The sequence below is a fragment of the Anabrus simplex genome, chromosome 13 (assembly GCF_040414725.1).
Source record: "Anabrus simplex isolate iqAnaSimp1 chromosome 13, ASM4041472v1, whole genome shotgun sequence".
Lineage (NCBI taxonomy): Eukaryota > Metazoa > Arthropoda > Insecta > Orthoptera > Tettigoniidae > Anabrus > Anabrus simplex.
This window is the reverse complement of record NC_090277.1, coordinates 16,473,809-16,545,897: the sequence shown is the minus strand read 5'-3', so window position 1 is coordinate 16,545,897 and position 72,089 is coordinate 16,473,809. Positions and strand designations below refer to the sequence as shown.

The following is a 72,089-nucleotide window of genomic DNA, read 5'->3' as shown; positions in this document are numbered from 1 at the left end:
ATGTTGTATCGAGTACAGTGTTCGATTCTAGTCTTAATCACTTATGTAGTGTTCTGAACACATCAATCAACGTTCTGATCACATGTTGAGGTTATCGACATCGATTCTAGTCTTGTTATGTTTCGCAAGTCTAAACATGCACGATTATGTTATCGCTGCACACTCTTGCCTTCGTGATGCAGGTTTAAACATGTTCGATAGAGATATAAAGCTATGCCTTGACATAAGAGGTGAAACAGGTAGAGGAGGACGAGAATGATGAGACCTTAACAGCCTATGTATGGCCGCCATTGTTTAAAGATGGTAGCTGTTAAAAGAATTTTTCAAATTACCACCACCACATTTCAAAGGTAGTAGCTAAAGATAGCAGCACGGTGCTCTGTTGATTAAGCACATAGAATTTCAAATTTCCCTCCCGCATGCATAACAGCAGCTGTTATCTTGCGCAGTAGCCTCTAAGCTAGCTTTCTTCATAAGAGTAGCAGCCATCTTGTTCGAGCACCCCTAGACTGTCTCATAAGGAGCTATGTATAGCCACCATTTTGTGTCCGCCATCTTACGTAAGCATCCCTAGGGAGTCTCAAGCCATCTTGTGCAAGTACCCTTAAGCAGTCTCATAAGAAGCTATGTATACCCGCCATCTTGTAGAATTAGATAGCTGCCAATGCAAATCGAATTGTCGATCTCATCATTAGACTATGTTTTTCTTATGCTACCATGTTCCTGGTACTGCGAACCTAGGTATTAAGGGGAAAATTTTTGTCCGTTTTGCTCTACGATGCACCGTTTTCGAAATATTTAACATTTTGCATTTAAGCCCAAAATTTAATGAATCAAACCAGCACGGCTCGTTATACTCTCTACCATAGCTAGACCTGATCATGTTACGAAGACTTGCTTTAATACAAGCTAAAACAGAGCAAATGCCAAAGGGCCTAAGTAGAAACCGAACCGTTGATCTCATCATTAGACTATGTTTTTCCTATGCTATCATGTTCCTCATACTGCGAACCTAGGCGTTGGGCAGAAAAATTTTGTCCGTTTTGCTCTACGATGCACCGTTTTCGAGATATTTAACATTTTGCATTTAAGCCCCAAATTTAATGAATCGAACTAGCACGACACGTTAGCCTCTAAGCTAGTTTTCTTCATAAGAGCAGCAGCCATCTTGTGCAAGCACCCTCAAGGCGTCTCATAAGGAGTCGTTTATAGCCGCCATCTTGTATCCGCCATCTTGCGAAGCATCCTTAGGGTGTCTCAAGCCGTCTTGTGCAAGGACCCTTAAGCCGTCTCATAAGAGCCGGCGTCATCTTGCTCAAGCTTCCCTAGGGCGTCTCATAAGGAGCCATGTATAACCGCCATCTTGCGCAAGCATCCCAAGGGAGTCTCATAACAACCTACGTATAGCAGCCATCTTGCGTAAGCACCCTTAAGGAGTCATGTATAGCCACCATCTTGTGCAATTAGCGTCGAGAGATGGCTGCTGTAGAATTCTTTTAAATTATCCGCCACCATATTTCAAAGGTATGTAGCTAAAGAGTGCAGCACTGAGTTTTGTGATGCAAGATGGCGGATGACAGCTGTCAAAAAAGCACGTGAGTTTGTTTCCAAACAAGAGCAGGTGGAATTTTTCAAATTGCCGCCACCACATTTCAAAGGTATGTAGCTAAAGTGGGCAGCACGGTGCTCTCTTGATTAAAGATGGCTGCTGTTACGTGGAATTTACCGCCACCACAATTCAACTAAAGAGTGCAGCACTGCGCGCTCTGTCGATTAAAGATTGCTGCTGTCAGAAAGCATTTTTCAAATTATCCGCCACCACATTTCAAAGGTATGTAGCTAAAGAGGGCAGCACGGTGCTCTGTTGATTAAAGATGTTGGATGAGAGCTGTCAAAAATGCATGTGGCTTCGTTTACCGATTCAAATCTCGCGCTAGTAAGGTTAAGTTGGCAGCACTGAGATTTAGGTCCGTCAAGATAGCAGCACTGACGTTAGCGATGCGTTGTTGTCTATGATAGCTGTCAAAAAAGCACGTGGATTTGTTTACCGATTCAAATCTCGCGCTAGTAAGGTTTGGCAGCACTGGAAGAGGCCCCAGGGGTCCCTGCGGCGGCGGCGGCGCCCGAACTGTCCACTTATACTACTTCATACCAAGAATTCCATTGATCTGAAATGATTTGTCATTTTGTTTCAAACGCTTACAATTTCCAGTGAGATTAGCTTATAGTATGACTATCAATATAACTCAGCGTCAAGCGCTCCACAATTGCGGAGGATTCCTGTTTCTCACATAGCTCAACGTTGCTTTCTCCCGTGTTTGACAAGCAGAAAATCTGTTTGTGCAAGACATCAAATGCTGTGTATGAGTATGTACTTTTATCAAATGACTTAGAATGTAAGATATTTATGTACCCCGAAGAAAAGAATAGAAACAAAAGAAGAAACAGCAAAATAGTGGTCATTTATTGCACGTCTTCTGTATTATATAGAGAAAACCCCACGGATGTACAAAAACCCAAGCGAAGCGGGTTGTCTTCGGCTACTAATAATAATATTATACATACCAGTATATCCTAGCCCTTAATCGTGGCCTCGCTCGCATGAATTTCGTAATTTATTAAAGTATTCGTTCCTCCAAACTGCAAAGGCGTTATCTGAAAAATCCCTAAAGTATAAAAATTCACCGAAAATATGAGTTTCTTTTATCCCAGAACATCTTTGTAAACCACGATTGTGGTGTTGCTTTTTAGGGCTAAGAAGACCAGGCTACTGGCAGAGCTAACTCTGGAACATGGGACATAGAACTGTAGATGTGAGAAACAGTCCTCTCTCAAGTAGAAAACCAACAAAAAAATTACGTTTTTCTCTTCAGTTTTTGGGATCGAAGTATCTCCCAAAAATCCAAACCTTGTATCAGTCCTTCACACACATACCTACACACTTAAGTGGATTTTCTGGCGTGTGTGTTCGTAGCCACAAATACCCACCGTAGACCACCGATGCTTCACGCATGGAGAGGTTAAGGACGTACCGTATTCAGTCTTAAAATTGCATTCGATGGCAGACATGATGTCACTGCTATCTTTGGTACTTTTGGTAAAACTAGGATAGATTTACAATTGGATAAGCAGAAACAGGAAAATGATCTGAGACACAACGAAGACGTTAAAAAAATCGGGAAATTCTGAAACGGCTGACTGCGGTGACATGCTTTTTGGGAAAGCACATAATGAGGCTAGTGAGTCCAACAATAGAGGAAATTACATTGAAATAATTAAATTTTAAATCATTAGCGTCCGCCTTTGTGGTGTAGTGGTTAGTATGATTTACTGCTAGTGCCGAGGCCCGGGTTCGATTCTCGGCTCTGCCACGAAATTTGAAAAGTGGGGGAACGGGGTCCACTGAGCCTAGGGATATCGGGGATTCGATCCTCCCTCAGCCACCCTCGAAGTGTTTTTCCGTAATTTCCCACTTCTATTGCAGGCAAGTGACGGGGTGGTGCCACGGCTGCTTCCTTCCCTCTGCCTTGTCTTCCAATCTTCCCATCCCCTATAAGGACCCTGTTCAGCATAGCATGGGTGACATACTAGTCCTCCTCCCCAGTTGTGTCCACGACCAAATGTTTCACACTCCAGGACTTTGTCCTTGAGGCGGTAGACGAGGAATTCCTCGCTGAGTCGGAGGGAAAATCCAAGCCTGGACGGTGAACGGATTAGGAAAGAAAGAAATTGAGTTTAATAAAATATTCAGTAGTCATTTCTGTACCGGGCGGTACACCCCAACGCCGCGCATTTAAATTCAGTGTCTAAACGAACTCCTCTAGTGGCAAAACAGTGAAACTGAACTACACCAACTTAGAACTTTACTCAGAAGATGTCACCACAGAAATATGATGTAATTTTGTTATTTTGCAGTTGCCTAACCTGAGTGAATTTCTATTTGTTTTGTTTGACATTCATCAAGAAGTTTGGACATATCTCCACATTTGACACTACCAAGAAACTATAATAACATACCCTGGTGCAAGGTACAAGAACTTATAATTTAAAGAAGTTTTGTATTTCTAAGTTTTTGTAACTGATTGATGCTCATTTATTTTTGGGTTGGCTATATTTCCCTTTTATTTCCGCCAATTTTGAATCTAGCCAATCAAATATTTCTGTAATTAATTTTCAATCTGTCACAGGCTTCTTCTTCGATTCTGAGTGTAACTTTGAAATGGACCAATAAAATTGAGAGGGCGTGGCTGGTTTAGTCGTGAAAGATCTCGAAACTTCCCTGAGGGTTTATAAACTGCGGCTTTTCACGTCTCTTGTCCAATTGATCGTCATCTTACTGAGTGCGTGTGTCAAAGCGGGAGGCGAGCGGCCTCTTTCGTCAGCTGCTAGAACTTCTACAAGGTAATGGCCACATAACTTTTCTTTCTTGCTACCTCCGCAGGTTAACCCGAGGGAAAGGTCCGAATCTTTAACTATGTAACCGACTTTTCTAAAATGTAAATCTTCTTTCGGCTAATGTAAAAACTTCGTAAACTCTTTAACTGTAAAGCGGGGATAGAGAGTGAAGTACCCTCTCGAGCTCCTCTTCATCTTGGTTTGAGGTGACTACGTTTTTATAACTGGTTTTCATTCTGTAATGTGGTAAATTGATTTCTATAAGAGTCACCTGAGTAGTTTGGGAATAGTCCCTGTTTCATCGGCCTAGAGCCCCTTAGGTTGTTTTAGTGTTCATATCTAGGAGTACAAGCATACGCCTGCATTCAGTTTGTGTTTCGGACCATTTACTTAACCTGCTCTTTTTCCGCAAAGGCCCTTTAGGTTGGGTACTAGATACCCCTGTATAACATAACCTTTCAATTAGTAAGTTGTGCCTTGATGGGCGAGTGATTGTAATTTTCTGATGTTCCCTTGAATAGGCTAGAAGGAACTGAGAGCCTGTTAGCTCTTTTCCACAATTTTGTAATTGTAAAGAGTGCCTCTGGAAGGCTGGATATTCAGATTTTGGAGAACAAGTGCTATTGAATTAGGGGATTTATGCCCCTGAAGAATTTGTGCTCTTTTGTAATTTTGAGCTTGTAGCTCAGGAAATTGTCAAACTAGGGGCTTAAAGCCCAAAGTGTTAAGGTTCTGAATCTTGGATTTTTCCTAATCTTGTTTAAGAATTGCTATGTGTACCTGTAATATTGACATAAAGAATTGTTAAGTTTGAAGTTCTGAAAATACAACCTTCAGATTAAGTTTTAATTCAATTCTTGACATTGTAGTTAGACCCATTCACCCCGGTACCTTCTTTCACCTCTGCGTTCCACGAAAGCCCGGATCAAGTGGTAGCAGAGCGTGGTTAAATGGGTCTCAATTAAGCCCTTTTTGACGGCTAAACATAGTATTCGGATCGAACTGTAAGAATTTTCTCAGTCGCTGGATTTTTCCCTCTAAATTTGTAAATTTTCTTTCATCATGCCTGGCCAAGTCCTCCATCCCGGCTACTTGCGCAAAGAGGAATTTATTTATGAATTACTTATCAGGAATGTTCAATCTGGAGGCACGGTTGCGGCAGATACCACCAAGCCTAAAGAGTCATTTGAATTACCTATTAGTATCCCAAGTTTGGGGAAAAGAAACTGATGAGACTCTATCCACTATCACGTACAACACCACCGAGCTAGCTTCTGTAGTAAGTTTTTTTGAAGTGAGTGATCCTTCTGCTAAACGACTTAAAAGAGTACAAGCTAGATTGTTCCATTTTTATAATAGGGTTAGGGACCTATTGTCTCTCAAGTTAAAAGAAGACCATGCCAAGGAGGCTAGTAACCTTGTTGAACACCTTTCTGAAATGTCAAAAGTTCTTCAATTGTTGACTGGGGCAGCTACTCCCAAAACCGACCAAGCCCCCGGGATAAACAATGTGAGTGAGGAAGACTCTTCCAAGAAGGTAGAAAGCAGAAACTCTGTAATAAACGCAACAAATATCTGCCTCATTGGAAACCAAATCTGATCGTCACGCATCAATTCCACCTTTCTTTTTAAATAATGCTTTGTCTGAGATTCTCAACCTTCTAGGCCGTTACCTACTATGTCACCTGGGTTCAGTAGTTTTCCTCATCCTTTGGCTATCTTGCTTAGGGGAATTTCTAAGTTTTATATAAATTCTACTAACGAGGTTATTTCATTTTTAAGGTTTTTAGTTGAATTCCAAGATCACGCTCTAGTGTCCTCTCTCTCTCACTCTCAGATTCTTCAAATTATTTACCCTTACACCATAGGTGTCATCTCGGACAAAATTGTAAAAGCCATAGCCGGGCAATCTTCCATACAAGACTTCTACGCCCATCTGCTGGCTAACTTCATTCCGGCTCGATCCATGTCTTCCTTAATTCGTAAGTACTATTTCAGAATACAGCGACTGGATGAAAATCTCGCCGACATTAAGTTCTACACCAGGGTATTCGCTCTTCATTTCCCGGAAGATCAAATTGTGCAGACGATTGTTGAAGGCATTTCCCCGCCCTATAGGTCATATATGTGTTTTGCGTCGTGTCCTCAAACTTTTGCTGAATTAGAGGCTATGGCAGTCTCAGCGGAAGGAGTTAAGTATGCTGACACCTTACGAGTCGCTATGGAGCCCCCTCCATCTTCTAATGGTTTTCGGCCTTCACCTCGCCAGAATTTCACCACCCGCAAATGCTACGTTTGTGGGTCGATGGATCATCTGCGTAACAAGTGTCCTGTAATAAAATCGATTGGGACAAAGAATGGAGCAGGGTCTTCACAAGGATGTTTCAAATTTGGCTCGTTTTCTCATATCGCCAAAAATTGCCCTAACGCCAATAACACCCCCTCCTGCTCAACTTCTGGTGCAACCTCCGCGAACTCTAATAATCGAAAGTGACTAGTGTCATCGGTTGAGTCGGCGTGTTCATATTTTCCAGGCTCAGCCCCTGTTAAACCCAGTGGAAGCTCGGGTAAGGATAAGGGTTCTTCTAACCCATAATTTTGAATGCCCAAAAATATGCCTGAGGATTGCGGCGGAGTCCCCCGCTCTTGTACCTTTTCTTAAAATTGAATTGGATAGTGAACCTGTTACTGCTCTATTAGACTCAGGGAGTGTTTGTTCCATTATTTCGGCTGAATGGTATTCTAAATTAAAGAACATTTGTAAGTTTCCTGACTATTTTTCATCTTCTGTTCAAAGCATTTCGGCTAACTCCTCTCCCTTAGAAAATTTAGGGTTTATTTTTGCCAAAATTCCGATTTCTAAATTCACCTGGAAAGTTAAATTGTTTGTGGCTAAGCACTTGTCTTGCCCCGTGATATTGGGAGCGGATTTCAAGTCTTCCACCAGTCTGGTTCTCGACTTTCAGAGCAAGTCGTGCACTTTCAAATTTGCTAATAACTGTAAAATTCTTTTGCTGAAGTGTAACTCTGTGTCATGTTCATATGTTTCGCCTACCCAGGATGAGATGTTGTTAGACCTTAGACATCTACCTGAGGAGCAGGCTGATAGTATTTGTCAATTGTGTCAGTCGTTTCCTGATGTGTTTTCTGATACTCTTGGTGTTACCGACCTTATTGAATGCAAGATTGAGGTTACATACTCGATTCCGGTGAGGTTTCCACCCTATAGGCTGTCTCCACCTAAAATGAAGGCTCTTAAAGAGATCATCGACCAAATGCTAAAAGATGGTACTATTCGACCCTCTAAGTCGGCGTATTCATCGCCCATTTTTCTAGTGCCGAAACCCCAAGGTGGTTTCAGGCCTGTGATTGACTATAAGGCTTTAAACGAAGATGGTGTTACAATCGGTGCCTCTTCCCGACCTTCACTCTTGTTTTTCATGGTTTCGGAAAGCTAAGTTCTTCACCATCTTAGACCTTAATCAGACGTACAACCAGATTCTTCTAGCTGAAGAATCGAAACATCTAACAGCTTTTGCCGCGGATTGGAATTTGTATGAGTACAACCGCGTGCCTTTCGGGCTCCCCACGGGGGCGGCTGTTCTCACTAGACTGCTAGATAGGGTCTTCTCCGACATCAAATGTGAATACTTGTATTACTATCTTGATGATGTCGTCGTATTTTCTGAGATCTTTGAAGAACACCTAGATCATCAGAAGAAAGTACTCAGTCGCCTTCGTAAGGCCGGGTTGACTGTGAACTTATCTAAGTTAGCCTTCGCTAAGCCTTCCATGTCATTCCTAGGGCATATTGTGTCGCCCGATTGTGTTTCTATCGATCATTCCAGAACACAGGCCATCCGGGATTTCAAACCTCCTAAGGACATCAAAGGTATTGCCAGGTTCATAGGCATGGTGAATTTCTTCAGGAAATTTATTCCAAACTTCGCTAACAGAGCGGCGCCCTTGAACTTACTTCGTAGGAAAGGAATAAAATTTGAGTGGGGGCCGTCTCAACAAGCCGCTTTTGAAGACCTGAAATTAGCTCTTTGCAACGCCCCTGTCCTTGCTATGCCTGATTTTTCGAAGAAATTCATCGTTCAAACCGACGCCTCGTCATCGGCGGTGGCTGCTGTGCTTCTTCAGGAAACTGAACTCGGAAGGCGACCCATCGCCTATGCGTATAGGACATTATCGGCTCAAGAGGCCAAATATGCTATTTATGAACTTGAGGTGTTGGCTGTTTTATTTGCACTAGACAAGTTCCGACTCTATCTGGAACAAGTTAAGTTCGACCTAGAAACTGACAACCAAGCCTGAAGTTGGGTCTTAGCTAGGCCGCGTCGTACTGGTCGTGTAGGCCGCTCGGCCATCAGGATTTCTGCCTTCCAGTTTGATGTTAGGCATATCAGAGGATCTGAAAATATCGTGGCGTATGGACTAAGCCGCATGTTCTCTCAGGAGGTGGAGACCACTGAACTGGAAGATAGGGGCATCAGTTAGAATAGCATTAATACCCGAATGTATGGGCGTTAGACGAGAAGAACTAAGTTGTTTAGGGATATTAAAAAATATCAACGTGAAGATCCTGTGCTGGCCCCTATTATTGCAAACCTTTCTTCTGGGGAACATGTCGTCCCTTATGTGTTGAGGAACGGGGTTTTTTGTTGCCCATCGAGGCATGATCAGAAGATGAAAGCAGTGGTTCCAGCTGTTCTTGTGCCTATGATCTTCAAGTATTATCATGATACCCCATTAGGGGGGCATTTAGGCATCTTCAAAACTCGAGAAAAGATCCGAGAGATGTTTATTTGGAAAGGTATGGACGGTGAAATTCTTGAATTGGTAAAAGCTTGTACATCTTGCTTGCTTAGTAAGTCGACCTTATCCACTAAGCTAGGTCTATTATCATCTCACCAAGCGTCACGCCCCATGGAGCGCCTCTATATAGACTACGTCGGACCCTTCCCCCAATCAAAGGGGAACGCCAATAAATTCATTCTAGTGTGCGTAGATGGTTTCACTAGGTTTTCCTCGTTATTTCCGACTAAGCTGGCTACCGCTCAGTCCACCATTTCTTGTTTAAATACAACATTTGCTTCCTTTGGTCCGTGTCAAAATATAGTTTCTGATAATGTTAAGGCATTTACATCCAACCTCTTCCGAAAATTCTGTTTTGATCTGCCTATATCAGATGTAAATACATCGGCGTATTATCCTCAACCATCTCTGGCTGAGCGGGTCAATCGTACTTTGATCTGCTCTAATTGCGTTTCATCATAAAGATCATTCCAGGTGGGATACGTCCCTGCGTTGGTTGTCTTTTCCTTTAAATTTGGCGGTTCATGAATCTCACAAGTTCACTCCAGCTTCTCTGATGTTTAAATTTGTGCCTAACACACCGCTCTCTAACCTTTGGTCACTCAGTGATATCTTACCAGAGACAACAGATCCCGATAATATTAGAGATCTATGGAAGAAGGCTAAGGCCAATCTTAAGGTATCCCATGAAAAAGTTAGGGAAAGATATGATCGTGGACGGAGGCCCACCAATTTAAAAGTAGAAGATCAAGTCATGGTTAGAAACTTTGTTCCCGCGGGCAAGCTTGCCCCCAGATTTCATGGGCCGTGCATTATGTTGGATTTTTGACACCTGTTACCTTATTAGTAAGCAATCCAGCCACAGAGAGGATCTTTAGAGTCCACCTCTCTCAGGTAAAACCTGTATTATTGATTTGCTATTTTCGTTAGCCGCTAAATTTTAGCATAAATTTTAGTTTATATTTTTTATTATTATTCGAGGCATTCTGCCCCGATTATGTTATATTTTGTATATGATCTGTATGTACGATCTTCCCCTCTGGTTTTCCTGCTGTCAATTCCTTAGTGGCCATTACCAAGCCCCCGTCTCCTTCATCTCCGCACGATTGACACTAAAGAACGTTCCACGCCGCCCGTCCCTCTGAATCACTAATAAAGATCGTACACTCAAGTCTGCAACAACACTTCTCTGTCGCCTAGATCTTACTGTTTCAGTGCCCCCTCAGCCGTTCGCCGCCGTCCTGCAACTGAAGTGGTGTATGGGCACACTCCACTCCCGTGAAGGCTCCTTGTGAGCGGCGCGCCGGAGTCCATCTCCCGGCAAAGGCTGAAGTGCGGTTTCCCTACCGCCAACTTATCTGGGGACTGTACATATACTTCATACCTGAGGCGACCATCACCACGACTACCCTTCTCATAGTAGCGGGAGAGGTGTATCTGAGGGTACTTGAGGGGCCCGGGCGACCTCAAATGGGTATCGGCAGCGGCGGCAGGTCTTGCCGTCAAAACTATCAACATTTTGTTAATACTCTGGAACATCAAGAACAGTCTAAAGCTGGAGTTAAACAAGTTTCTACCTATCAAAAAAGAAAAACTTAGATTTTTTTCTTTTTAACTGAAAATGTTTTCTCAAAATTCGTTTGTATCACCCCAAGGAAGGACATTTGGGGGGGGGAAGGTCTGTACCGGGAGGTACACCCCATGCCGCGCATTTAAATTCAGCGCCTAAACGAACTCCTCTAGTGGCAAAACAGTGAAACTGAACTACACCAACTTAGAACTTTACTCAGAAGATGTCACCACAGAAATATGATGTAATTTTGTTATTTTGCAGTTGCCTAATCTGAGTGAATTTCTACTTGTTTTGTTTGACATTCATCAAGAAGTTTGGACATATCTCCACATATGACACTACCAAGAAACTATGATAATGCACCCTGGTGCTAGGTGCAAGAATTTATAATTTAAAGATTTGTATTTCTAAGTTTTTGTAACTGATTGATGCTCATTCATTTTGGGATGGTTATATTTCCCTTTTATTTCCGCCAATTTTGAATCTAGCCAATCAAATATTTCTGTAATTAATTTTCAACCTATCACAGGCTTCTTCTTCGATTCTGAGTGTAACTTTGAAATGGACCAATAAAATTGAGAGGGCGTGGCTGGTTTAGTCGTGAAAGATCTCGAAACTTCCCTGAGGGTTTATAAACTGCGGCTTTTCACGTCTCTTGTCCAATTGATCGTCATCTTACTGAGTGCGTGTGTCAAAGCGGGAGGCGAGCGGCCTCTTTCGTCAGCTGCTAGAACTTCTACAAGGTAATGGCCACATAACTTTTCTTTCTTGCTACCTCCGCAGGTTAACCCGAGGGAAAGGTCCGTATCTTTAACTATGCAACCAACTTTTCTAAAATGTAAATCTTCTTTCGGCTAATGTAAAATATTCGTAAACTCTTTAACTGTAAAGCGGGGATAGAGAGTGAAGTACCCTCTCGAGCTCCTCTTCATCTTGGTTTGAGGTGACTACGTTTTTATAACTGCTTTTCATTCTGTAATGTGGTAAATTGATTTCTATACGAGTCACCTGAGTAGTTTGGGAACAGCCCCTGTTTCATCGGCCTAGAGCCCCTTAGGTTGTTTTAGTGTTCATATCTAGGAGTACAAGCATACGCCTGCATTCAGTTTGTGTTTCGGACCATTTACTTAACCTGCTCTTTTTCCGCAAAGGCCCTTTAGGTTGGGTACTAGATACCCCTGTATAACATAACCTTTCAATTAGTAAGTTGTGCCTTGATGGGCGAGTGATTGTAATTTTCTGATGTTCCCTTGAATAGGCTAGAAGGAACTGAGAGCCTGTTAGCTCTTTTCCACAATTTTGTAATTGTAAAGAGTGCCTCTGGAAGGCTGGATATTCAGATTTTGGAGAGCAAGTGCTATTGAATTAGGGGATTTATGCCCCTGAAGAATTTGTGCTCTTTTGTAATTTTGAGCTTTTAGCTCAGGAAATTGTAAAACTAGGGGCTTAAAGCCCAAAGTGTTAAGGTTCTGAATCTTGGATTTTTCCTAATCTTGTTTAAGAATTGCTATGTGTACCTGTAATATTGACATAAAGAATTGTTAAGTTTGAAGTTCTGAAAATACAACCTTCAGATTAAGTTTTAATTCAATTCTTGACATTGTAGTTAGACCCATTCACCCCGGCACCTTCTTTCACCTCTGCGCTCCACGAAGGCCCGGAACAATTTCATAACAGCGAGACTTCCTCCACTCATACAGAACGATTTAATTCAAAGCACCCGAAAGGTGATAATCCCTGAAATAAGCTAAATTCGTAGGAATTATGATCGATGAGACTTCCGATGTTTCGAAGTTTTCACAGTTGTCGACTGTCCTCGGATGCGTTCATAATGGTGATGTTGTTCAACGATATGTTTGTTTTTTTTATGTGAGTTCTGATAGGAGGGTGATTGCATTGATGAGACTTGCGATTGTCTCGTCTGGATCGATTTGACTCCCGCACACGTTTGATGGAACGTCGGAGCTTGCACGTAAGCTGAATGATGATCAAGTTAAATTAAAAGAAGTGCCTCCTGAGGCTATATTCACCGACTATTACGTACTCAGGCTCTTGACCCGTGTCATGCCCGGAAGAATGTCGTATATCTTCGCAAGGATGAGTAGGTTTGCGGCAATATGTTAAAGAGATTTTCTAAGACCTGCTGGACAGTGTCCTCAAGAAAATGCCTCCTAAGGTAGCTCCAACAATGTGGAACTAATCTACCCGTTTAGTACACACCATCGCGGAATATCGTGCTACCCTCTAGGAGCTTTGCGAATATATTTTGGAGGAACCTGCTTACGGCATAACGTTACCATTAAAGAGGCAATCGAGTTTCTTGGGAAGTTAACAGAATTTCAGTTTAATTTTCTTCTGATGATTTTAACGAAACATTTTCATTGACTAATGTTACATATAACACTAGCAAATGTACCCGTGCTTCGCTACGGTACTCTACATTGTATACGGATATCGAAGTAAATTAGTGCACATGAAGTGAATAAGATTTTTAAATTGGGTTTGTCTTGGCTTTATCCGAGAATCAGTATTGTGAAATTCACAGACGTTGTTTCCAATGAAAGTGTGATTTGCGGAATTGCGATGATAACGGCAAGTCCACGTGTTTACTGCAATTCACAACGAAGAAGGTAATTTTCATTTAACGGCAGACCCCATTGCCTAGTGCGCGGCCAAAATCGATTTGGGGAGGTTTCATTACAATGGCAGACCCCAATTCCTACTTTCAGATAGATTACAGTTGAGGAACTTTTATTATATTTGCAAGGACCTTCCTTACTGCCAGTCAAAAGTGAGTTGCGTTCTTATCTTTATAATGTCAGACGCATTTTCTAATGCCAGTCATCTTACTGCCAGTCACACCGAGTTGGTGAGATTCCATTATAATAGCAGGCCACTATGCCTATCGACAGTCACATTTTAGATGGGTCAGTATGTTTATAATGGAAGACACCCTTGCCTACTGACAAACAGGATCGGGTAAAATAGTTTTGAAAAAAAATTGCACGCTCCCTAGAGTTCTGCAAGTCGAATCGAGAAGGGAATTATGCATTAAAATAGTGCACAAGATATGGAGGACGAACCCATTCTTACTGCCTGTCAAAGTCGATGTGGGGAGGACTGAAAACAATACCAGAAGCCCTCCTTCTGACAGTCCCTATCGAGTTGCAATGTATTTAATACCAATGGCAGACAAACCCTTTCTAGATTGCTTCATATCGACGTCACTGAAAGAGTATGGTCGACATACGGAAGTATAAGGATGTTAACCATCATTTACAGAATAACTGCTGCTAAACGGTACATCAAATCGAAAAACGGATTGTTCGATAACACGCACATTCTGGCCATATTTGGGGTCATCAGCTACTCCCGTACAAGTTTCAAATTTCTGACATTTCTCGTAGTGCCTCATTAATTCACGTTTTTTTAATTTTTAAATATTTATATATACATCGCTCCAGCCCGACTTGCTTTTATATATATAGATGACGGATAAGCTTGAGCACGTTGAAAAGTGCAGACTTCCACTTCGAGATTCAGAGCTCCTAAACGGTGCATGATATTAAGAAACGGTTTGCGCCATCAGACGCCTCAGTTATCGCTCTACATGTTTATTTCTAAACCATTTCCTCGTATCTCCCATATTAAGGGGTAATTGAGTTCAAATTTTGAATAGGGTGAAATTTGGGTACATTTTTAACATTTTACATTACTTTTTGCCTACTTATGTATAAGCTAGAATCATGAACTTTGGTCCACATAAGGCCCTTAACCGTGCCAATGTGCGCACCCAACGTGATGATCTTATCATTCTTATAAGTGTGTCAAACAATGAAATATACTTGTAAAAATCACCAAATTTACGAACAATCCAGAAATACGGCCAAACATAACGTATAAGGGAGAGAGATACAACAAAATGTCACAGGAGCAAAGTTGTAGATCACTCCGAATTGAAGCAACATTGTGCCATCCGTTTTGCAATACGACTTACCGTTTAGCCAAAAAATAGCTCAACAGGAATGTCTGCATAGTCATTAAAGTTGCCTCCATATTTCGATATCTCTGGGGGTAAAAAGTGAAAAATTCGAACATCTTGGAATTTTACCGTGGGTTAGGGACCAGAAGCTATAATTTCACCAAATTTCAATTGTCTACCTCGTCTGGCAGGTTGTGCCGCCATCTTGATTTCGGGGGATGGGGGATAAAAATGAGGAAATTCCCGAAACTTTTAAAGCCCACGAAACCTATAGGTTGTCGTTTTGGATATATTATACGACTGCATTCTTATGCTGAGCCCAAAATTTGAGCCCCCCAGCGTGCCCCCTTCAGGGAATTTTGAGAATTTCCGATTTTTCTAGGGATCCTGGGGTCATCAGTTTCTCCAGTACCAAGTTTCAAATTTCTGAGATTTATGGAAGTGCCTCATTAATTCACGTATTTTTTCATTTTTAAATATTTATATATACACACTCCAGCCCGACTTGCTTTTATATATATAGATTAAGACCTTAGACCAGTGTCAACAAACTGGCTGAGAGCCTGTGTGACGTAAGGGCGCAGAGTTGTTCAGTCGTAGAGTGTAGCGCACATGCTGTGCAATATACAGTGGTGAGATCGTAGCACCTCACCACTGTATACTGTACAGCATGTGTGCCACACTCTACGACTGTAGCACCTCACCACTGTATACTGTACAGCATGTGTGCCACACTCTACGACTGTAGCGCCTCACCACTATGTACGGCACAGCATGTGTGCCACACTCTACGACTGTAGCACCTCACCACTGTATACTGCACAGCATGTGTGCCACACTCTACGACTGTAGCGCCTCACCACTGTATACTGTACAGCATGTGTGTCACACTCTACGACTGTAGCACCAGTTGCTGCACACTGGCTTAGATATTGCACTTAGCACCACACAAGTGAATTCTTTAGAAACAGGGGATTTGATCCAACAAGGAAGAGAAGAACGGAAGAACTTTATTTTCAGTTGAAGATGAGTATAAGAGTTTTACCAATATATATATGATATTGTTCTAGCACAATTTAAATATTGCTTGTGTTAATTGGAATTTTCGTTCATTGAAGTGCTTGACTGTAAGACATTTTCATTCTTTTCTGGTCATTTTCCTAAACAGCAATTCACTGAACTGATTGACGTCTATGTAAAATATTTTGATGTATTACAACTTACATCCGGACTGAGGGTAATTTTCTCTTCTATACATTCCAAAGATAAGATTGTGCTCAGATCCAGAAGTTCATATTGACCTCTGGTCTCCATTGTAGCCTTCCTGATCTTTATAAAGTGTACACATTGGTTACAATTAGAATGCTCTTTCTCGGCTGTTAAAGCGAATAAACTCTTTCGTGCGCAACTTTCAGTCGCCTCTGAGCCTTAGGAATGATGTCTATAGAGAAGGATTCTTGTTGAGATCAAGGCACTTGAGGAGCTCTGCAGTGACGTAACCAAGGGATTCGCAGGGTCAAGTTCACCTACATGTACTGTAATTGGGGTTGTGCTGCTGCATGGTCCCCCGTAGCATCCTCCGTGGAGAATCCACGATGCGGCACCGAACTGTATAGAAGCATGAGTTTGTAGATTTATGTAATTTAACATGTACGCACGCGTTGAGAAATTCTCAGAAGTGTTTACACTCCCTCTGAAGGGATGGAGTGTCCCTTGATGAAGTTGTCCCGCTACCCACCATGCATTTTGATGTTGGGGGTAGCGTACTTACGCTGCTTTATAAATAACCATTCCGTGAAAGGATTTATATGATTGTCGAACCCGTGATCAGAGTCGCGAAATCCCGAGTTTTACGTCGATTTCGAAACAAACTTTTCATTTCAAAACTCTCACGTGCTCTGCTCGGGATAAGAACCGCGGATGCCTTAGTGAGAATTGGGTGACCATACCACTAGGCTATGACACACTTCCCCACATGATGTTAGATACATGATCTTTTACAAATACATGTTATCTGTACACATCTAATATGCGTGAGTGAATTATTCCGGACAAGGATTTTAGGATTTCAGCGTGATAAATGAAAACGAATATTAAATAACTTACGCGTTTGTTCAGTGAATGCATGTGGCATTGACGGTAATCCTGAATTGCTACACTAGCACTAAGATGTTTTCCAGATTTCACGTAATTTTCAGTTATCTTCTCTGATTAACTCTCTCTGCCATTTATTTTATTTTTAAAATGAATCTCATGTAGATTTTTGATCCCAGGGATAATATGTAAAGAAACATAATTTTTGAGCTGTAGTAATAATAAACTGAACTACTGATATTTCTTTTCAAACTCCTCATCGACGACAATATCACTTAACAACTACGCAATTTTCATGAAATAGGATATTATAATAACTAACATTAGAGCCATTCATATTGGTTAGTGAGTGCATCTTGACTCCCCTAATGAATTTCATATTAATATATTCTTGTCATAATCATATTTCATGTTTCTCGCCGGAGTTCCCTTCCCCCTTAACAAGTATTTCTTTTATTTATCAAATTATTTATTTTGTTGGATAGCCGTTAACATTTGAATAGTATTTAAAACTGTCTGTTACTTCTAATTTATGAGTAAGATATCCTGAGTCCACCCACCTTTCGCTTCCGTAAAGCAAAGTTGGTCTGAAAATAGACCGATGTAAAGATAGTTTCGTCTGGGAGCTCACTTCCTTCTTACAGAATACTGTTGATCGCAACTGCGAGCTCACTGCATTAGCTTTACTACACCTTGATTCAATTTCACTTACTATATTACCATCCTGGGAGAACAGACAACCTAAATACTTGAAATTATCGACCTGTTCTAGCTTTGTATCACCAATATGACATTCAATTCTGTTGAATTTCTTACCTACTGACATCAATTTAGTCATCAGGAGGCTAATTTTCATACCATACTCATTGCACCTCTTTTCAAGTTCCAAGATATTAGACTGCCGGTTTTCGGCACAATCTGCCATTAAGACCAAGTCGTCTGCATAGGTCAGACTGCTTACTACATTTCCACCTAACTGAATCCCTCCCCTGCCATTTTATAGCCTTCAGCAGATGATCCATGTAAACTACGAACAGCAAAGGTAAAAGATTACAGCCTTCTCTAACCCCTGTAAGTACCCTGAACCAAGAACTCATTCTACCATCGATTCTCACTGAAGCCCAATTGTCAACAACAACAAAAAATACTGGGGACTTAGTCACTGCCTAGTTGTTATAACTCTAATTCAATTTTTTCAAGTTTTCACTCCCCACCCTGAAGGGGTGGGGCTGGCCACCTGCTGCCCTTTCGCTGGCCAAGTTCGAACTAAAACGTTTTCATTCCGTCCCTGAAAGGACTCTAGTGCCTTCTAGAGAAACTTAAATCAACGTTCTCAAAGGCGAATTCCTTTTCGCGGCCGCCGCAATATTGCCAGCAAATCGCATCAACAAGTAATGTTACCGTATTCGAGAGAACTTCAGCACATCTTATTTAAAATTAGATTCCGAAGTCACTGTTTTGTTGACAGATGTTTCTGCGATTGTCTATAGTTTATTCTGTGAGTGTGTCACTTATGACTCTCATGGTCGGTGAAAAACTGTGTGATCACTATCAGTGTTTAGGTTAATGATAAATTCATGTAAAATTTAAGTCTTAAACCCATTCGTATTTTTGCTGTATGCATTGTCTCGTACTGCCAACTGTTGAATAGCTTTCTCTCTTTGCCATGACGTATTATCTATATATATATAAAATAAGAGTTTTGTCTGTACATTGCTCAGAATTTGAAAATAATGCTATTTCTGTATCGGCCATGTCCACAGTAACCAGGAAATGCATTTGTCTGTCTGTCTGTCTGTATGTATGTATGTATGTATGTACACGCATCACTAGAAAATGGCCAAAGAGAATTTAATGAAAATTGGTATACAAAGTCGGGGAATAAATCGCTACAATCTAGCCTATGAATAATTGTATTCACGCAGAGTGAAATGGTAGTTTAGGGGAAGGCCTAAATGTAATTCTCAAATATTTATATTATTAGTTGTCGTATCCATAAATACTACATAACCAAAGTTATAGAGAATTAAATTTCCGACCATTTATGTCTTATACATTTTTACCGTACCGGCTAGGATAATACAGATATTCATGAATTTGTATTTTTGTTGGTAAGTCCATATCAGCGCCGAGCCACGAGAAAATGGGTTAACAGAATTTAATGAAAATCAGTATATAGAGTCGGGGAAAAAGAAGCTACAGTCTAAGCTATAAACAACTTACATCCTGGATGAAATTGTAGTTTAGGGGAAGGTGCCTAAAATGTAATTTTTAAATACCAATGTTCTTGGTCCTATCGAAAAGTACTACATAAAAAAGTTATAGAGAATACAATTTCCGATCATTTATCTCTTATTCAGTTTTACCGTACCGACTATGATAAGAGTGGTATTTGAGAGTCGGAAGAAAACCAAGTGGGAAGGCCTATAATATCGAACAATGACATTACATTGACCATTGTTTATTGTGATGTTCTTTGTCTCTTATGTTGCCTCTCAACTCCGATTGATGGGATTACTGCTGCGTACCGAGTATAACAGTCTGACTGAATATTGGCGGGAAATAGCCGGGGAGTTAGAAAACTTTCTTCTTTATCATGCCATTCCCCTGGTTCATACATTTTCTTATACAATTGCTACGTAACAAGCTGGTTCATCATAGTATTTCAGTTATTCGATCCCTACTCGACGCGCTGTTTTGAATAAGCAGTGTGCATACTTAAGGCAGAGCCTCACTTAGTAGTAGTAGTAGTATGGCCTGGTCTAGAAGAACAATTTACCGAGCTCGATAGCTGTAGTCGCTTAAATGCAGCCAGTATCCAGTAATCGGGAGATCGTGGTTTCGAGCCCGACTGTCGGCAGCCCTGAAGATGATTTTCCGTGGTTTCCCATTTTCACACCAGGCAAATGCCGGGGCTGTACCTTAATTAAGGCCACGGCCGCTTCCTTCCACTTCCTAGGCCTTTCCCATCCCATCGTCGCCATAAGACCTATCTGTGTCGGTGCGACGTAAAGCAAATAGCAAAAAAAAAAAAAAAAAAATTAGGCCTTTTCCAAATTATAGCACCACGATATTCACTAAATAACTCAAAATTCAACTCTGAAAAGAGCCGTTTCTTAAGAAAAGCTTCTTTCTCTTCACTTTTAAAGTGGGGGTTTCTCTTCTGGCTTGGAGAAAAAATTTGCCTCCTAAGTCAGATAGATTTTTCCGCCGCCAGTGTAGTGAATTATATTTTCCGACTCATCGGGTACTCCTAGGAAACAGAATAGTAATTGGGCATAGTTTTTGCCCTGGGAGCCTCCACTATTCGACCCTCTCCCCGCCGAAGAGTGTTCACGGATCACGGTTGTCTGTGGTTTGGTCATTCCAGGTCTGGAACTTTGGACTGTTAGATAGGCAGTGTAGTCCTGTTCGTTAAAAGTGAGAAAGTGTGCGGTTTTTCTTTTGATCGAGTATTTTATATGATAACATTGCTTTCAATCGCTACATTCCTACTGACGTTTTTGTAATGACCTATGTTGAATTCAGTTAGGAAAACCACCAAGTCAGTCTTTCTGAGAATCCCGTAGCGAAGCACGGGTACATCAGCTAGTTGAAAATAATTTTGTGATCGTAATAATCAGTGTAAACTAAGCTGGGCTTTTAGTCTGCTTCATCTCAGTTCAGCCCTTCACAATACCTGTGACTGATGTCAGCACTCTTCGATCTCTGCTCTATTTATTCATTCTTGGAAGGTTTAGTGGGTTTTCGGTTTAACCTTTTATTCTTAGCATTTACAAGTGTGTATATGTTCCCAATTTGCCTAACGATCCAAACGCTGGTCGTGAAAACACTGTCTTGCTCTGGTTTGATGGGACTTGTTTCTTCCCTTCGAACTTGTAATTAGCCCATTTTTTCCAGCTTTGTACTTTACGCTCATTGTTACGTATCGTTAATATCTATGCGTTTTCTGAACTTTCTCCTTATGTCGATTCTAAAGCAAAGAAAATAAGTGCGAGAGAATATACTATTTAAGCACACATTTTTAAGTGCTACTTATTGCTGGGTTCCTACAAATTTGCACGAATAATTATTTAAAGTCCTTGTCCTTTTTCCTCAGGAGCTTCCCCTGGAAAACAAGTTTCTATTAAGAAAGCTTCGTATTGATTATTTTTTACCAAGTCACAACCTCTCGTTTCTTATCCATGACTTCGCGTCCTGGGGACATGCAACTCTCTGTCAGTCTTTGATGCACTCTGCTTAAAATAGAAATTTAGGAAGTAAATATGGTTGCTTACTGTACAGTCTCTATACAAGTAAGTACAATCACTAATTTCTTCATTGCTGTATCAGTTGTAATCTGCCACACTATGATAACTGAGCTCCAGTATATAGCATACACCCCTACAAGATATTTTGGTAGTAAAGTTATTGTGTAGACTCATTTTATAAGAGCATAAGTCTTCAACCCCAAGAAATGAATTTCATACTTAATCCATATTGTCAACATAACAAGTTAGGAGTTCTTATTGGCTGTGTAATTCCACCCTTACAACACCACAAGATTGTACTTATTTTTTATATTAAAAAAGGACATGTTTCGTCTCTCTTATATAAGACATCCTCAACCCATAAAACACATAATATTCCTGATAACAATTTAAACATACAATCAATCAATCAATCAATCAATCAATCAATCAATCAATCAATAAATCAATCAATCAATCAATCAATCAATCAACGAATCCATCAATACTGATCTGTATTTAGGACAGTCGCCCAGGTGGCAGATTCCCTATCTGTTGTTTTCCCAGCATTTTCTTAAACGATTTCAATGACATTAGAAATTTATTGAACGTCTCCCTTGGTAAGTTATTCCAATCCCTAACTTCCCTTCCTATAAATGAATATTTGCCCCAATTTGTCCTCTTGAATTTCAACTTTATCTTCATATTGTGATCTTTCCTACTTTTAAAGACGCCACACAAACTTATTCGTCTACTAATGTCATTCCACGCCATCTCTCCGCTGACAGCTCGGAACGTACCACTTAGTCGAGCAGCTCTTCTTCTTTCTCCCAAGTCCTCCCAGCCCAAACTTTACAACATATTTATAACGCTACTCTTTTTTCGGAAATCACCCAGACTAAATCGAGCTGATTTTCTTTGGATTTTTTCCAGTTCTTGAATCAAGTAATCCTGGTGAGGGTCCCATACACTGGAACCATACTCTAGTAGGGCTCTTACCAGAGACTTATATGCCATCCCCTTTACATCCTTACTACAACCCCTGGACACCCTCATAACCATGTGCAGAGATCTGTATCCTTTATTTACATTGTCATTTATGTGAATACCTCAATGAAGATCTTTCCTTATATTAACACCCAGATACTTACAATGATCCCCAAAAGGAACTTTCACCCCCTCAATGCAGTAATTAAAACTGAGAGGACTTTTCCTATTTGTGAAACTCACAACCTGACTTTTAACCCCATCCATCTCACAACATTATTGAGGTCACGTTGCAGTTGCTCACAATCTTGTAACTTATTTATTACTCTATACAGAATAACATCATCCGCAAAAAGCCTTACCTCTGATTACACTCCTTTACTTATATCATTTATATATATAAGAAAACATAAAAGTCCAATAATACTGCCTTGAGGAATTACCCTCTTAATTTTTACAGGGTCATATAAAACTTTGCCTACTCTAATTCTCTGAGATCAATTTTCTAGAAATACAGCAACCCATTCAGTCACTCTTTTGTCTAGTCCAATTGCACTCATTTTTGCCAGTACTCTCCCATGATCCACCCTATCAAATGCTTTAGACAGGTCAATCACGATACAGTCCTTTTGACCTCCAGAATCCAAAATATCTGCTATATCTTGCTGGAATTCTACAAGTTGAGCTTCAGTGGCATAACCTTTCCTAAAACCGAATTGCCTTCTATCGAACCAGTTATTAATTTCACAAACATGTCTAATGTAATCAGAAAAAATGCCTACCCAAAGCTTACATGCAACGCATGTCAAACTTACTGGCCTGTAATTTTCAACTTTATATTCTATCACCCTTTCCTTTATACACAGGGGCTACTGTAGCAACTCCCCATTCATCTGGTATAGCTCCTTCAACCAAACAATAATCAAATAACTATTTCAGCTATGGTACTATATCCCACCCCATTGTCTTTATTATATCCCCAGAAATCCTATCAATTCCAGTCGCTCTTCTAGTTTTCAAGTTTTGTATCTTATTGTAAAAATGATTGATATCATATTGAAATTTTAATACTTCTTTACCATTAGTCACCACGATTTATCCATAAATCTGGGAGTCAGTAAGACTCAGTCAAATCATTCATAAATGTAGCTGAAAGCATTTCATATTGTTAAAATATCTTGTGTCATGAAGGTAGACTGCTAGTTCCACTGGATTATTAAATTAAAACGTTCAACATTAGAGGAACAATGTTCTGAATCAATACAGGCTTACTGATGTTTTGAAGTACATATGTTTATAGTGTAACGGAGTTTATTTCATTTAGGTGGAATTTCCTCAATGCGAGCAAATTTTAACTATATTTCAGCAATATGAATGTTGGAATAGTGTAGGTAAGTCAAGTCCTCACAAAGGACCATTTTACTAGAGTGAGTTTAATGTAACGATGTACTAGAGAATTCGTCTAAGCTGGCTGGACAATACTGCTCGTGGGGCTTGTAATTATTGAAGACTGGATGTAGAGAGTTGAGAACTTCAGTGTGTGCTTTCTTTTGGTGCCAGTGTGCAATCGGTGGCCAAGTCAGTGAAGTTAGTGGTGCTACCGTAAGACTCTGTAGGTGGGATGCACCAATCCTGAATCCTGACCAACACCACCCCGTGAAGCCCCATGGCCACCATGTATGTATTTTTTCCGAACACTGAGTGCATTTAGAGGCCATCGTGGGTTTGATTGTCTTATATTGTTATTTTATTTGCTTCCTGTAGTTGTTGTTGTGTGTTTTATTCTCACAATTTAAGCACTTTTCGTATCATCTGGGCTCACAATGTTTGAAGTAGTATGTTACTACATTCCATGTGTATATTTTGTATGTAGTGTTCTGTTATATTGGGGATGTTAATGAGACAATTATTATAAAATTTGATAAATATTCCCCGACAGGAAAGTGGTATTCTTATACTTCAAATAAAGTGACCACTTACTTCATTACTTACCAGGTGCATGTTTCAGTAAGAGATGGCGCCACCAAGGACCAAGGGGGAAGTTTTCATTCCCCTTCCCGAGGGGAAGGGGCGGGCCACCTAGAAGGTAACGCCTTCTCTCTGGCCAGGAGATTTGGCGGGGTTCGGGGATTTGGAGTGGTTTGTAGTTAGAGTGAAGGAGCTTTGATTTGGAGGAGTGGGGGTGTTTGGCCTCTTGGCTAAGGGTGTAGATCTGTTCCTGTGCTTTTTATTGGGTTTTGGTTACAGAGCTTACATGTACATTCATAGATTTTACAATTATGGTTTACAGTGCTTGACGGTTTACAATTGTTATCAGATAGTTATATTATGTTATTGTTGAAGGTTAGGGAGAAGGAATTGGGTGATATGTTGGAATAGGGTGGAGAAGTTGAGTAGTGATGTGAGAAGGACTTGGAGTAGGTGGGTTCGGGTTTGGGAGTTTAGATGATGGGCTTGTGGATTGGGATTGGGAAGCCGGGCGCGGTTGTGTGAGGTGGATGGGCACGGGGAGGATCGAGATGGCTCCACACGATGTTGGCGGCCGAATAGTCTAATCCCCTGCTGGATCAGTCTTTGGGCTTCTTGGGAAGTTTGCAGTTGGAGCCTCAGCATGTAGGTGGGTCCGGCTTCGTTGTAAATCCTGGAGGCCCGAAGGAGATGGATTCCGGCCTGTCGAATTTCTTGATTGATGAGGTGTTGAGGTATGCCGGGGTTGACTCCTCTCACGACGCAGCTGGGGTTGCACTCGGGCGGTGGTGGTGGCGGAGATGGTTCATTGCAGTCGGGCGCTGGTGGCGATGGTTGTCTGTTGGTTTCCATTAGTTCCTCGTCGGGTGGCCGGGCCGAAGTATTGGGTGGGGTAGTTGGGATGGAAGACATCATTATAGGCGAGGTGTGGGTCGAGACTATGGTGGTTATGGGGGTCTTAGGTGAGGTGGGGGTAGGATATGTGGAGGTGGTGGTAGTGATGGTAGTGGTCGGAGTTGTATAAGTGTAGGACGGGGGTTGTTGTGGTGGGATGTAAGGAGGTGGCTGGGTGCAGGGTTTCGGTGTCGGTGGGGGTGGGATATACTCAGGCGGCCGGGTCCCCGGTTTCGGTTCAAAATCGTTTTCCATGTGCGGAGGGCATGGATCTACGTAGAAATGCCGTCCGTGGATGAAAATTCCGAATTTCAGAGCTTGCTGGACGTCGTGAGATGTGGTCAGTTGAATCAAAAAATTTTCTGTGGGGATACAGTTCTCTAGAATTCGAGAAGCATTTGTAGCTGGTACACCGCTGTTTCGTACAGAATGGAGGAGACCTCCGTCCGTCACTGAGAGATCAACGCCTTTTAGTACACAATTAGGCATGATTGGGGAGGCCGACTTCCTTTTTGGCGTCTGGCCTAATTATGCTGTTTGGCACGGCAGGGAACAAAATTAGAGATGAGGTGTTACCCTGCCGTAATAAAAATACAGGCGTGATCGATTTCCGAGTTTGGAGAAGCGATGGCGAACAGTACGCAGTTTGTTCGCCTGACATTAACCTACCGACACACAAACACTAGCGTATCCATCAGTGATCATGTCGACGTTTGTGCCAGAAAAAGAACATTTGCGACATGCATTGTTTTTTCATTTAATTAAAAGTAAAAGGCTGTGGACTGATGGAAACATGTGGTGACACGCTCCATCGATTAGAATATGTGAAACATTTAAGCGTGGTGACTTCAATGTGAAAGGCACTGCGTACTCTGGTAGCGGCACTCTGTATTATGAACTCTTGAAGCCTGGCGAAACCGTTAATGCAGAACGCTGTCGTCAACAAATGATTAATTTAAAGCACGTATTGATCGAAAGACGACTTGAATGGGCCAGAAGACATGGTCAAGTCATTTTGTCACACGACAATGCGCCGTCTCACACAGCAGAACCGCTGAAAGACACCTTGAAATAGCTTGGATGGAACACCCTTCCGCACCTACCGTACTGCCCCGACTTAGCGCCATCTATCATCTCTTCGCATCAATGGGGCACGCGCTCGCAGAGCAGCACTTCAGCAATTTCGAGGAAGTTGAAAAAAGGCTCGTTAAATGGTTTGCCCGAAAAAGACAAGCAGTTTTTCCGGAATGGTATTCATAACTTACCTGAAAGATGGGCGATATGTGTAGAAGTCGATGGCCAATATTTTGAATAAACAGATATGAATTTCCCTTATGCATACACCTGTTACTTACTAACTTACTTAAATTTGCTGAATAAACGACAATTTTACTATAGCTCAACACACCAAAGACACTTATATTTCAGTGTTACACTGAATCAAGAAGAAATGACTTTCGCTGGATATCCGGGTGTCAAACACGCGTTATAAGACAACTGAAACGTGTTGATTGAAAGTATACAAACCATTTGTCTGTATACCACACACTGTATGATTAGAGGCGCAATAAGCACGACAACAAATATTTTAAGTGATTTTGAAATAGCGTAACGAATCATATGATTCAGATTAAGAAATTAGTGATTTTGTTTTCGCGAATTACAGCGCAAGGCCAGTTTAAAGCGAAACTTACTTATTTTGCGACAAGTGTGAAACTGGAGCGAAATTCATTGAAAATAACGATCTTGAAATTGTATTTCAATATCACGTGTGTGAAGGGAAACAGAAGATAGAATATGGATTTCTCAATTCGACAGAACAATATCTTCGTATTAATATTCTATAAAATCCCTTAAAGGTATGGTCATATAGGGCGAAAGCTGTGACCATGAGGGTGAAAGGATAATTTGTTATGTAATCTTTATTTTTCTTGGAGGAGATTAAATCTACATTTAGACTCCCAGGTACGGTTGCATCGATCGAGGTACTAGATGAAAGACGACAAAAAAGCACAGTAGCAAAGGCTAGTATCTGGAGAGAGCTTAACTACAAATTAGTCCACATATACACGCGCTTTGGCTTCCATGGAAAGATATGTCTGACGAATGGATTTCACACCCCAAGTGATGACTGTCCTCACGACCTGTTCCAACAGAACACAATGTCTCTGTGAATGATGTACATGATCCGCTATTAAGTATGTAATGCTTGTGTAGATTTCACATTGTGCTAAATATCAAATTAAATTACAGGTTTCTTGAACTTCACAATTATTCCATGTTGAAATCATTCTCTTCAGCTCAGCTGCACACGGTAGCTGAGGTCAAACCGTTATCAGTGTCCACTCAATAATTATAATTTGCTAACACACGACCATTCTAATCTAAATACATATATTATAAAACAAAATTATTTTTGGCAAGTAATATCTCTAAAAATTCATGAGCGAGGCAACATCTTCACCATGAATCCAGAGGTAGGTCTAGTAATGAGTGTAATTTCTAACTTATGAAGACATTCGTACGGCACTGCAGGCATAAACTTGTATTTCCTGAGCACCGTGGACAGCGTGACAGCCATCTGCATTTCAGCATACTTGTAGCCCACACACATGCGAGGTCCTGCTCCAAACGGCACGTAGCTGTAGGGGTGCCGTTCTTGAGATTTATCAGGCAGGAAGCGGTCTGGGTCGAAGCGTTCAGGGTCAGGGAAGAACCGAGGATCTCGATGAATGAAGTATATGGGTATAAAGAGCATGCATCCTTCTGGGATGGTACAGGTACTCAGCTTCACTTCCTGAGTAGCTTCCCGTAAAGTGAAGAAGACAGGAGGGAATAACCTCATGGTTTCCTGGAACGAGAGTTTAGAACAATTCTTTATTGGTTGTAGCAATGGAAGAATAAATAAGTTAGTAAATAAAAACACAATTAAATAAAGGAGTACGGCATTGACCGAAACAAACAGTAGGGGACCAGCATGTCTGAAAGTTGCTTTGCTAATTCACTGAAGATTGAACCCTCACACCAGAGGACCTGCGCTGCTCGTACTCGTATTGTTTTGCCTGCCCTTTCCAATGTTTTTATGAACATTCAATAAGAACGCACAGTTCGTAGTCAGAAGTCATGCCGTGTGTTAGCTTCTTTTATCCGGCAGTTGTTGGTGTCGCACTTCTTGTGTGTGCCAAGCAGAGAACTTCTAGTGTAGCTAGATTATCCTTCGGTAGGTGTTCCCAAACAGTGTCTAAGGTGTATGTCAGGATGGGGTCTGTTTGCACATAGACCTTTTCTCTTAGCAGCATTAACTTGCTAGGAACGCTCTGCTGAGTATATTTGGAAGTTGGAAAATGTTAGGGAATCAAGGATTGTCTAACAGGGAGCAGTATTCTTGGGTGATCAGAGGAAGTGTATATTCTCTGGCTTGGCAGGTAGTAATCAAACATGGCTGCATGCAATGGCATTAGTAAGTACACATTTCAGAATACTAATGAAAGTGTTGGAGGCTTAGCAAGGGTTAGGGTAAGCTTTCCGCCTGCAATTATTGGAGTGATCCTTTAATGATTTGATGATTACTCAAAGTTGGCTGAACTTAGAGACCTGTCAATGTCTCATAATTCATCTGCGGGTAATTCGGGACAGAATAAAACAGACATGAAGCAACTCGGTCCAGTAGAACGAACGGACTTAGTAAACTCTTTCAAATAAAGTTTCCTTGTGAGCTTATCCGGTGACAAATAAGTGTACTGTGAAGTAGTCATTTCAGCCAAGAGCTTTTACAAGTACTCATGAAGTATCTAAGCAAGTTTTAACACAGATTCATTCATAAATTTTAAGCACTTTGCATATTATTTAGTTGTTTCTTAAATCTTTGTAGGTCGTGTTATTTGGGCCGTTCAAACAATTGTAATAATTATGTTCCTTTGTATTTTTTATTGATGATTCTAACAGAAATTGTTTTGTAATTTGAGACCTGCGCCGGGGTGTAGGGATAGCGTGCCTGCATCTAACCCGGAGTCCCCGGGTTCGATATCTATTCAGGTCAATGATTTTTACCTGGATCTGGGGGCTGGTTCGAGGTCCTTAGTGATTACAATTGAAGAGCCATCTGACGACAGTATTATGATGACGATTGGATTCAGTGCAATAGTTGTAAAAAGTGGGCTCCTTGTTTTATCATTGTCTTACATGACAAAAGTGACGACCACAGTTCATAGTATCGTATTTTATTGCTTAGATTTTCGTAATAAATACATTAAATAACTTACACGATAACAAATACATTCTTAAGATAGTATTAACATTTATTTGATACATTGTACTAATTATCGTGCAGTTAAGTGATCCTCCCCTAATAAAATCACAGAGGAGCTCTGGACATCGAATGCAATGGCCCACATCGCGAGGGAGACACTTGTCCTTCTACAACACTGTGGAGAATTGCCCTCCCGCTCCCAGGATCTCAACCCCAGACTACTACATAACAGGCAAGCTCAAAGAATCCGTTTTACATACTGATGACGTGCCTAGAATTTCCCCGAATTGTAAGAGAAGTTAGTCATTTGCTGCAACCTAGATAGATAGATAGATAGATAGATAGATAGATAGATAGATAGATAGATAGATAGATAGATAGATAGATAGATAGATAGATAGATAGATAGATAGATAGATAGATAGATAGATAGATAGATAGATAGAAGCCTTTATTTTCCATGGCGACGTTAGGGCTCCTGGCCCTTTCTTACACTTAACCACACATACTATTACTTATTAATACCATGAAACTGACAAACTCAAAATGCTAAGAACTACAAATAAGACTAATGTTTAAGAAACAAAATTGAATATACACACACAATGAAAAAAGAAAAAAGGAACTGCCTACATGATACAGATTTGAAAAATACTAACTTTATACAACAACTCAAACAAATGCAAAAGTAGTAATAATAGAAAGCTTAATAAAAACATTACATGAAATTTCACGAATGTTATTCCTGCAGTGCTGGATATAAGTTAAATGCTTTAAGTACTGGTAGCTTGTAATAAGTTGATGACTACTGATAAATAAATAAAATAAAATATATAAATAAAATTACTCAAAAACTTAATAAAATTAATAAGCATAATTAACCGAAATGTCCGTAGTATGGGCGCCAGAGTTCACCAGAATGGATCCCTCGAATTTAGATAAGAGCATGGTAAACTTTATATCCCAGGGCGTGTACATAATGCTGCGTACTGGTACATCTGCTGCAGGCCTTACCTAACCTCCTGAAAACGACTAATTAGGTAGGAACTGCACCTAGGTTCATCAATAACACTGATTCTAAAATAGCTAACTATATTCTGAACAAATTCCGTGCATGAGCACCTCATCAACATACAACATTATACATATAATACACACATAAAATATTGCTGGAAGACTCCATATTTACAACAACAACAATAATAATGAAACTCGTGGGAAAACGAAAGCGAGAACTAAGCTACCATTTGTAGATAGTCCGATGACCAATGTACATGTATGAAGATAAATACCCTTCACTGTCTCTATATCAATTCGACTTACCGATTCTCATAATCGGCAGTTATCACTTCACACAGATACTGTACCTTGTACTACTGTGTTCACATATTTTAACACTTGTAAAGATATATACACACGTCTGTCGATCCTCAACATATAAATTTATGGAAAGTCTGAGATAGCTTTCACCAACATATAATGCTAGGCCGCCACAAGTGCTGCAATACTTAATGCGCAAGCACTCTCCACAAACATAACACGACTACGCTCCACGAACGTTTGAAGTCCAGTCCATTGCTGCCGTGTCACTCCCGTACCGTGTATCAGCACCACTTCCTTCCCGTACAGTGCGTCAGTTGTAGTTGTAGTTGTAGTTATCTTCCTTCTCGTTCCTTTACAATCACCTCTACAATCACCCTTACAATGTTTCTTACAATCTCCTATACAATCCTCTGGTTGCCGCCGTATGACCAACCTTTATAGACATCAACATCCCCCTCCTCTCAGATGAGACGTCTGGATTGGTGCTTGCCAGCCAATCATGAGTGATCTCAAATCAAGACCAAGCCCTGAACTACTTCTTCCTCCCAAGACAATAACAAACTCTGGGGAGTTTTCATGAATCACCAAACTTTCCTGGTACAACAACAAGCTTATCTCAACAGGCTGGGATATATACACGAGTAATGGAATTTCCTGACACAAGTACATCACAACAGACACTGGGGTAGCCAGATGACTCATTCAAATTACCAGAGTTATTACAGCAATGTTTTCCCACTGGTGCAAAACAAATTACTCATACCTACATATGTGGATATCTTCCAGCTTACAAATATAAATGGCAAAATATACAAATGAAATAATAATAATAATAATAATAATAATAATAAAATAGAATACTGACAATAATATCTCTAACTTCTACATATAATTCGGGGGTGTGATATATGTACTATCACATAACGCCCCCTTGGTGAATCGATGATATCATATATTATGATTCACCATAAAACAGAACTTCATAAATTATATAACTGAACTCTTAATTTACTGTAATAATGATATATACATTGCGTCTACTGCATTGTATTCGTACACACGAAATACAATTTGTCCAAACAATAATAATAATAATAATAGTATGGCTATATACACACAACTCTGATTGTTTCATATAGCATTGAACACAATCCCTTCTTGCTACTGTACACATACATTAAAATTGATAATATATATATATATATCCAAAGTGCAGATCCTATCTCTTATATCTGCGAAGGCTATAGATATTAAATGTCCCAAGGACCTTATTTTCAGCGGTTAGGAGCCTATAAGCACACTTGCCTATTCTACTGTCCACAGAATACGGACCCTGATATAATGAAAAAAAACTGTACATAAACTTAACATTGGCATCGATAGACGAGGAATGCGTACCGCAATAAAAACTAACTACGTCTAGAATCCACTCTATCTCACACACAAACATTCATCCCATCCAGTCACACAAGAATCATACAAACTTTCATTCGGAACATTCATAACCAAGAAATCCCTCTTTCTGAAATGCGCGGGAATCTCACTACGTTTACTCTTTCACAAAACCATAATTAATGCAAGCAAACAGATCACATACTTTTTCACACATTCCACATCGATATCACTCAGCACGTCATTCAAATCTTTCACACATCTCTCAGAATTAAATAAAACATTACACACACGCTTGGATAGACTTTCTTTCATCTCACGCACCCTTCCATTCTCACTTACGCTCACTCTATTACTGAAATTCTTACCATAATACACTTCGAAATTGCTGTCATTACTACTTAATGACCCAACAATTAATCCATCTTCACTACCTTCCATATCAGCTCCTACTTGCACCACTTCCATGCCAACAACACTGCTACTTTCGACTCTCTTATCAGAAGTTTCATTAATCTCAAAGTCACCATTTTCACACATAATGGACCTAACTTTACTCTCCGCACGTACACTTAAATCAACAAAAACATCCTCATGATGTATACTCCGTAAACTCTCTACACTTACTAAACGACCTTCATCAACTTCACAAAAAACTTCACTTTCAATTTCAGAAACTTCCACAAGATTATCGATCGCAACACCGCTATTACCATCACCACTAGCACAAAGTAAGACATCCGACACATCTTTCTTACTTTCATCACGCCCCCTATACACAAAATCTCCCTGAACACAAAACACATGGCCATACAATAATTCCTCTTTCACGTCTACCTCGTAACTTACCTGTTTCATCGCGTGAATAGGAATTTCGGTATCGGACTGCCTATCTGACCCAACTAAGAAGTCCGATTCCGGTTTAAATTACTTGACATTAACTGTTCACTATTATCATGTCTCTGCACTTGATCTGGAGGTCTCTGATCCGTACGCCCCCTACTTTCTGATTCCCCTTGATTAGGTCTTCTGCCATAATATTCCTGGTGATTAACTCCCTGATTAGACTGTCTGTTTCCCCTTCCGGAATTACCACCCTGATTCCCGTGCCTAGAATGACTGAAATTCTGATTATTCCTATCTCCCGCTATCTGATTACCTTGTCTCCCATTATCCCCGTAATTTCTACCTTCACTTTGCCTAGTCCTCCCCTGCCCTTCTAAAGCATCAAACCTCTCTAACAGCTGCTCTAATTCTTTAATCGTAACAATATTCTGCATACATGCAGCTAATCCGACCTTCTCAGGAAAATGCCTCAACATCTGGCGGACTGTATCTCTCTCCGATGCTAGACCTTCAATATTCTGGCTGATCAGAACATGCGCTAAGAAATACTCCGTCATAGATACACCTTCCTGAGGTTTATACTTGCCAAATAGCACGCGATCTCTTTCCCTTCCCTGAATAGCTTCACTCCAAAATTTAGAACTAAATTTCTCCCTAAATTCCTCCAAACTCGAAATACCCTGTCTGTAAACTTGAAACCAAGATCTCGCTTCTCCAACAAATGCAACATCCAACAGCTCATCAACCATACTCCAATCAATCAAACCATCGTCAAGATTCTTGCAAAACCGTTTCTCCACCGTTTTCAAGAATTCCATCGGATTAAACTGCCGACCATTAAACTTGGGTAATTCAGAGTCCTTCATACAAGAGACGTACCTATTACATATGCTGCTACCTAATTGGATTTGACTGATCTCCTGCCTTAATTTCACATGACATGATTTAATTCCTTCTTCCACTACCATTCTGGCATTTCCTTCTACTGACTTGAGGTCATCTTTTACCGACTTAAGGTCTTTCTCCAATTTCTCATTCTTCTCATCTATTCGCTTCGCTAAAACATTCTGGCTGGTTTTAATTCTATCTATTTCTTCGACTTTATCTTCCACTATTTTTATTCTTTTATCACATTCCTTGCTGTTTTCAACAAATTCCTTCCTAACTACATTAAATCGGCATTCGATTTTCCCAGTCAATTCCAAGCGTTGAGATTCTACCTTATTATTGACTTCCTGAATTTCCCTGCTTTGATGGTCAAACTTCTGGTTCAATTCATCTATTCTACCATTCACAGCACTACTTAAACTATCAATTTTACTAGACAATTCAACACTCACTAACTTTAACTCCTTACTTTGATTCTCAATCTTACTGGACAATTCCGTACTAACTGAATTTAATTCACTATTAATACTGTATATTTCATTACTTAAAAAACTCAATTCACTCTTCAACTCTTTACTCTGACTATCAATTTTACTGGACAATTCAACATTATTATTATCGATTTTACTGTTAATACTGCATATTTCATTACTTAAGGAATTCAATTCACTCTTCAACTCTTTACTCTGACTATCAAGTAGCGATTTAAGCATACTGAGCATTGAAGCCTCCCCTTGATCCCCTACATTCTGAGTTTGAGACGGGTTACTCTGTTCCTCACCCATCGTTGCCAATAGATCCTTCCCACTATCAGCCATTTTGCTACTCTTACTTAAATTAGATAAACTCAATGTGGTGGAATTCTTTTGACTTCTCTTATCCTGATTCTTAGTACCAGCAACTTTAAAAACCTCTCTACTTCTCAATTTTATAATACTGGGCTCGCTACAACATTTCTTCATACTCCAAAATACACATGAAACATATAAAACACTTCACTGACATAGTTTGCAGAATTCCAACCACACCTGACAAGTGCACCTACGCTTATAAGCCTAACAGATGTACCAATCATTCAGCCACACGTTGGGAAGCCAATTGTAATAAGTTGATGACTACTGATAAATAAATAAAATAAAATATATAAATAAAATTACTCAAAAACTTAATAAAATTAATAAGCATAATTAACCGAAATGTCCGTAGTATGGGCGCCAGAGTTCACCAGAATGGATCCCTCGAATTTAGATAAGAGCATGGTAAACTTTATATCCCAGGGCGTGTACATAATGCTGCGTACTGGTACATCTGCTGCAGGCCTTACCTAACCTCCTGAAAACGACTAATTAGGTAGGAACTGCACCTAGGTTCATCAATAACACTGATTCTAAAATAGCTAACTATATTCTGAACAAATTCCGTGCATGAGCACCTCATCAACATACAACATTATACATATAATACACACATAAAATATTGCTGGAAGACTCCATATTTACAACAACAACAATAATAATGAAACTCGTGGGAAAACGAAAGCGAGAACTAAGCTACCATTTGTAGATAGTCCGATGACCAATGTACATGTATGAAGATAAATACCCTTCACTGTCTCTATATCAATTCGACTTACCGATTCTCATAATCGGCAGTTATCACTTCACACAGATACTGTACCTTGTACTACTGTGTTCACATATTTTAACACTTGTAAAGATATATACACACGTCTGTCGATCCTCAACATATAAATTTATGGAAAGTCTGAGATAGCTTTCACCAACATATAATGCTAGGCCGCCACAAGTGCTGCAATACTTAATGCGCAAGCACTCTCCACAAACATAACACGACTACGCTCCACGAACGTTTGAAGTCCAGTCCATTGCTGCCGTGTCACTCCCGTACCGTGTATCAGCACCACTTCCTTCCCGTACAGTGCGTCAGTTGTAGTTGTAGTTGTAGTTATCTTCCTTCTCGTTCCTTTACAATCACCTCTACAATCACCCTTACAATGTTTCTTACAATCTCCTATACAATCCTCTGGTTGCCGCCGTATGACCAACCTTTATAGACATCAACATCCCCCTCCTCTCAGATGAGACGTCTGGATTGGTGCTTGCCAGCCAATCATGAGTGATCTCAAATCAAGACCAAGCCCTGAACTACTTCTTCCTCCCAAGACAATAACAAACTCTGGGGAGTTTTCATGAATCACCAAACTTTCCTGGTACAACAACAAGCTTATCTCAACAGGCTGGGATATATACACGAGTAATGGAATTTCCTGACACAAGTACATCACAACAGACACTGGGGTAGCCAGATGACTCATTCAAATTACCAGAGTTATTACAGCAATGTTTTCCCACTGGTGCAAAACAAATTACTCATACCTACATATGTGGATATCTTCCAGCTTACAAATATAAATGGCAAAATATACAAATGAAATAATAATAATAATAATAATAATAATAATAAAATAGAATACTGACAATAATATCTCTAACTTCTACATATAATTCGGGGGTGTGATATATGTACTATCACATAACGCCCCCTTGGTGAATCGATGATATCATATATTATGATTCACCATAAAACAGAACTTCATAAATTATATAACTGAACTCTTAATTTACTGTAATAATGATATATACATTGCGTCTACTGCATTGTATTCGTACACACGAAATACAATTTGTCCAAACAATAATAATAATAATAATAGTATGGCTATATACACACAACTCTGATTGTTTCATATAGCATTGAACACAATCCCTTCTTGCTACTGTACACATACATTAAAATTGATAATATATATATATATATCCAAAGTGCAGATCCTATCTCTTATATCTGCGAAGGCTATAGATATTAAATGTCCCAAGGACCTTATTTTCAGCGGTTAGGAGCCTATAAGCACACTTGCCTATTCTACTGTCCACAGAATACGGACCCTGATATAATGAAAAAAAACTGTACATAAACTTAACATTGGCATCGATAGACGAGGAATGCGTACCGCAATAAAAACTAACTACGTCTAGAATCCACTCTATCTCACACACAAACATTCATCCCATCCAGTCACACAAGAATCATACAAACTTTCATTCGGAACATTCATAACCAAGAAATCCCTCTTTCTGAAATGCGCGGGAATCTCACTACGTTTACTCTTTCACAAAACCATAATTAATGCAAGCAAACAGATCACATACTTTTTCACACATTCCACATCGATATCACTCAGCACGTCATTCAAATCTTTCACACATCTCTCAGAATTAAATAAAACATTACACACACGCTTGGATAGACTTTCTTTCATCTCACGCACCCTTCCATTCTCACTTACGCTCACTCTATTACTGAAATTCTTACCATAATACACTTCGAAATTGCTGTCATTACTACTTAATGACCCAACAATTAATCCATCTTCACTACCTTCCATATCAGCTCCTACTTGCACCACTTCCATGCCAACAACACTGCTACTTTCGACTCTCTTATCAGAAGTTTCATTAATCTCAAAGTCACCATTTTCACACATAATGGACCTAACTTTACTCTCCGCACGTACACTTAAATCAACAAAAACATCCTCATGATGTATACTCCGTAAACTCTCTACACTTACTAAACGACCTTCATCAACTTCACAAAAAACTTCACTTTCAATTTCAGAAACTTCCACAAGATTATCGATCGCAACACCGCTATTACCATCACCACTAGCACAAAGTAAGACATCCGACACATCTTTCTTACTTTCATCACGCCCCCTATACACAAAATCTCCCTGAACACAAAACACATGGCCATACAATAATTCCTCTTTCACGTCTACCTCGTAACTTACCTGTTTCATCGCGTGAATAGGAATTTCGGTATCGGACTGCCTATCTGACCCAACTAAGAAGTCCGATTCCGGTTTAAATTACTTGACATTAACTGTTCACTATTATCATGTCTCTGCACTTGATCTGGAGGTCTCTGATCCGTACGCCCCCTACTTTCTGATTCCCCTTGATTAGGTCTTCTGCCATAATATTCCTGGTGATTAACTCCCTGATTAGACTGTCTGTTTCCCCTTCCGGAATTACCACCCTGATTCCCGTGCCTAGAATGACTGAAATTCTGATTATTCCTATCTCCCGCTATCTGATTACCTTGTCTCCCATTATCCCCGTAATTTCTACCTTCACTTTGCCTAGTCCTCCCCTGCCCTTCTAAAGCATCAAACCTCTCTAACAGCTGCTCTAATTCTTTAATCGTAACAATATTCTGCATACATGCAGCTAATCCGACCTTCTCAGGAAAATGCCTCAACATCTGGCGGACTGTATCTCTCTCCGATGCTAGACCTTCAATATTCTGGCTGATCAGAACATGCGCTAAGAAATACTCCGTCATAGATACACCTTCCTGAGGTTTATACTTGCCAAATAGCACGCGATCTCTTTCCCTTCCCTGAATAGCTTCACTCCAAAATTTAGAACTAAATTTCTCCCTAAATTCCTCCAAACTCGAAATACCCTGTCTGTAAACTTGAAACCAAGATCTCGCTTCTCCAACAAATGCAACATCCAACAGCTCATCAACCATACTCCAATCAATCAAACCATCGTCAAGATTCTTGCAAAACCGTTTCTCCACCGTTTTCAAGAATTCCATCGGATTAAACTGCCGACCATTAAACTTGGGTAATTCAGAGTCCTTCATACAAGAGACGTACCTATTACATATGCTGCTACCTAATTGGATTTGACTGATCTCCTGCCTTAATTTCACATGACATGATTTAATTCCTTCTTCCACTACCATTCTGGCATTTCCTTCTACTGACTTGAGGTCATCTTTTACCGACTTAAGGTCTTTCTCCAATTTCTCATTCTTCTCATCTATTCGCTTCGCTAAAACATTCTGGCTGGTTTTAATTCTATCTATTTCTTCGACTTTATCTTCCACTATTTTTATTCTTTTATCACATTCCTTGCTGTTTTCAACAAATTCCTTCCTAACTACATTAAATCGGCATTCGATTTTCCCAGTCAATTCCAAGCGTTGAGATTCTACCTTATTATTGACTTCCTGAATTTCCCTGCTTTGATGGTCAAACTTCTGGTTCAATTCATCTATTCTACCATTCACAGCACTACTTAAACTATCAATTTTACTAGACAATTCAACACTCACTAACTTTAACTCCTTACTTTGATTCTCAATCTTACTGGACAATTCCGTACTAACTGAATTTAATTCACTATTAATACTGTATATTTCATTACTTAAAAAACTCAATTCACTCTTCAACTCTTTACTCTGACTATCAATTTTACTGGACAATTCAACATTATTATTATCGATTTTACTGTTAATACTGCATATTTCATTACTTAAGGAATTCAATTCACTCTTCAACTCTTTACTCTGACTATCAAGTAGCGATTTAAGCATACTGAGCATTGAAGCCTCCCCTTGATCCCCTACATTCTGAGTTTGAGACGGGTTACTCTGTTCCTCACCCATCGTTGCCAATAGATCCTTCCCACTATCAGCCATTTTGCTACTCTTACTTAAATTAGATAAACTCAATGTGGTGGAATTCTTTTGACTTCTCTTATCCTGATTCTTAGTACCAGCAACTTTAAAAACCTCTCTACTTCTCAATTTTATAATACTGGGCTCGCTACAACATTTCTTCATACTCCAAAATACACATGAAACATATAAAACACTTCACTGACATAGTTTGCAGAATTCCAACCACACCTGACAAGTGCACCTACGCTTATAAGCCTAACAGATGTACCAATCATTCAGCCACACGTTGGGAAGCCAATTGTAATAAGTTGATGACTACTGATAAATAAATAAAATAAAATATATAAATAAAATTACTCAAAAACTTAATAAAATTAATAAGCATAATTAACCGAAATGTCCGTAGTATGGGCGCCAGAGTTCACCAGAATGGATCCCTCGAATTTAGATAAGAGCATGGTAAACTTTATATCCCAGGGCGTGTACATAATGCTGCGTACTGGTACATCTGCTGCAGGCCTTACCTAACCTCCTGAAAACGACTAATTAGGTAGGAACTGCACCTAGGTTCATCAATAACACTGATTCTAAAATAGCTAACTATATTCTGAACAAATTCCGTGCATGAGCACCTCATCAACATACAACATTATACATATAATACACACATAAAATATTGCTGGAAGACTCCATATTTACAACAACAACAATAATAATGAAACTCGTGGGAAAACGAAAGCGAGAACTAAGCTACCATTTGTAGATAGTCCGATGACCAATGTACATGTATGAAGATAAATACCCTTCACTGTCTCTATATCAATTCGACTTACCGATTCTCATAATCGGCAGTTATCACTTCACACAGATACTGTACCTTGTACTACTGTGTTCACATATTTTAACACTTGTAAAGATATATACACACGTCTGTCGATCCTCAACATATAAATTTATGGAAAGTCTGAGATAGCTTTCACCAACATATAATGCTAGGCCGCCACAAGTGCTGCAATACTTAATGCGCAAGCACTCTCCACAAACATAACACGACTACGCTCCACGAACGTTTGAAGTCCAGTCCATTGCTGCCGTGTCACTCCCGTACCGTGTATCAGCACCACTTCCTTCCCGTACAGTGCGTCAGTTGTAGTTGTAGTTGTAGTTATCTTCCTTCTCGTTCCTTTACAATCACCTCTACAATCACCCTTACAATGTTTCTTACAATCTCCTATACAATCCTCTGGTTGCCGCCGTATGACCAACCTTTATAGACATCAACATCCCCCTCCTCTCAGATGAGACGTCTGGATTGGTGCTTGCCAGCCAATCATGAGTGATCTCAAATCAAGACCAAGCCCTGAACTACTTCTTCCTCCCAAGACAATAACAAACTCTGGGGAGTTTTCATGAATCACCAAACTTTCCTGGTACAACAACAAGCTTATCTCAACAGGCTGGGATATATACACGAGTAATGGAATTTCCTGACACAAGTACATCACAACAGACACTGGGGTAGCCAGATGACTCATTCAAATTACCAGAGTTATTACAGCAATGTTTTCCCACTGGTGCAAAACAAATTACTCATACCTACATATGTGGATATCTTCCAGCTTACAAATATAAATGGCAAAATATACAAATGAAATAATAATAATAATAATAATAATAATAATAAAATAGAATACTGACAATAATATCTCTAACTTCTACATATAATTCGGGGGTGTGATATATGTACTATCACATAACGCCCCCTTGGTGAATCGATGATATCATATATTATGATTCACCATAAAACAGAACTTCATAAATTATATAACTGAACTCTTAATTTACTGTAATAATGATATATACATTGCGTCTACTGCATTGTATTCGTACACACGAAATACAATTTGTCCAAACAATAATAATAATAATAATAGTATGGCTATATACACACAACTCTGATTGTTTCATATAGCATTGAACACAATCCCTTCTTGCTACTGTACACATACATTAAAATTGATAATATATATATATATATCCAAAGTGCAGATCCTATCTCTTATATCTGCGAAGGCTATAGATATTAAATGTCCCAAGGACCTTATTTTCAGCGGTTAGGAGCCTATAAGCACACTTGCCTATTCTACTGTCCACAGAATACGGACCCTGATATAATGAAAAAAAACTGTACATAAACTTAACATTGGCATCGATAGACGAGGAATGCGTACCGCAATAAAAACTAACTACGTCTAGAATCCACTCTATCTCACACACAAACATTCATCCCATCCAGTCACACAAGAATCATACAAACTTTCATTCGGAACATTCATAACCAAGAAATCCCTCTTTCTGAAATGCGCGGGAATCTCACTACGTTTACTCTTTCACAAAACCATAATTAATGCAAGCAAACAGATCACATACTTTTTCACACATTCCACATCGATATCACTCAGCACGTCATTCAAATCTTTCACACATCTCTCAGAATTAAATAAAACATTACACACACGCTTGGATAGACTTTCTTTCATCTCACGCACCCTTCCATTCTCACTTACGCTCACTCTATTACTGAAATTCTTACCATAATACACTTCGAAATTGCTGTCATTACTACTTAATGACCCAACAATTAATCCATCTTCACTACCTTCCATATCAGCTCCTACTTGCACCACTTCCATGCCAACAACACTGCTACTTTCGACTCTCTTATCAGAAGTTTCATTAATCTCAAAGTCACCATTTTCACACATAATGGACCTAACTTTACTCTCCGCACGTACACTTAAATCAACAAAAACATCCTCATGATGTATACTCCGTAAACTCTCTACACTTACTAAACGACCTTCATCAACTTCACAAAAAACTTCACTTTCAATTTCAGAAACTTCCACAAGATTATCGATCGCAACACCGCTATTACCATCACCACTAGCACAAAGTAAGACATCCGACACATCTTTCTTACTTTCATCACGCCCCCTATACACAAAATCTCCCTGAACACAAAACACATGGCCATACAATAATTCCTCTTTCACGTCTACCTCGTAACTTACCTGTTTCATCGCGTGAATAGGAATTTCGGTATCGGACTGCCTATCTGACCCAACTAAGAAGTCCGATTCCGGTTTAAATTACTTGACATTAACTGTTCACTATTATCATGTCTCTGCACTTGATCTGGAGGTCTCTGATCCGTACGCCCCCTACTTTCTGATTCCCCTTGATTAGGTCTTCTGCCATAATATTCCTGGTGATTAACTCCCTGATTAGACTGTCTGTTTCCCCTTCCGGAATTACCACCCTGATTCCCGTGCCTAGAATGACTGAAATTCTGATTATTCCTATCTCCCGCTATCTGATTACCTTGTCTCCCATTATCCCCGTAATTTCTACCTTCACTTTGCCTAGTCCTCCCCTGCCCTTCTAAAGCATCAAACCTCTCTAACAGCTGCTCTAATTCTTTAATCGTAACAATATTCTGCATACATGCAGCTAATCCGACCTTCTCAGGAAAATGCCTCAACATCTGGCGGACTGTATCTCTCTCCGATGCTAGACCTTCAATATTCTGGCTGATCAGAACATGCGCTAAGAAATACTCCGTCATAGATACACCTTCCTGAGGTTTATACTTGCCAAATAGCACGCGATCTCTTTCCCTTCCCTGAATAGCTTCACTCCAAAATTTAGAACTAAATTTCTCCCTAAATTCCTCCAAACTCGAAATACCCTGTCTGTAAACTTGAAACCAAGATCTCGCTTCTCCAACAAATGCAACATCCAACAGCTCATCAACCATACTCCAATCAATCAAACCATCGTCAAGATTCTTGCAAAACCGTTTCTCCACCGTTTTCAAGAATTCCATCGGATTAAACTGCCGACCATTAAACTTGGGTAATTCAGAGTCCTTCATACAAGAGACGTACCTATTACATATGCTGCTACCTAATTGGATTTGACTGATCTCCTGCCTTAATTTCACATGACATGATTTAATTCCTTCTTCCACTACCATTCTGGCATTTCCTTCTACTGACTTGAGGTCATCTTTTACCGACTTAAGGTCTTTCTCCAATTTCTCATTCTTCTCATCTATTCGCTTCGCTAAAACATTCTGGCTGGTTTTAATTCTATCTATTTCTTCGACTTTATCTTCCACTATTTTTATTCTTTTATCACATTCCTTGCTGTTTTCAACAAATTCCTTCCTAACTACATTAAATCGGCATTCGATTTTCCCAGTCAATTCCAAGCGTTGAGATTCTACCTTATTATTGACTTCCTGAATTTCCCTGCTTTGATGGTCAAACTTCTGGTTCAATTCATCTATTCTACCATTCACAGCACTACTTAAACTATCAATTTTACTAGACAATTCAACACTCACTAACTTTAACTCCTTACTTTGATTCTCAATCTTACTGGACAATTCCGTACTAACTGAATTTAATTCACTATTAATACTGTATATTTCATTACTTAAAAAACTCAATTCACTCTTCAACTCTTTACTCTGACTATCAATTTTACTGGACAATTCAACATTATTATTATCGATTTTACTGTTAATACTGCATATTTCATTACTTAAGGAATTCAATTCACTCTTCAACTCTTTACTCTGACTATCAAGTAGCGATTTAAGCATACTGAGCATTGAAGCCTCCCCTTGATCCCCTACATTCTGAGTTTGAGACGGGTTACTCTGTTCCTCACCCATCGTTGCCAATAGATCCTTCCCACTATCAGCCATTTTGCTACTCTTACTTAAATTAGATAAACTCAATGTGGTGGAATTCTTTTGACTTCTCTTATCCTGATTCTTAGTACCAGCAACTTTAAAAACCTCTCTACTTCTCAATTTTATAATACTGGGCTCGCTACAACATTTCTTCATACTCCAAAATACACATGAAACATATAAAACACTTCACTGACATAGTTTGCAGAATTCCAACCACACCTGACAAGTGCACCTACGCTTATAAGCCTAACAGATGTACCAATCATTCAGCCACACGTTGGGAAGCCAATTGTAATAAGTTGATGACTACTGATAAATAAATAAAATAAAATATATAAATAAAATTACTCAAAAACTTAATAAAATTAATAAGCATAATTAACCGAAATGTCCGTAGTATGGGCGCCAGAGTTCACCAGAATGGATCCCTCGAATTTAGATAAGAGCATGGTAAACTTTATATCCCAGGGCGTGTACATAATGCTGCGTACTGGTACATCTGCTGCAGGCCTTACCTAACCTCCTGAAAACGACTAATTAGGTAGGAACTGCACCTAGGTTCATCAATAACACTGATTCTAAAATAGCTAACTATATTCTGAACAAATTCCGTGCATGAGCACCTCATCAACATACAACATTATACATATAATACACACATAAAATATTGCTGGAAGACTCCATATTTACAACAACAACAATAATAATGAAACTCGTGGGAAAACGAAAGCGAGAACTAAGCTACCATTTGTAGATAGTCCGATGACCAATGTACATGTATGAAGATAAATACCCTTCACTGTCTCTATATCAATTCGACTTACCGATTCTCATAATCGGCAGTTATCACTTCACACAGATACTGTACCTTGTACTACTGTGTTCACATATTTTAACACTTGTAAAGATATATACACACGTCTGTCGATCCTCAACATATAAATTTATGGAAAGTCTGAGATAGCTTTCACCAACATATAATGCTAGGCCGCCACAAGTGCTGCAATACTTAATGCGCAAGCACTCTCCACAAACATAACACGACTACGCTCCACGAACGTTTGAAGTCCAGTCCATTGCTGCCGTGTCACTCCCGTACCGTGTATCAGCACCACTTCCTTCCCGTACAGTGCGTCAGTTGTAGTTGTAGTTGTAGTTATCTTCCTTCTCGTTCCTTTACAATCACCTCTACAATCACCCTTACAATGTTTCTTACAATCTCCTATACAATCCTCTGGTTGCCGCCGTATGACCAACCTTTATAGACATCAACATCCCCCTCCTCTCAGATGAGACGTCTGGATTGGTGCTTGCCAGCCAATCATGAGTGATCTCAAATCAAGACCAAGCCCTGAACTACTTCTTCCTCCCAAGACAATAACAAACTCTGGGGAGTTTTCATGAATCACCAAACTTTCCTGGTACAACAACAAGCTTATCTCAACAGGCTGGGATATATACACGAGTAATGGAATTTCCTGACACAAGTACATCACAACAGACACTGGGGTAGCCAGATGACTCATTCAAATTACCAGAGTTATTACAGCAATGTTTTCCCACTGGTGCAAAACAAATTACTCATACCTACATATGTGGATATCTTCCAGCTTACAAATATAAATGGCAAAATATACAAATGAAATAATAATAATAATAATAATAATAATAATAATAATAATAATAAAATAGAATACTGACAATAATATCTCTAACTTCTACATATAATTCGGGGGTGTGATATATGTACTATCACAAGCTAAGTTTACTTCTGATTGGTAAATGCTGATTTAGTCGGCTCTGTGGTGTAGTGATTTGTGTGATGAGTTGTCACCCCCCGGAGGTCCGGGTTCGATTCCCGGCTCTGCCACGAAATTTGAAAAGTGGTACGAGGGCTGGAACGGGGTCCACTGAGCCTCGGGAGGTCATCTGAGCAGAGATGGGTTCGATTTCCACCTCAGCCATCCTGGAAGTGGTTTTTCGTGGTTTCGCACTTCTCCTCCAAGCAAATGCCGGGATGATACCTGACTTAAGGCCGCGTCCGCTTCCTTCCCTCTTCCTTGTCTACCCCTTCCAATCTTCCCAACCCCCAACAGGGCCCCTGTTCAGCATAGCAAGTGCGGCCGCCTGGGCGAGGTAGTGGTGATCCTCCCCAGTTGTATCCCCCGAGCCAATGTCTCACGCTCCGGGACACTGCTCTCGAGGCGGTAGAGGTGGGATCCCTCGCTGATTCCGAGGGCAAAACCAACTTTGGAGGGGTAAACAGATTAAGAAAGGAAAATAAATACTCGAAACCAACTTTCAACTTCTTAGGTCGTGTTACGTACATTTAGTACGTGTTGAAGAGATGTTAAGTACAGAACAAAAATGGCCAACCAGACACCAGTGGGATCCGAACCCACAACCTACCGATTTCGCGTCGGTTGCTGGTGTCTGGTTGGCCATTTTTGTTCTGTACTTAACATCTCTTCAACACGTACTAAATGTACGTAACACGACCTAAGAAGTTGAAAGTTGGTTTCGATTACAATGCGGTCGTGAAAATTCAATATTCATTGAAAATAAATACTGATTTAAAAATATTAATTAAAGTGTTAAGTCAGAAATTAGTCATAAATAGAGCTTAATCAATCTAATTAAGATGAAAGTTATATTCTTTTTTTGCTACTTGCTTTACGTCGCACCGACACAGATAGGTCTTATGGCGACGATGGTACAGGAAAGGCCTAGGAAGTGGAAGGAAGCGGCCGTGGCCTTAATTAAGGTACAGCCCCGGCATTTGCCTGGTGTGAAAATGGGAAACCACGGAGACTGAGTGAGTTGTAGAGAACCAAAGCGACGAAAATTGCTGGAGAGGTAAGCGGGGAGCTGCATGTTCGTTTTGTGGAATAACCGTAAATTAATAATAATTGCTCCCTTTCTTTAGCTGACTTATCATCTCTTCAAAAGAATCCGGATTCGATTCCTGGGGGGTCGAGCATTTTTACTGTGGTTAGTATACTTTTGTTTATCTTAATACCCTTCTCTTAATCAACATCCAACATACCACGCTACCAACCACTAAAGAAACATGCAATCATCTTACATATTTTGATTGCCTTTTAGATAATTGATAAAAGAAAATGGAATAGATTATATATAGTTGTATATTAGTAAATACATTACTTGGCAAGCAGGCCTATAATCCTTTGGTCGCTGAGTCTTCTTGCTGCTCATTGTAAAGGCAATAGCCGGGCTGAGTGGCTCAGACGGTTGAGGCGCTGGCCTTCTGACCCCAACGTGGCAGGTTCGATCCTGGCTCAGTCCGGTGGTATTTGAAGGTGCTCAAATACGACAGCCTCGTGTCGGTAGATTTACTGGCACGTAAAAGAACTCCTGCGGGACGAAATTCCGGCACCTCGGCGTCTCCGAAAAGCGAAATAGAAGTTAGTGGGACGTAAAGCCAATAACATTATTATTATTAGTAAAGGCAATATTCATATCTTCTGAACATTATTTTAGAAACGCATGGTTCGGCGAGATGCCGTCAGGTATCACAAAGAGAAAGGCGCTTTTTAAATGTTGCAAGCAGTTCGGTCCCCACACCACGAAAAACGTAAAATTAAGCAATTTCCTCAAGTGTGCCGAGAGTTGAAGGGCTCAAGTCTCCGATAGCTCTAACAAACTAAAATGACTTCCGGCCTAAGTCGCTTGTCTCTTTACTCGCTTTCCTTTTGATTCAGATCCTGGCCAAATTAACTTATTTACATAATTATTTCTGTAAAGTGTTCCTTGGTTCAATTCCCCAGGCATTTTTTGAAAAAAATGTTCATACCGAATGTAGTTATAAGGGCTTAAGTGTAACTCTACATTGACTTACATTAGCGCTCGTAGTGGTAGAAAAGGCAAACTGCTAATCTAATCGATCGGACAACGATGATTGTAATTATTGGGAATAAATAAAGAATAATATATTCTCCTACTTTATTAATTTTGTTTGTCCTGTATATAAATGACGTCATCTCTAAAATAAAGTATAATAGATATCACCTCTTTGCCGACGACCTCCAAATTTACCGCCACGTTAATATAAATGATATATCGAATGCAATAAGATATTAACTCCGACCTTCAACAACTCAGTGTGTACGCCAGTGAAAACTCTCTCCTCCTCAACCCCATAAAGTTAAACAATTATTTATGCCACCGTAATCCCCTTTCGGTAAGGAAGTGAAGAACCTAGGTATGACCCTGACTCGTCTGCACACGTAAGAAATACGTGTAGGAAGATGTACGCGACGCTACAACCTCTGAAACGACATAAGGACATTTTGCCACAAGATAAAACTACTCCAAACTTTGATACTACCAATACTTGACTGCTGCGACATTGTCCTCATTGATGCAACCCGTGAACAAACTATGAAACTTCAACGAGCATTGAACTCTGGTCTTCGATTTGTTTTTAACTTGAGTTACGATGCTGACATAACCCCTAGCTACATATTTCTTTCCTGGCTGAAACCCGAGAGGCGACGGAAATTCCACGTACTTACGTTGATATATCGAACACAGAAGGAAAATCTACCCAAATACATCTCTTCAAAATTCCATTTATTATCCTCATTCCACAATTGCACCACTAGACCTGGCACTTCCCTCGCTATTCCCGTCAACCACTCATCAATATACAACAGACCCTTCGTTGTGGCCGGGTCACGACTTTGGAATTCACTCCCAGCTGCTGTGAGGAACTCAATATCGAAATTTAAGACTGCATGTAGAGATTACCTGTTGAATACCACTGACTGTTTCGTGTGTGTGATGACGTATGATAGGTTGTGTGATTGTAGTTCTTATTATTATTATTATTACAGTGTAATGTACATAATATTTAGCTTCTTAGTCATGTACATAGATCACCTTTATGGCCATACTTATATTTCCATTTACTTTTTTACTTATTGTGTTCTCTTTATGCATTGCTTCTTTTTCCAGTTTGCATCTTACTTTTTCATTATGACTTCGTCTCTTTCTCTTTATGTTTACGCTCAGAATTTTATTCTATTTTATTTGTTGAACTCTGCTTTCTTTCCTCATTATAAGTTGTCCAAATCTGTATTTTTTTAGCTTATCTTTGATGATAGAATAGTACATTTCTTTTATATATGTATCATCTGTAAATTAATTATGTGGTTAAGTGTAAGAGAGGGCCACGAGCCCTAACTTCGCTACTGTTAAATTCAATAAATATAAATAAATAAATAAATAAATAAATAAATAAATAAATAAATAAATAAATAAATAAATAAATAAATAAATAAATAAATTCATTTACCTACAACTCCTAGTTCATATCCCTAGGTTGTTTTCAACACTGAGTTGCTTGCCTGAAGGCTAGAACTTAATTTCTGATTGTCTTTTAGGTAACTGATACAAAAATAATGAAATGCCTACATATAGTTGCCTATGAGTAAACACAGGCCTATAAGTTAATCCTGCTCTTTGAAGCATTCGTCACTGGATTTTCCTGCTACTCATTGTAAAGGCAACATTCATATCTTCTTAACATTTAGAAACGCACGGTTTGATGACATGCGGTGAGTGTAATTCGAATTTTGACACAAATATGCTTTATGACTGGGAGTTATTCGAAAATTCGTGTAACGTGATGCGACAAAAAGTGTCAGGAAAATGTAACCATAGCAACCGTGCAGGCTGTGATGTAAGGTATGGATGGATGGCCAGACAATGTTACCAAACAACCGTGCAGGCTGTGATGTAAGGTATGGATGGATGGCCAGACAATGTTACCAAACAACCGTGCAGGCTGTGATGTAAGGTATGGATGGATGGCCAGACAATGTTACCAAACAACCGTGCAGGCTGTGATGTAAGGTATGGATGGATGGCCAGACAGTGTTACCAAACAACCGTACAGACTGTGATGTGAGGTATGGCCAGACAATGTTACCAAACAACCGTGCAGGCTGTGATGTAAGGTATGGATGGATGGCCAGACAATGTTACCTAACAACAGTACAGGCTGTGATGTAAGGTATGGATGGATGGCCAGACAATGTTACCTAACAACAGTACAGGCTGTGATGTAAGGTATGGATGGATGTTCAGACAATGTTACCTAACAACCGTGCAGGCTGTGATGTAAGGTATGGATGGATGGCCAGGCACGCTGTGTCTTATGACCGCTTGCCATCAGAAATTAATAGCTGTTGATGAATGGCCATGACCGCGAGATATAATTACGATAATTTGAATTTCGCAAAGGGAAAAGTGTTTTTCTTAGAATCAATTAACCGATCGGTGGCAATGTATTAATGAACATGCGTGAGGAACATTCTTGCGCTGTTGATTACGCCACTTAAATTTCTGATAAACATGACAATAATAATTTTCTTCAAAATTAATTTATACGTTTTCAACCCTGTTGGGTTACATGTATTCCAATATAAACTGCATCGCATGTCAGAATTCACTAAAAATTCCTATCTACTGATAAATTTATTCGTCTCTGGAGAGAGTGAATTAGTTGAGGGAAACGGATCTTGACAACGGAAATAGTATAAGCTAAACTTATACTATTATGTCTATATTATAGCCCAAGAATAAAAAAACATTAAAATATGAAATATTAACGATATGTATAAGATCGTCGTAACTTTTGTTACTTTATCTGAAGTATGAGTAAAGATGCGTTCACACCGAGATGTTTTCGTGAACTTTGTTGATAAACACTGTTAACCAACAGCGTTCATGAACACTTTTGGCTGTTACTGAGAAAAACAGCCTGTTCGTTAACTTCTCCAACACGTTGAAAACAAAATGTCTTTAACTTTTGTGAATGAAACTTTTCATTAAATTTCCGTGTTTTCGTTAACATTTCGGTTCGCACATGCGCAAGGACGCAATTAGAGCACGAATATTCGTATTGCGGAATCCGATGCTTTCTTATTTCTTCTGGTTCTAACATACAATATTTTTAATTCTGCATGATATTCTTTTAACTGTGTTTTAATGTAGTTTTATTTCCAGCTTCGCTCACAGTGAATAACCTGACATTCCATATTCACTCTCCTAACTAGATTAAACGAAGATTTTCTTTATTTGGTATTTTTATCAATTCCTTGAGATTGTTGTATAAAGCTTCAGACACCTCAGACACCTGCATGCTCTAGATGAACATATAAGTGAAATATCGTAGAACTGAAGCTTCCACAGTGACAGGGAATTTCATTTGACAAGACCAAGACCCGAACAATATGAATTTAGAATGATATAAAATCAGCAATTCTTGTATGCCTGTCATACATAGAGTAATACATACAGAGCACAACACAACAGCGCGGGCAAGTGCCAGTACCTGGCTGTGACACAGAATACTCACGAGACAGCCGCGGGGCTTACGTCAGCCGGACCAAGAACAAGGTCAGGAACCGCTCATTATCTCGGGTCGGTTCTGTCGCCTCGACAAGGAATACTGCCATGTTGGCACCAACACAGCTCAACCCGGAAGAAGAACTAAATAATTGTACACACCGTGGAAGCTTCACTTGTCTAGAGATAGTTTTATAAAGCTTCAAAGACTTCATTGCTTGTCCGAGTCAACAGTCGCTAGCCGGCTTTCCGATAATCTATATCATTTCATGCAATTTTGAAAGCCTTCTGCACTATGAATTAAAAGTTCTGACATAAGTGTTCTCTCCAAACTTAATTCTTAACGCCTTTCCAATATTTTTCTTTGCCACACTTTGCGTCTATTTTCCTCTTCCTTGACTCTGAGCTTTTCTGGCGTGGAAGAAGTTGAGAAATGTTTTCTAGCGACAAGAAGTGCGTCACAGTAATGGGCTTGACGCCATGACAGTGCTGAGCCTTGTATTTATTTTATGTTATGTTATCCTTTAAATTATAAAAAAAAAAACGTGTTTTAACGATAACTGATACTCTTCGCTGTAGGTTTCGTTCAGTTGAGAGAAAGGGACCCCTGCGCTGCCGGGGTAATTCTTTTACTGTTCACTTTTTAGGATTTGTAGATTATTTTATTGATACGCTATTTCACATTTTCCGAACAAATTTATGGTTTTATAGTTTTGGAGTTCGCGTTAAACTGTGTTCTCGTGCCATTGGGATTGTCACCAATCGCCCTAGCGACCCCGAAAACTGGTGTTGGTTTCTCTCCTCTCCCACACGCACTCCTGTCAAACACACAGTAAGTCATACTTGTACCCCGCGTTCCGCAGCTAAAACATCCGTTTACATATAAACGATGACCTTTAAGCCAAGCATCATGGAACCAGAGCCCTGTCGGGCCTTGGCCTACCAAGCGACCGCTGCTCAGCCTGGAAGAAAATGTTCTGGACCGATCTCGATAGCTGCAGTCGCTTAAGTGCGGCCAGTATCCAGAATCGGGAGATAGTAGGTTCGAACCCCACTGTCGGCAGTCCTGAAAATGGTTTTCCGTGGTTTCCCATTTTCACACCAGGCAAATGCTGGGGCTGCACCTTAATTAAGGCCGCTTCCTTCCCACTCCTAGCCCTTCCCTGTCCCATCGACCATCGTCGCCATAAGACCTGTCTATGTCGGTGCGACGTAAAACAAGTAGCAAAAAAAAAAAAAATGTTCTGGAGTAAGAATTTCCCTTTCGTGGACCGCCTGAAGGAGCTTTGAGAACAACTGGTATAGAAAGCGGTTCTTGACCTCTGCTCACTTTCACCGCTTACACAAACACGATCGACTCAAGGACTGTTGATGGCCTTGCAATTCCTCGTTCTACAAGTTCCACTTGTTCATCAGTCTAACTTAACAAAGTAAAACTGGTCCGACGGCTATGAACACCAGAAACAATCTATAGTAATTGCCACGTAAGGAAATACCCCAGAAAGTAAATATCGCCGCCCGATGCTCTTCTTTTCTCTTTTTTGTAATGGCTGATCACTGCTGCCAACCTGCCTGGTTACATATTAAAATCATCAGACATAACCATAACAAACTAACCTCAATGTAAACACCGATAATGAATGTTTCCCTACCCTAGTAAATGATAAAAGATAAGATGAAATAAATCAAGATAATTATGAATATCTCCTCAGTGAGGAATTAAGGAAATAAACACACTTTCTCACTTAAATTATCTGTCTTTATTTTGATATACAGTAGGCGTACTATAACCATATTCTTGAAAAGAGGGGCGTGTTAAACGATGCAATTTATTTAATAAGTCTTTGCAGTGTGATTTTCGAAAGTTCCAGACATCCAATGACTTCCCTTTCTTTTGCGCGAATATTTCCTTCTCTCTTCAATACCGGTAACCAGTAAGGAGAGAGATTATTGGGCATATTTTCAGCCTGCAGGCTGGTTATATCTTCAACCTTATCAGGAAACATATAGGAATACTAATGTGCCAAGCTCCGTGAACGGAATTTAGGTCAGCTTTCAAGTTCACTGCGGATTTGAAAATAATAGTGTTATATGTTCTACTGCCAAAATTTCGTCCCGCAAGAGTTATTTCATGTACCGGTAGATCTAGACATGAGACTGACGTATTTGAGCACTTTCATCATTTCACACAAACTATGTTATTAAATGCATTATCCGAACATGCCACAATCCTACTTACCTGGTATTAGCCAAATAGATTTACAATCCCACAGAAAAAGAAAATATGCTTTAAATATTCTCGCAAATGTATCACTAGTGACTTTAAAGCGATGCGGTGGCAACACGCACTTCACGCTAGAGCAGTGATTGAACGTTGCCAACGTGCCAGATTAACGGTAAATGTAAGACGTCGTATCGGCAAGTAGGGTCCCTAAACTGTATGGTTACCGACACTGAAAAAGACCCAACAGCAAGAAAAGTAACCATAAATCAATATCTTAATATTACAGGGGAGAAAGGGTAAGGTTGCACCCTTAGGGTACGTCCTTACACGGAGAGGACTATAGAGCCTGTTTCCAGTCAGTCAAGTATGGAGCGTGTTGCACTCCTCTAGGGCAATGACTCACATGGTATTGGAGTGTGTTTGTGAGGGAAAACCGGAGCAGTCGGAGAAAAACCTTCCGCTTTGTTCAGCACAAATCTCACATGGAGCGACCGGGATTTGTACCACGGAAGTCAGCGCGCTGCCGCCTGAGCCACGGAGGCTCGAAGTCGACTTTAAATTATTATCTCTTTCTTTCTTAATCCGTTTACCCTCAAGGGTTAGGTTTTCCCCCGGACTCAGGGAGGAATCCTGTCTCAAAGGCAGTGGCATGGAGTGTAGGTCTCGGGATAAAACTGGGAAGGAGGACCAGTACCTCGCCCAGGCTATGCTATGCGTGCAACGAGCTATGCTGAAGAGGGGCCCTTGGGGGGGGGGGGTGGAAAGATTGGAAGGTATAGACAAGGAAGGAAGGAAGGAAGGAAGGCAGGAAGTGGCCGCGGCCTTACGTTAGGCACTATCCCGGCAATTGCCTGGAGGAGAAATGGGAAACCACGGAAAACTCCTTCGAGGATGGATGAGGTGGGAATCGAACCCCCTCAGAGGCTGAGTGGACCCTGTTCCAGCCCTCGTGCGGGGGTGGCAGCTAATCACACTAACCACTACACGACAGAGTCGGACATAATTATTAGTGTCGTTCTTATTAGAGAAATAAATCGCTGACTATGACTGAACGCAGCTTCACGGACCAGTTACTGTACTATCGCTTGTTACGTGTTCTAAAGGCTGCTGGTCATAGCGCGCTTCACAGTTCTAATGGCCGATTCAGTTAAATGACGATCTACTTCAGGCGTTTCCAAATGGCGGCCCGCGAGGGCTTTTTAAGAAAATGTTTTAAGAAATGTGAACAAAATTTACAAAAATTAGTTCATAGCTCATTCAAAATGTATTTATTTCTATACCCAGTATAGACCCAAGCCAGAACTAAGTATTCAATTGATCTGAATACGTTATTTTTCATTTAAAAAGATTTAAATCAAAACTATGGCGGAAAATAAGCCTTCAAATATGACAGTGATAGGCCATAACCACGATAAAAATGGCTATGGGATCCATGCCAACCTCGCTGTAGGCATTTTATGCAACGTGGCAGGTCGTGAATACCAAGAAATATTTTAATTGCCATTCGTGTAAGAAATTCTTCACACATTGCTGGGACTTTTAGCTCTTTCTACTGTATATCATCGTCCCCTTCAATTTAAATGTACTTCTTTACGCCAGCACGCTAACCATTCAGCCATGGAGCCGGACGACAAAAAGAACAACTGAAATTAATAATGTAAAGAAGTTCAAGATCTGGAAAATCCTGTTGCGTGGATGACAGGATAACAACTAAAGATAACATCAGTTTTAAAGCTACTGAAGATATTCTCACTGAGTAAGTTACTATCCTCGGAAATTACTTCCATAAAGGGAATCTCCAGCGAGGCACGAGTAAACCGAAGTTTGCACCTTCGCCAGACTAGTAGGTGTCTCACTGTACCAGGTGGCCCGCGATCGCCGAACTCACTACTTATAAACGTCCCGCAAACACAAATGATGAATGGGATGCCTTCTAACCGATTTTCACAGAAGCACTACTACCAGCAGGCAGGTTACGTCAGAATACAAAGAGATAACAACCGCTCGCAGACACCCCCCCACCGTTAATCCGGCCCTGCCAACAAGTCTATTTTTAATGAAGTTAAAGCATTACTTATTAGATTTATAAACTACAGCTAGTAACTGTACCACAATAAAATGCCTCACCCCCTGGCTCACATTGCAGGAGCATGCGCTTACAAAACACAGGAAGGACCACAGTGATGATAGCATATAACACGCCACAACAAGTAGCACACTGTGTCTTAGTCGACGACACAGAATATAAAGAAATGACTTGCAATATAACAACATGCATGCGGGTGTGACAGCTGTTGATAGGTTCAACAGCAAGAACGTGCTTAGAATTGTCATGTTGCAAGGTGTAATTCAATGTGCTGGTGTCAAGTTCAGTGGTCATTTGCATTATATATATATATATAATTAATTAATTCTCTGGGGCCATGAAGGACCACGTTAATGCTTGTGGCATTTGACACTGAACTTGGCCTTCTTACGCACCTCTGTCCAAGGGGCACCGTGTCTTCTCTCCGGTTGCTCGTCTCGATTTAGCCCGTTCGTCAATACTTTCTTGCGGAAGAGATCGTCTTCAGCGAAGATATGTAGCATTATTATTATTATTATTATTATTATTATTATTATTATTATTATTATTATTATTTTAATGAATTTCGCCACTTAGAAAACGCTTTATCGGTGACTATCGTAGAGATTTTTCAATGCGCACCGACAGCGACGGTGGGTGAAAGGTACAGCCACCTTCAGGGCTGACGACATCGAACCCACAATCTCCCGACGCCACTTGCTGCGTTCTGAACTTCTTCATACTTCGACTGATCCACTGACCCTGTATTCTGCGAGGATGACGTCAAATTTGCAAAAGCGAAAAATTCCGCAGAAGTGATCTGTCGCCCACCCTGTTAGTTAAGATATATTTTGTGATTTTCAGTCTTGTAGACCGTTTGCGACCTCTTTCAGCCAAAACGTGCTCTGTTTTAATTTGCAGATGTGTTCAGAAATGTTTTTAATTAGCCTCTCGTCGCTCATTCCGTGAAGGTTGCCATGAAATGGTAGTCTTCGTCTTTTAATTTGCCTGTATTATTACTTCCATGCTTGTGTTTCGATGTGAATTTAAATCTCGTTATTACAGGGCAAACGATTTACGGTTTCACGTAGTAACAACCACCAGGGAGTTAGAGGACTCTTCTCTCGGCTGTCTTGCAAGCCACTCGACATAGATGTGGCTGAACCGCTGCAGATTTGCCAGTAATTTATAGAAAACCTTACTGGAGGGACATACCTTCGGTTCATTGAGACTTCAAGAACGACAAGAATACAGGAAACTCGTACCAACAAGGAACTGCGACACAGTTTAATCCTCGAAGAAAGCATGCTGCGCGGTCCAAAGGTACTCTAAGTGCCGTGAAAAAAAGTAGAATAAACCTCGGGGATTCACGGTTAATCAGCAAGCCGGATAATCGGGTGTTCTTCTCACTGAGCCTGCCCAGTCACAAACGTGCCAATCGATTTTATTTCACATTATGTCGAATTTCAAAAATATGCTAACGTATTTTCAGAATAATGCGTAAAGTACAAATTTACGTTACTGTAGATCAGCTTCTATCAACAAAGCAATGCACTATTAGCAACCGTTACCTAGATACTTTCTACATTCAGCCGAGTCTATAATGATGTGGTTACTGTTATGGATTTGAATGGTTGGCCCTGAAATGATTACGACGTGTTCATCAAATATTATTTAAATAACAAAGTAAAGTGAACATTATAAGAATAGAGTACTGTCCGTTAAAAATGCAAAAGTGGATCACAAATTCATTCGAACTCCTGGTGTTAAACCTCACTTTTGTATCCTGTACCGTGCTAAAGTATTAAACATATAAAAAACATTCTACTTACTTTAATAACACGATTCAGAAGCTGCAGATTTTTCACGTCGTCCGGCGTCACTGGTCGCTCCCAATCGTCTGCAAAAACTTCCTTCAACTCCTGATGAACGTCTTCTTGTATTTGGGGATGATACGCCAACATCATAAGAGTAAAACACATGGAGGTGGCAGTGGTTTCAATTCCAGCCAGTAGCAGAGTAATAACTTCATCCCTTAACTGCTTGTTTGACAGAGCAGCACCTTCACTTTCAGAGGACCTGATTAAAATATCTAGGAATGTTCCCTTATTCATTTGCTCTGGTGGTTTTTCCTCGCGTAATTCTCGCAGTTTATTACGAATAATGTTATCACTGAGATCGTGGAGCAGTTTTTCCTCCTGCTTATATTTTCGACCCATACTAGTCAGATGGAAGATCGTATCAAACATCAGCCAAGGTCTCTCAACAAGTTTATTCAACACATAAAGTAAGTTCAAAAGAAAATGCGGTAGATACGTATATCTCCCTTCCTGCGCCTTGAAATTAATGCCCATAGTGCTTTCACAAATCATATCAAGTGTGCAAAGGGACAGTACCGGATAGACATCAAACTCATCCCCACTGGCGATCTTTTCTAACTGACTGACCAAAACACAAGCTTGCGAATTAAAAACTGATAAATATGTCTCTAATATGTTTGGTCTGAATGTAGGGGCGATGATCTTACGTTGTTGTTTCCAGTATTCATCCCGGCTGGTTATTAATCCCTTCCCCATGAACTTCTCCAAGACTGCAATCAAATACCGGTCCCTGTTTAATAACCGTTCTTTAACGCAGAGTTGCTCCACATCCTCTGCGTTTGTGATAAATACATAAAGTATATGTCCGAACCAACCTCGAAATACCTTTCGTTCGTATCGATCAACTAAACTGCGAAGATGATAGAAAAACTGTTCCGACCCTCCAGTAACGAGAAGGAAGTTGCCCAGAACAGGTATTGTGGAAGGACCTGGAATTTGAGACGCTAATTCACGGAGACGTCGGCGCGACCACGAGAATTTGATAAACCAAATGCACACAAAGAACACAAAGAGCAGCAGAATACTCATCTTGTCTCGCACTGGGCTACGAATGAAGTGGAGGGGCCTGCTTAAGTAGGGGAGTGCAGGAGTCCAGAAGGGGGCTTAATATTTCCAGTTAGCTCGCAGGCATTGACACTTACGTTAGAAACCGGTTTTAATCGTAACCTGATTCAAGATAATCTAGTCGCGGGGGGGGGGGGGGGAACGATTGGCGGTACCTGTACCTCGCGACATTCAGACTTACATTGGAAAAAAAACACGCCTCTATCAGTTCGCAAACTGTTGAATAATAATAATAATAATAATAATAATAATAATAATAATAATAATAATATTTATTTGTTAATACGTTTACCCTCCAGGTATTGTTTTTCCCTCGAACTCAGCGAGGGATCCCACCTCCACCGTCTCAAGGGCAGTGTCCTGGAGCTTGAGGCTTTGCGTCTGTGGGATACAACAAGGGAGGAGGACCAGAATCTCACTCAGGCGATCTCACCTGCTGTGATCAACAGGGCCAAGTGAGGGACAGATTAGAAGGGAGGAAGCTGCCGTGGCGTTATCGTCCTGGCATTTGCGTGGAGGGAAAGTGAGAAACCACGGAAAAGCACTTCGAGGATGGCTGAGGAGGGAATCGAAGCCCCTGTACTCCGTTGACCTCCCGAGGCTGAGTGGACTCCGTCCCAGCCCTCGTACCACTTTTCAAATTCCGTGGCAGAGACGGGAATCGAACAGGGACCTCCGGGGGTGGCAGTTAATAACACTTCCACTACACCAGAGATGCGACCTTCTCCGGTCAGTTAGTTTAGTTTAGTTTAGTTTATTGCCTTTCTTATATGGCGGGGCTCAGGCTACGAAGCCTGCTATTATGCCAAACCATATTATACAACATTCACATATATTTCTAAAAATCACTAAAATTAATTTACTTAACCCCTATCATTTTGTATCCTCATTGATAATTAAGAGTTAATTATTAAATTCTTACGTTAGTCAAATCTACTTTTTACATATTTGTGTACCACATTAAACATTTCCTTTTAAATAACTTCGGATTGCCTATGTCTCTAATTTCAGCTGGGATTGAGTTCCAGGAACGTACGGTGGCAGGTATGAATGAGTTGTTGTACGAGTTACTGTGGTGAATGGGAATGGACAAGAGGGAACGTGTGGATGACCTTGAGGGAGCTCTATCGGAAGAGGAGAGGTATTTAAAGTCTGTTCTAAGATAGTCTGATTTGTTTGTTTGCAGAATACTGTGGAGAAGGGAAACAGCGTGGTATTTATGTCGTTCAGTCAATCTTAGCGATGACAGCTGAGAGAGGAAAGGGATGATATGAGTTTGGATTGGGATATTTAATACGAATCGAGCACAAGCATTGTAGGCTCATTGTAGTCGACATGAAAGTGTTTTGCTCATACTATTATAAACTACATCTCCGTAGTCAAATATTGGAAATATTAGACTCTGTACTGCACCATCCTTCGGGGAAAACTCTTTCTAGAACCCTATCGGGCGACCCATGTATTGCACCGGCTTTTTCCCCCCTTTCCAATTGCATCAGAAATTGGAGTCAACTGAATGGATCGGCAGCTATGTTTGTCTCCATTAATCGGCGTATAATAAGTTCATCACGCTTGCACAAGTTCCAATTTAAGCAGATTTCACCATTCTACGTTCTGCTGAAAGCGTTAAAATCATCTCCGACTTGCTATCCGATACGTCTCAGGGGTAATTAATGTGCATCAAACCGGGCGAGTTGGCCGTGCGCGTAGAGGCGCGCGGCTGTGAGCTTGCATCCGGGAGATAGTAGGTTCGAATCCCACTATCGGCAGCCCTGAAGATGGTTTTCCGTGGTTTCCCATTTTCATACCAGGCAAATGCTGGGGCTGTACCTTAATTAAGACCACGGCCGCTTCCTTCCAACTCCTAGGCCTTTCCTATCCCATCGTCGCCATAAGACCTATCTGTGTCGGTGCGACGTAAAGCCCCTAGCAAAAAAAAATGTGCATCAATAAGGTATATTATTTTAACGTGAGGCCGACTGGGAACCCGCATTTCCTTTGATATGATTTACCAGCACATCCATTGATCCTTAAATACCAATAGAGTCATCATCCAAACTCATTCAACTAAGAATAATCATGTAATTGTTCGGCGTAAGCTTATCTGCTATATTTATGAAAATAAACTACAATAGTATTAAATTAAATATGTAAATACTTGGTTTATTCAAAGAATTAATATGGGATGAAATAAAATCGTAAAATAATATCCAATTATATTCAGTATTTCTTCATTGAAAGGATAAATCGGTAAAATTTATGATTAAGCTTAATCATTCTTCTTTTAAAAAAAATTATAATTCTTACAACGTAAAAACAAAGAAAACTTTAAGGAGTGGCATAAGTCGTAACTAACAATCTCATTAGATAGTATTCTTGTTGAATATCCATGTAATCAAAGTATTATTTACGTTAAAGTATGAATAAAGTCGTAAGCAAATAAATTAAAAGTGGTTAACATCAAAATTGAATCGCATTCATTTAACTTGAAATTGATTATTTTGAATTTTTTAAAATTATTCATCATTCCATATATCTATGATCTCCAAATGTAATGCTAGCGGAGAAAGCGAAGTTCCACATTAGTATAGCTCCCAATGGCTATTTAAATATATTCCGATCAGTCAGTTTCTCCAAGTTACTGGATAAACATGTCCGTATTATTTCCTAAGAAATAGATGTAGGTATTGCTTAACAATAAATTGTCATAATCCTATGAGGTCTTACATATGTCGAGATTCAAGATTGCGTCTAAGTTAATTACCATTTCATGGAATTTTAGAGAATATAGTAACAAAATTTATTTACCAACGGCAGAGACTTAATTCAAGAAAATGCTTCCTTTCATAAATGATGACTTTGACAACCAATACCGATCAAGACTCGTTACAACATGCGAAATCTTGTTAGAAGAATTCAGGTTTACCTCAATATTTATTAGTTGGAGATGTTATTTCGATGAGTAAATATGGTTATATATATGGTTATCAACCTACGAATTGCGTCACGTATTTACCACAAGAATATCCCATTAATCCAAAAATATCTTATCATGTTATTAAATTCATGCCGCCGACACGTCAGATATAATCAGTGGTTAGTATTACAGTGTGTAATTACTACCAATAAATCTCAAGTATGCATCTCTCTCCATATCTCAACCGTAAATATTACAACTTCACCTAATTCATCCCTACAAACACATCCCTCAGAATATTTATATTTATAATCTCATATTTACGACGAATAAACTCTTAATTACTCATATAAATATCTAACATTACTTCTAAGCGGCGTAAAGTCTCAATATTCTATCACCGAGTGACAACATTTATTTAATGGGTTATATTTCTACTCAAAAACATATAATTACTCATCCCAGTAAGAGAAATACAAGTGTGAACAAATCAAGTTCATATTTACTCACATGTGACTGCGTACTGCCGATAACCAGATCTTAATAACCAATAAAAAAAACATGTAACTCCTCTCCGTTTTACGGTTAGATTATAACACATTATGCGTTTCACATTTCCTTGGTAATCATCGAAGCATTATTTCAAATCTCTCCATATCTGTCTAAAAACATTCCTACATAAGGATATTGGTTTCCGTAAATGAAGATTACCTATTTCCATATTTTAAAAGCGCTTATGGTAACTTCTTTGCGACGACACTGCTCACTGAAAATTTATCTCGAAGATCTAATTGCAACCTTCATGAAAATCATGCCTCTAACCTCTAATTACTACATCTATAATTTACGTACTATTTACTTTGAATAAATAAAATTACATGGAACTTAACTTTATCCGCAGGCATTACTGGACTGGGCTAGACTTCTTCTTCGTCATCTTTAGGCAGCTGGCCGCCTTCAGGTCATGGCTGCGTCACATATTGGAAGTAGCAACTGGTTACGGGCTTGTAGAATCAGCTGGCGTGGAGTTGGTCAGCTATCAATCCCATCTCGGATTTAGCCACTCATGACGATGCCGTTGATTGCGTGTAATGGAAACATATCCAGCATCATAGTTAGTGACATAATCTAGTTGTTCTTGAGGAACTTCTCTTGTATCTAACTACAATTTTAACAAGTTATTCTACCAAAATTCAATGTTAATTCTACGTCAGAAACTTTGTAATAGTATTCTAGTCCACTTTCAGCCTTTCGTTAATATATTCTTAATTGGCGATAATTTATTTTTAACTGGTGACTCGCGTCAACTTTCGGTGTTCAACTTATTCTTCGATAATATATATCCTCCTTCTTTAATTACGATTTCCTCCTCGTTAGACTTGATATATATGTATGTGGTTGGCGCAATTTTTAATACTACTTGACGTATTAGTTCTTCTTCAATTCTTGCTCCGTAGAAGTATTTTTGGAATGCCTTCTTCTTTCCGTGAATAGTAGTAATAATTTTTTTTAACAATCTGAAACGCCCTGCTTTTTTTTCACGGCCATTTGGATCCCACACGTCTGCACTTTCTTCCAAGATATTCATGGCCTATTTAATTCTGCACGACTGTATATTACAAATCGTATTTTCTGCCGCATGATTCCCGACACTTTATCGCTATTCACGGCAGAACGACGATTTTAACACCATGATTCGAAATTATCAGGGCAATGAAATGGTACAGTACTAATAATTTTCTTATGTTTCTTGGAAGGAAGTCCCTCATCCTTTTTGCAGAATGTAATGAGTAGAATACTCTTTGACAAATGTTTGTGACTTGTTCCGACCAACTTAAATATTTATCGAATACTACTCCAAGGTTCTTTACATGATCGCTAAATGTTACTGGTATTCCACTGAGCATAACACTGGGTATAGACGTGTTTTGTATTTTAGCATGAGATTTATACGTGCCAATTATGATGGCCTGTGATTTTGATGGGTTCATTTTCAGGCCATGTCTGCTAGTCCAGTCATTAACATTGCTAGGTCTTCGTTTAACTTAGTGATTGAATTGTTTAAGTCATTAGGCTTTGTGTGAATATATAACTGAATATCATCTGCATACAGGTAATATTTACAATTGGTCAGCGTCTCAGATAAGTCGTTCATGTACAATGAGAACAAAAGTGGTGACAATACTCCTCCCTGAGCCACGCCCATCTTAGTGGTTTGCCACGAAGATGTATCGTTTCCTACTGAAACGCGCTGCTGGCGATCACTAAGATAGGAGTGTACCCAGGTTAAAGTGCTGTAAGAAAATTTCAGCACCTTAAGTTTAGCGAGTAATATGTCTCTATCTACACAATCGAAGGCTTTGCTTAAGTCCAAGAGAACAAGTATAGTCATTTGTCCTTTATCTATCGCTAGTTGCATGACATTTGTCACTTTAACTAATGCAGTGGCAGTACTGTGGTTTTGTCTGAATCCCGATTGATATTTGTCAAGTAGTTGTACTGGATAAGATATTCGGTCATTTGTTTATGTACTATTTTCTCCAACAATTTTCCTAATATAGGAAGGATACTTACAGGACGATAATCTTCGGGACTGTTGGGGTTGTTGTTTTTAGGGAAAGGCCGGATGATTGCATGTTTCCAATTCGAAGGAAATACTCCAGTCATGAGTGAGTTATTAATGATATGTGTGACCGTTGGAAGTATGATGTCAATGATTCTTTTTAAAAGAGACAGGTTGATTCCATCGTGGCCAGTGGACCCTGACTTTATTTCACTGAAGACTTCCCTAACGTCACTCGGGGTCACATGAGAAAAGTAGAACTGCTCGCCATTATGTCTTGTTTTTGAGGATATTCTGTTAATTACTGCTGCTTTGGTCTGATCGTCAATATGAGAGGATCGTGAGCTAAAGTATGAATTTAGGTCAGCTAGTGGTACATTACAGTTGTTGTCATTTGTCTTGTTTTTGCATAATCCCATTTCGCGAAGAGATTTCCAAATCTGACTAGAATTTTTAGTGTTCAAAATATCATGAGAGTGACGTATTTTAGCATTTCTAATTAACTGTGTTGTTCTGTTTCTGAGTTTTTTATACTTTCCGAAATTGTCAGATGTAGGATATTTCACGTAATAATTATAGGCTGCGTCTCTTATTTTCATCTGGTCGCGTATTTCTTGGGACAGCCATGGGTTTGAAGGTCTCTTTACCCTAACAGTGCGTAGTGGTGCATGTCTGTCATACAGAGTCAGAAGTAGCCCGTTAAAATGATTTACTTTTCCGTCAATGTCATTTATGAACTGAATATTGTGCCATGGTGTGTTAAGAGCATCGTCAAAAAATGCGTCTTCATTAAAGTGTTTAAAATCTCTATATTTAATTAATTTCGGCTTGAACTTAGGGCACTTCAAGGAATGTGCAGCGTAAACCATGTCATGTCGGGAGAGACCGGGAACGGGCATTTGCCCATGAGTTAGGATTCGGTTGGTATTATTAGTAATTATAAGATCGAGGAGTGTACGTGGGTTGGCAACATGGTGTGTAGGGTTTAGGGGTAGTATTGTCAAATTAATGGATAAAAACATCTCAGTCAATCGTTTTGTTTCGGTAGATTTGTTTGTCAAGTCTGTATTATAGTCTCCCATTAAAATCAAATGCTCATACCTGGGTGTTAGATCATGTAGGGCTTCCTCTAGATTTGTGATGTTGCCAGTCTTCAGTGGACGATACACCACACCAAGCAAGCACTTCGTACCGCGAACTATGAGCTCAACGAACAAGAATTCAGGGCTATTGGAGAACTCACTGGGGGATTTTAATATCGCCTTATACTTCACCTCATCCCGTATATACACTGACTGACAGAGCAAATGCAACACCAAGGAGGAGAGGTTCGAAAGGGATGAAAGTTGGGGAAAAAACAGAGTCGGCACGGAAGAATAATTGATGTCTATTTCAAACCGATATGCAGGTTACACAATGCGCACGGCATCGACTCAGTAGGATGTAGGACCACCGCGAGCGGCGATGCACGCAGAAACACGTCGAGGTACAGAGTCAATAAGAGTGCGGATGGTGTCCTGAGGGATGGTTCTCCATTCTCTGTCAACCATTTGCCACAGTTGGTCGTCCGTACGAGGCTGGGGCAGAGTTTGCAAACGGCGTCCAATGAGATCCCACACGTGTTCGATTGGTGAGAGATCCGGAGAGTACGCTGGCCACGGAAGCATCTGTACACCTCGTAGAGCCTGTTGGGAGATGCGAGCTGTGTGTGGGCGGGCATTATCCTGCTGAAACAGAACATTGGGCAGCCCCTGAAGGTACGGGAGTGCCACCGGCCGCAGCACATGCTGCACGTAACGGTGGGCATTTAACGTGCCTTGAATACGCACTAGAGGTGACGTGGAATCATACGCAATAGCGCCCCAAACCATGATGCCGCGTTGTCTAGCTGTAGGGTGCTCCACAGTTACTGCCGGATTTGACCTTTCTCCACGCCGACGCCACACTCGTCTGCGGTGACTATCACTGACAGAACAGAAGCGTGACTCATCGGAGAACACGACGTTCCGCCATTCCCTCATCCAAGTCGCTCTAGCCCGGCACCATGCCAGGCGTGCACGTCTATGCTGTGCAGTCAATGGTAGTCTTCTGAGCGGACGCCGGGAGTGCAGGCCTCCTTCAACCAATCGAAGGGAAATTGTTCTGGTCGATATTGGAACAGCCAGGGTGTCTTGCAGATGCTGAAGAATGGCGGTTGACGTGGCGTGCGGGGCTGCCACCGCTTGGCGGCGGATGCGCCGATCCTCGCGTGCTGACGTCACTCGGGCTGCGCCTGGACCCCTCGTACGTGCCACATGTCCCTGCGCCAACCATCTTCGCCACAGGCGCTGTACTGTGGACACATCCCTATGGGTATCGGCTGCGATTTGACGAAGCGACCAACCTGCCCTTCTCAGCCCGATCACCATACCCCTCGTAAAGTCGTCTGTCTGCTGGAAATGCCTCCGTTGACGGCGGCCTGGCATTCTTAGCTATACACGTGTCCTGTGGCACACGACAACACGTTCTACAATGACTGTCGGCTGAGAAATCACGGTACGAAGTGGGCCATTCGCCAACGCCGTGTCCCATTTATCGTTCGCTACGTGCGCAGCACAGCGGCGCATTTCACATCATGAGCATACCTCAGTGACGTCAGTCTACCCTGCAATTGGCATAAAGTTCTGACCACTCCTTCTTGGTGTTACATTTGCTCTGTCAGTCAGTGTACATGCCGACTCCTCCACCGAGCTTACCGCTCCTGTCATTCCTAACTAATGAATAACCATTCATACTAACAAGAGATGAAGGGATAGACTGACGCAACCACGATTCGGAGAATAGTATGGCATGTAGGTTGCAGGTTGAGAATATTTCAGAGAATTCCGGGAAATGTGGGAGAATGCTCTGAGTGTTTACATGAGCTATTTGTAAGGAGGTAGGGTAAGGCAAGAGAATGTCTTGAAGGTGATTAGTGGTACTTAGGGTGGAGGCTGGGAGATACAGGTTGAAATTCTGATTAAAGTTCTATACAGCGGTATTTAGTTCACAGAATGTCGGCTCATGGTTAGCGAATACGATCGAGATCTTCGCGGTTTGACACAGGTATTTTCCGAGTTCCTTGCTTAACATAAATTATGCCATCCTTCGACCACACGTTCCGCACACTGAACTTACTTATAGCGTCCTGTAGAAGCCGCAGTCTATCTGGGGTTAGGTCCCCTCTAATTGTTTTATTTGTGCCCTTGAGTTTCTTTTTGTTTATAAACATCGCATTTCTTTTCCGGTACGAAACAAACTTCACAATTATGGGTCTTGGACGACCAGTTTGACTTTTCCCAACCCTATGCGATCTATTTCGTCCACTGAGAGTTCCACCCCAATTTCACGAGCAATATCAATGACAATATCGTCCGTGTTTTCTCCTGCAGTTTCTTCCACACCAAACACACGCAAGCACTGTCTTCTTTGGTACTGCTCTAAACTGTCTGCTTTAATATGCAGCTCTCTTTTTAATTCCCTTATGGTCGTGTCTCTTTCTTCCAGCGTACCCTTTAGTTCCTCGATCACACTCGTATTGAAATGTATGGTTTCTTTCAGTTGCTCTACAACTGTCTTCGTCACCTGATCTTGGATGAGGTTGGCAAGCTTGGTGAGAGTCTCCTTACTGCTCAGCGCTTCCTGCGCTGCTTGCTTGACAATGGCTTCCATTGGCACCTCTTTAACTTTGGGAGGCATGGTTGTTTTTGTAGATATTTCGCTTCAGGTTTCACTGAACACTTCACGAACACTCTGACGTGAATAACTGTGCAAGTTAGAGTAATGTATCACACTTACGACTGTCAAACTGCTAAAATTCACCTCCTAACGCCGCACAAACCACGAGCCTCGTATTTCGTGACTATACACTACCCGCCATTAACTTTGACTCAAACTGAACGCCTCTTACAAGGCCATCTCACTTGAACTGATGTAGTACTAAACAGTTTGTATTTCAATTGTTAGAAGTCTCTGCTCCATCTTGTGGGGTAAAGTACAATTAATCCACAAAGAAATTTATATTGTGGAGGTTTTTAAACACTGCTTTCTTTCATGTGTCAAGATTGTCAACACTCTTGCCCCCTGCAACTCCTGTATCTATCAACCGCTTCCTTCCCACTCATAGGCCTTTCCTATCCCATCATCACCATAAGACCTATCTGTGTCAGCGCTACGTAAATGGTAAATAATAATAATAATAATAATAATAATAATAATAATAATAATAATAATAATAATAATAATAATAATAAAAGTAGTCATCTAAATCTATATGGAGAAAATGCAATTCATAGCTAACATCCAGAGAAAGAAGCTTTCACGTGGCGCATGAATAAAATGGAAATGGTTTATCAGCTCACTGAATACGTTTGAATGCGTAACTCAGACATTACTGCACTGTCATAAGACATAAGGTCATAAGGTCCTTCTTGGGACGGGAAACGCCCGTCCATGTCCAGAAAATCTCTGATGTGCGGAGAAGGAGAATTCCATTGTATGGCTACTTGCCAACAACGGAACCAAGACGATTATCAAACCATATTTTAAAATTAAGAACGCCCAGCCAACTTGATTCAAGGAGGTGGAAAGGGACCAGCAGGAGATGGGCATCACTTATGAACATACAGTATACAAGAGCCCAACACACTCAGGAGGAAACTAAAAAGACCATCAGGGTTTTCAGGAAAGGCCAAAGTTGAAGACAGGAAAGACATGGACGAAGGAGAGGAAAGAGAAGCACTGACAAGGAATAAGTGGATGGTTCGGGCGCCTTCACCTCCACAGGCCCTCCGCAGAGGCCACCTCCTCCTCACGCTGGCTAAGAGCGCGACCCTAACCTCACATCCGCCATCTTGGAGGGGCTTAACCTAACATTTTATACGTAAGACAGCTAGCCTAACCTTATGGAAGGGCCTAACTTCAGTTTTACGGCTGTATGCCCTTCCCGACGCAATTGCACAAGGTGACGGCTATACATGACTCATTAGACACCGCCTAACCTCACATCCGCTATCTTAGAGGGGCTTAATCTAACACAAGACATCAAGCCTTACCTCATGGAAGGGCCTAACCGCAGTTTTACGGCTGGATGCCCTTCCCGACGCCAATTGCACAAGGTGACGGCTATACATGGCTCCTTATGAGACACCGCCTAACCTCACATCCGCTATCTTAGAGGGGCTTAATCTAACACAAGACATCAAGCCTAACCTCATGGAGGGACTTAACCTCAGATTTACGGCTGGATGCCCTTCCCGACGTCAATTGCACAAGATGGCAGCTATACATGACTCCTTATGAGACGCCTTAAGGGTGCTTGCACAAGAACTTTTCACATGCAAGACAGCAAGCTTAACCTTATAGAAGGACCTAACCTCAGTTTTACGGCCGGATGCCCTTCTCGGCGCCAGTCGCACATGATGGCGGCTATACATGACTCCTTATAAGACGCCTTAAGAGTGTTTGCGCAAGAACTTTTGACAAGCAAGACAGCAAACCTAACCTTATAGAAGGACCTAACCTCAGTTTTACGACCGGATGCCCTTCTCGACGCCACTTGCACAAGATGGCGGCTATACATGACTCCTTATGAGACGCCTTAAGGGTGCTTACGCAAGATGGTGGCTGCAAGATGGCATAGGCTCTTATGAGATGCCCTTGGGATGCTTGAGCAAGATGGCGGCTATACATGGCTCCCTATGGGACTCCTTAGAGCGCTTGCGCAAGATGGCGACTGCTATTATGAGACTGCTTAAGGGTGCTTGCACAAGATGGCTTGAGACACCCTAAGAATGCTTGCGCAAGACGGTGGACACAAGATGGCGGCTATACACGGCTCCTTATGTGACACCTTAAGGGTGCTTGCGCAAGCTGACTGCTGCTCTTATCAAGAAAGCTAGCTTATAAGCTAACGTACCGTGCTGGTTCGATTCACTAAATTTGGGGCTTAAATGCAAAATGTTAAATATCTCGAAAACGGTGCGTCGTAGAGCAAAACGAACAAAATTTTTCTGCCCAATACGTGAGTTCGCAGCATCAGGAACATGATAGCATAAGAAAAAATTAGTCTAATGATGAGATCAGCGGTTCGGTTCCTACCTAAGCCCTTTGACATTTAATCAGTTTTAGCTTGTCTTGAAGCAAGTTTTCGTAACTTGATCAGGTCTTGGAATGGTAGAGAGTATAACATGCTGTACTGGTTCGATTCATTAAATTTGGGGCTTAAATGAAAAATGTTATCTCGAAAACGGTGCGTCGTACAGCAAAACGGACAGAAGTTTTCTGCCTAATAGCTAGGTTCGCAGTATCAGCAACATGATAGCATAAGAAAAAAGTAGTCTAATGATGAGATCAACGGTTCGGTTCCTACTTAGGCCCATTGGCACTGACAGCTATCTAATTCTACAAGATGGCGGCTATACATAGCTTCTTATGAGACTGCTTAAGGGTGCTTACACAAGATGGCTTGAGACGCCCCAGGGATGCTTGCGCAAGATGGCGGACCCAAATGGTGGCTATACACGGCTCCTTATGAGACTGCTTAAGGGTGCTTGCATATGATGGCTGCTGCTCTTATGAGACCCCTAGGGATGCTTGTGCAAGATGGCAGCGACAAAATGGCGGCTATACACAGCTCCTTATGAGACGGCCAAGGGGCGCTCGCACAAGATGATGGCGGCTCTTATGAAGAAAGTTAGCTTAGAGGCTACTGCGCAAGATGACGGCTGCTGTTATGCATGTGGTAGAGGGCAATTTGAAATTCCACGTGCTCTTCAAAGCTACGTTCTTTTTGACAGCGGCCATCTTTAATCAACAGAGCACCGTGCTGCCATCTTTAGCTACTACCCTTGAAATGCGGTGGCGGCAATTTGAAAAAATTCTACGTGGTTTTGATAGCTGTCGACCACCATCTGTAAACAACAACGCATCGTGCTGCTATCTTTATGACACTAAACCTCATACCTTTGAAATGTGGTGGCGGGTAATTTAAAAATCTACGTACTATTTTGACAGCTGTCATCTTTAAACAATGGCGGTTATACATAGGCTGTTAAGGCCTCATCCTTCTCCTCCTCCTCCTCCTAAGTCAAGACTAGAATTAAACTCTGTACTCGATGTGGTTAACCTCAACATGTAATCAGAACATTGAATGATGTGTTCAAAACACCACATCAATAAGTAGTATAATTGGATGGTTTTGCCGCCGCCTCCGCCTCCGGGCTCCCAGGGGCCAATCCGACTCCCGAACGAAATTTGAATTTTGGCGGGAAATTTGAATTTTGGCGCGAGATTTGAATTTGTAAACAAAGCCACGTGCTTTTTGACAGCTGTCATCGACAACAACGCATCGCTAACCTCACTACTGCCATCTTGACGGGCCTAAACCTCAGTGGTAACAACTTAACCTAACTAGCGCGAGATTTGAATTGGTAAACAAAGCCACGTGTTTTTTGACAGAAACGTGCTTTTTGACAGACAACAACGCATCGCAAACCCCACTGCTGCCATCTTGATGGGCCTAAACCTCAGTGGTACCAACTTAACCTCACTAGCGCGAGATAAACAAATCCACGTGTTTTTGACAGCCACGTGCTTTTTGACAGACAACAACGTATCGCTAACCTCAGTGCAGCCATCTTGACTGACCTAAACCTTAGTGCTACCAACTTAACCTCACTAGCGCGAGATAAACAAATCCACGTGCTTTTTTGACAGCTGTCATCCGCCATCTTTAATCTATAGAGCACAGTGCTGCCCTCTTTAGATACTTACCTTTGAAATGTGGAGGTGGGTAATTTTTACGTCACAGCTGTCATCCGCCATCTTGCATCGCAAACCTCAGTGCTGCACTCTTTAGCTAGATACCTTTGAAATGTAGTGGCGGCAATTTGAAAAATTCTTTATGCTCTTGTTTGGAAACAAACCTATGCGCTTTTTTGACAGCTATCATCCGCCATCTTTAATCCAGAGAGCACCGTGCCGCCCTCCTTAGCTAATTACCTTTGAAATGTGGT

The 72,089-nt window shown here is 40.5% G+C and overlaps 1 protein-coding gene across 1 annotated transcript; it reads right to left on the bottom strand.

Annotated features, from left to right (window-relative positions):
- Window positions 1-26,847: 26,847 nt before the first annotated feature.
- LOC136885131 (cytochrome P450 4C1) lies at window positions 26,848-58,552 on the bottom strand. The gene is made up of 2 exons (XM_067157598.2): window positions 57,464-58,552; window positions 26,848-27,794 (listed from the first exon to the last, which is right to left on the bottom strand). Exons 1-2 carry the CDS (start codon window positions 58,538-58,540, stop codon window positions 27,384-27,386), a joined length of 1,488 nt encoding a protein of 495 aa, XP_067013699.2. The 5' UTR covers window positions 58,541-58,552; the 3' UTR covers window positions 26,848-27,383.
- Window positions 58,553-72,089: the final 13,537 nt, after the last annotated feature.

Excerpts from the sequence above, each read along its gene's own strand:
- LOC136885131 (XM_067157598.2), bottom strand. The coding sequence starts at position 58,540 with ATGAGTATTCTGCTGCTCTTTGTGTTCTTTGTGTGCATTTGGTTTATC. Across the intron at positions 27,795-57,463 it reads TTCTGAATCGTGTTATTAAA|GAAACCATGAGGTTATTCCC; the intron begins GTAAGTAGAATG and ends CTCTCGTTCCAG.